This window comes from Macrotis lagotis, chromosome 7 (assembly GCF_037893015.1).
Source record: "Macrotis lagotis isolate mMagLag1 chromosome 7, bilby.v1.9.chrom.fasta, whole genome shotgun sequence".
NCBI lineage: Eukaryota > Metazoa > Chordata > Mammalia > Peramelemorphia > Peramelidae > Macrotis > Macrotis lagotis.
Window position 1 is genome coordinate 121,336,542 of NC_133664.1, and position 72,089 is coordinate 121,408,630.

General features: G+C 38.1%; 1 protein-coding gene across 1 annotated transcript; it reads left to right on the plus strand.

Moving 5' to 3' along the window:
* The first annotated feature begins 21,437 nt into the window (after positions 1-21,437).
* On the plus strand, positions 21,438-60,627 carry TNPO3 (transportin 3). Its single transcript, XM_074193733.1, has 2 exons — positions 21,438-21,957; positions 52,929-60,627. Exons 1-2 carry the CDS (start codon positions 21,838-21,840, stop codon positions 53,196-53,198), a joined length of 390 nt encoding a protein of 129 aa, XP_074049834.1. The 5' UTR covers positions 21,438-21,837; the 3' UTR covers positions 53,199-60,627.
* Positions 60,628-72,089: the final 11,462 nt, after the last annotated feature.

The window sequence follows — 72,089 nt, forward strand, 5'->3', positions numbered from 1 at the left end:
AAGGTTGTTTAAAATCCAAGTCAATTAAGAGAACAAGGAATAATTTATTTATCAGATTGATGAAAAGGTGAAGAATTTATTACCAAATGAGATAGAGAATATTATAAAATACAAAATGGTTAATTTTCATTACATTAAATTGAAAAGGTTTTGCACAAACAAAACTAGTGCAGCCAAGATTAGAAGGAAAGCAGAAAGCTAGGAAAGAATTTTTCAGCCAATGTTTCTTATAAAGGTCTTATTTCTAAAATATATATAGAGAACTGAGTCAAATTTATATGAATCAAGTCATTTCCCAATTGATAAATGGTCAAAGAATTTGAACAGTTTTCAGAGGAACAAATTAAAGATATCTATAATCATATGAAAAAATGCTCTAAATCACTATTTATTAGAGAAATGCAAATCAAAACAACTCTGAGGTAGCACCTCATACTTATCAGATTGGCTAATATGACAGAAAAAGAAAATGATAAGTGTTAGAGGCGATATGGAAAAAGTGAGACACTAAATGCATTGTTGGTGAGTTGTGAATTTATCTGACCATTCTGGAGAGCAATTTGGGACTAGGTCCAAAAGTCAATCAAATTGTATATACTCTTTGATCCAGAAATATCCCATAGTTTAGGTTTATATAAATAGGTTTATATCCCAAAGAGATCATGAAAAAGGGAAAAGGACCCAGATGTATAAAAATATTTATTGCAGCTCTTTTTTTGGTGGCAAAAAATTAGAAATTAAGGGAATGTCTATCAATTGGGCAATGGCTGAACAAATTGTGGTATATGTGATGGAGCACTATTGTTCTGAGTACCTGGGTTCAAATCCAGTCTCAGACACTTACTAACTAGCTGTGTGGCCTTGGGCAAGCCACTTAAGCCTTGAAAAAAAAAACTAAAAAAAAGAAAAAGAAATCATAAGCAGTCAGATTTCACAAAAACCTGGGAAGATACATGTGAACTGATTCTGGATGAAGTAAGCAAAACCAGGAGAACATTGTACACATTAACAGCAACACCATGTGATGAACAGCTATAATAAACTTACCTCTCCTCAACAATACAATAATAAAAGACAGTTCCAAAAGACTTGTGATAAAAAATGCTATCCACATCTGAGAAAGAAATATGGAGTCTGAATACAGATAGATCAAAGTATACTATTTTCACTTTTTTGTATTTTATTTTTTTCTTTCTCATGTTTTTTCCCCTTTGTTCTCTTGTACAACATAACTAATATGGAAACATGGTTAATATGATTGTACATGCATGACTTATATGAGATCACTTGCTGTCTTGGGGAGAGGGGGAAGAAAGAAAGGGAGGAAGAAATATGTGGAACTCAAAATCTTACCAAAAAAATGTTGAAAATTATCTTTTTAAAACTATAATAAATGGGGTAGCCCAGTCATGCAGGTAAGAGAGAATAGCACATACCCGATGAATACAGATGCAGTGACCTGGAAAGTTGCAGTCAACACTTAGAGGAAAATTGAGTTCTTGGTCTTGGACCTAGGCCAGAGGGGAGAAATGAAGGTTATAACCACTGGGGATTAAAATCATTTCCAAACAATTTGCTGAGGAACTCAAGCTGTGGCTTGAAGAAGGAAAGAAGTGCATATAGGTTGGGCCCAGGACAAAACTGAGGTCAGAGACACCATATCCCACACCATAGAACTAGAGCTAAATAATGAAGTGTGAGAAGAAAAATTAATGCAGATGGGGAAGAAGAGTTGGTACTTCTGAAAACCAACTCTCACTGGGAATGGTTCATAGAGGGAACAATACATATACAAATTTATATATATATATATGGCTATAAAATCTTTCTGAATTCAGAAGAGAAGGGGATAATAGGGAGGATAATGAGTAAAAGGAATAGGGGAAAATATAAGATGGTATATAGAAAGGTGTATAGATTAATGGGGGTTTAGAAAGGTGAGTAGATTAATGGAGAGGGGCTATAGAAGGGTATATGAAGAAGAGATTCTTTAAAGGACAGTTGATTAAAGAATAGGAGGGCAAAGAAGTGAGAAATAGAGTAGAGGATATTATTCCACTATTATGAAAAAATACCTTGATAACTTATCCAGAAAGAAACAAAACTGAAAAGCACATATAGAACACTATCCTTGAAGAGTGACAAATAAAATTTAAAGAAAAAATTAGCAAAGAAACTATAAAAGTTCAAATAACTATATACTATTATAATGTTAAATTTATAGGAGGAATTCAGGGTCAGCACTATATTAGGAAAACTATAGAAAGAATTTATCATATTAAACACAAAAATTGCATCAGCAGTTTTGAAAAATGTTTTGACAAAGTACACCTTCCATCTCTTTTAAAAACAAAACAAAATATTAAAAATTAGCATAGGAACCCATGGACCATTCTTTAATATGGTAAATAGTATCCATCTGAAATCAAGAACCCAGAATTATATTTAATTGGTGGTAAACTAAAGTCTTTTTCCAATGAGAATATGTCCATTATCACCACTATTATTTGATATAATGTTTGAGATTCTATTTATAGCAAAAAAACAAACATAAGAAATTGAGGGAATTTGCATAGACAAAAAACCAAAAAAAAATCTCTTTTGAAATTCAGTTTTATTGTCTTTTCAATCTTAATTCTATCCTATCTCCTTTCTTTCTTTCTCCACTCACTGAGAATATAAGAAAAACAGTACCTATTCCAAATATGTATAGTCATGTAAAACAAATTTCCACATTAGCCTTGGGAAGGAAGGAAGGAAAGAGGGAAGGAGGGAAGGAAGGAAGGGGAGAAAACTTGCTTCAATTTAATTCTGATTACTTCAGCTCTCTGTGTTGCATTGTATAGCATGCTTTCCATTGTGGTTAGTTTTGCTGATCAGGGTTCCCAAGTCTTTCTAAGTTCTAAATCTCTCCAATGTTGCTGATACTGTATAAATTGCTTTCCTGATTCTGCTCACTGTTCATCAATGTCTTCCTAGAATTTTTTGAAACCATCCCCTTTATCATTCTTTACAGTACATTGAGAGAAATGACTATTAAATAATCAATTATTGGAGAGATGCAGGGTTTTTTCCCATTCAGATCTCTTTATTTTCTACTGGATTAAGTCAGCATCTGAAGGATATTGTTGATGAGACTGGATTAATTGTCTCCTCAGTCCCCACCCTTGTAGGGAAACCCAATTTATTCTACTCAGGTTTGGAGGCAGGATGGAGGTAGATCCCTTGTTTATCTCCTCTGAGGCTGGGAGTGATCCAGAGTGATCCAAGTGATCAGTGTCAAGTCCCCTAATCTTTCATTAGAATAGATCCACCTCCTTTTGTTCTCAGCAAGGCAATTGGGGGGTTAAGTCACTTGCCCAGGGTCACATATGTCAAGTGTCTGAGACCAGATTTGAAGTCAGGTACTTCTGACCCCAGAGTTAGTGCTCTCTGCACTGTGTCCACTTAGCTGCTCCCACCTCTCATTTTTATATTAAGTCTTTTCATTAATTGTTTTGGGTTTGTTTTTTTTTGGCAAGGCAATGGGGTTAAGTGATTTGCCCAAGGTCACACAGCTAGGCAATTCTTAAGTGTCTGAGATTGGATTTGAGCTCAGGTCCTCCTCACTCCAGGGCCAAGGCTACACTGTGCCATCTAGCTGCCTCCTTTTCATTAATTGTTAACCAAGTAGAATTAATTGCCACTCTCAGGAATACCTGTTCTTTCAAGTGAATAAGCATTGAGTGAGATCCATGAGGGATCTTTGGTATTCAAGAGTTCCAATGATCCCTTTTATTAATTATCCATTAGCAATAATTAATAAAATGATGAATTAACCAGAAACTATGTCTTTCAAGCTTTTTGTATGTCACATTCTCTTACATTCCTTTATACTTTATCTTGTTCAGCCATTTTCAATTGACAGACATTTCCTCAGTTTCTAATTCTTTGCCACCACAAAAAAAGCTGCTATAAATATTTTTGGATATATAGATACTTTTCCTTTTTCTCTGATCTCTTGTGATATAACTAGTAGTGGTATGGCTGGTTTGTTGTTCAGTTGTTTCAGTTGTGTCTGGCTCTTTGTACACATTTTGAGTTTTCTTGGCAAAGATACTGAAGTGATTCTGCCTTTCTCTTTTCCAACTCATTTTATAGATGAGGAAATTGAGGCAAATGGTTAAGTAATTTGCCAAGGGTCACATAGCAAGTATATGTCTGAGACTAAATTTTCTCATTCTGACTGTGATGTGAGCAATCAGCGCCAAAGAATGACCAGGTCTCTGCCAGAAAAATGTAACTAAGGTAGACAGAGGTTATATTGCTTGCTGAGGGTCATATGGCTATCAAGTGTCTGAGGCTGGATTTGAGTTTATGTTTTTCCCAGCTTCAAGTACATTGCTCAGTCACTGCATCTCCACAGCTGCCTTTATATCAAACAATTGTTATTCAGTTGTGCCCAACCCCTTGTAATTCTATTTGTAGTTTTCTTGGCAAAGGTCCTGGAATGTTTTGTCATTTCCTTTTCCAACCCATTTTAACTGATAAGGAATTTTAGACAAACAGGATTAAATAACTTGCCCAAGGGGTGGCTAGGTGGTGCAGAGTCAGGAGTACCTGGGTTCAAATCCAGTCTCAGACATTTAATAATTACCTAGCTATGTGGCCTTGGGCAAGCCACTTAACCCCATTTGCCTTGCAAAAAGGCTAACAAAAAGAAATAACTTGCCCAGGGTCACTCAACTAGTATGTATCTGAATTCAGGTCACCATGACTCCAGGGTCAACGGAGACCTATCCATTGCAGCAAACCAACTGTCCTGGTCAAGTGGTATAAATGTTTAATTACACATTTATCTGACATACAGTAATTACAGAAATATTTATTGAACTGATTTTCAGGTAAGATATGTCTAAAACAGTTTTACAAGGTTGACCAAGGTTTCAGGTTAGAGGATTTTGAGTCTGTTTTGCCACATAAATCATATAGGTCTATAGAATTTAGGTAATAATTTAGACCTCTTGGTAACCTTTCCAAATCTAACCAATGAAAGAGAATGTGGTAAGACCTGATCCTTAAAATACTTAATAATCTTTTGTATATTTTGCTGGTTCTGCAACTTCTTTTGTTCTTTTTTTCCTTGTAGAGTGAAAATGGGACAGGGAATCACTTAGGATAAAGGAAAGAAAAAGGTAAGAGCAGAGAGGAGCAAAATTGAGATCCTTCTCTGGACTTTACTTTTATTTTTTATTTTTTCATCCCAGGAATCTTAAGGGAAAAGGGTTTATTCCCAGAGGAGCAGTCCAGACCCCAAAACTATCAGTCGCTCCTCCTAGCAGTTTTGCTCCTTGCCACAGGAGGGCAGTAAACTCCAAGCTAAGGACTCAACTGCAATTACTGGAACCTGTTAGAAGCAGCTGCAGTTTGGAGGAATGCCCATCTCCCTTAGGACTGTGGAGAACCTGACTCTTAATTGCTTTTCATTTGCAAACCTCTCCTCTTCCTAACCTTTCTCTGACTCCGAAGCCTCAGCCAGTAAACAAGAAGCAGAGGGCCTTAATTTCTTAATGGGAGGAGGTAAGCCTAGGTGAAGAGCAGAAGCAGATGCTTTGTTCCTGACTCATCTTTTGTTTTGTTGTATCTGGGGTTGGTGGAGAGTAGAAAGTTTAGGTCAGTTGACAATTTGCAAAGCTGATAGACCTAGGGTCTTACTCATGTAGGTTATGTCATCACATGGGTCTCTGGGTGTGACTCCCCAGGCAGGTATGAATAGATATCATGGTGTTTTCTCTATAGACCTTCTCTAAGGAGAAGAAGGTTGGACAGATGCTCTACTCTCCTCACAGAGGGGATTGTGGACTAGAATTGTCTCTGTCTCTTTAAATATTGCCAGTCTAGGTAGGGGTGATCAATTTACCTTTAAGCATTGCTCTTGGTGCCCCAAGGAGTGGGGAAGAAGTGCCCCAAACCATTATACAAAGACTAGCTCCTTTCTTCCAAAATGTTAGTTATACAAATATTGTCACACATGCTGAATAGTAAATAAACTCACTTATCTAGGGTGATAGCAAACAGAAATCAGAGAAGTTATAGAGTTACTCTATATCAGAAAATAAACAAAGTGAATGACCATTCCCATTGGGAGAAAGAGAATTCAGTCTTAAAAGAGAGAGTCCCTGATCTCACCCAAGGGGAAATTCTAAATCTCTGTTGTGGTAAGCTGGGCACAGGGAAACACTCTAGGTGCCAACTCCTCTAATTGTGTTTATCTCCCTCCAGGGACCTCTTCCTAAAGAGGGCCTAAAACAATTGAGTTCTTTTTCAATACTGGAAGACAGGAGAATCTAGGATCTGTCCTCTCCCAAGCTTTTATTAATTCTACCCCTCACATAAGCACAGACTAATGCCAATAAGGAAAGTCCTTTGCAAATAGTCTTGAGTCTCAGGTTAGACAGAAAATAAAAATGTATTGCATTTGCAAGCAAAATCCATTCTATTATTTGGAATCCAAATCAAACATGAAAAGTAAGCTTCTAACTGTGTCCCTGTTTAAAGGCAGAATGTCAGACATACATAGAAATTGTTGGCTTTTTAAAGACCCATCTCTCCCTCCATCTTCCTAGATGGTACAATGGATAGAGTTCTGGGCGTAGAATCAGGAAGACCTGAGTTCAAATTTGACTTCATCTATTTATTAGCTATATGACTCTGAGTAAGTTTTTAATTTCTGTCTACCTCAGTTTCCCCAGTTGTAAAATGGGGATAATGATAGACCTGTCTCACAAAGTTGCTGAGAGATCAAATAAAATCTTATCTATTAAGTACTTAACAATACAGAGTAGGATCTTGAAAATACTTCTTCCCTTCTCATTTGACTCTCCTTTGATAATCTGGTAATCATGTTCTATCATTTGGTCTCCTCAATTCTTCAGTTTCCCTCCCAACTGGAGTCTATAAAGACTTTACTTCACAAGTCTTGGGGCCATACTTCCCTAAGTCCTGTATAGTACTAATGTAGTTTGTATAACACTGAATAAAAAGAAAAAATAAGAACCACACTAACATATGTTTTAGGAAAGATCAACAGTTAGAAGCTTGTTTAGACTTGCTTCTGTGATTCAAAGAAATTATCCTTTATTGGGAACAGCTAGGTGGTGCAGTAGATGGAGCACCAGCCCTGTAGTCAGGAGGACCTAAGTTCAAATTCAGCCTCAGACACATAATAATCACCTAGCTGTGTGACCTTGGGCAAGCTACTTAACCCCACTGCCTTGTAAAAACTTTAAAAAAAAATTACCCTTTTGGGAAACTGGGCACAAATCCCAAAAGGTATCTTAGGTAATTGAGTTGATTTTTCAAGTTAGAGTAATTATTTTTTTGTGTGTTTTTTGATCCTGATGGATGTCTAATTTCACTTACTCAATGGACACAGGCAAACTACTTATTACTTAGTGGAAGACAGTTATCTGAATGATAGGTTACCCACTCAGCCAGGATGTGGCAACTCAGATCTTCCTGACCCCAAGGCCAGTCCTCTATCAACTCTATCTGGCTGCTTTGGGATAATAATGTCAGGATATTTTTTTAAATTTATTTTTATTAAAGATATTATTTGAGTTTTACAATTTCCCCCCCAATCTTGCTTCCCTCCCCCCCACCCCCCCATGGAAAGCACTCTGTCAGTCTTTACTTTGTTTCCTTGTTGGATGTGATGAGAGAGAAATCATATCCTTAAAGAAGAGAAGAGAAGTCTAAGAGGCAACAAGATCAGACAAAAAGATATCTGTTTTTTTCTAAATTAAAGGGAATAGTCCTTGCACTTTGTTCAAGCTCCACAGCTCCTTATCTGGATACAGATGGTACTCTCCTTTGCAGACAGCCCAAAATTGTTCCCAATTGTTGCACTGATGGAATGAGCGAGTCCTTCAAGGTTGAACATCACTCCCATGTAGCTGTTAGGGTATACAGTGTTTTTCTGGTTCTGCTCATCTCAGCATCAGTTCATGCAAATCCCTCCAGGCTTCCCTGAAATCCCGTCCCTCCTGGTTTCTAATAGAACAATAGTGTTCCATGATAATGTCAGGATATTGATAAAAACTGTAGTTTGCTATTTGTAGTAGATGTGGACCTCTAATCTCTGGTCTTTCCTAAAAATATAATATGTTCAGTGTTGTTCTTATTTTTTTTTATATTCCATGTTACACAGACTATATCCTTTGAAGCCTGGAGGTGGTGGTGGTGGTGGTGGTGGTGGTATATTGTTATTAAGGAAGAAAGAGATAAAGTCCCCTGAGCAGGATGATAAAACCAGAGAACAGATAACACTACAACTCACAAGGTTTACAGCATATGTTAAGTGTAGCCCAAGGGTCCAGTGTTGTCTAGAACCTGTATTGAGAATTGTTTTTACTAATGGTGTAATGGTGTAACAACAGAACTCTCTTATAGCCTACACTTTGGTAATTGATTAGCCCTACAGGAATGTCCTTAAAAAATTTTAAAATCATCTCATCACATTCAATTTGGATCAATGTATACCATGGAAACAATATAAAGACTGGCAAATTGCCTTCTGTGGGGGGTGGGGGGGAGGAAAGTAAGCTTAGGGGAAAATTGTAAAACAAAATAAATAAAATCTTTAAAAAAAATTGAACAAGAAATTAAAATGAAATACAAAAAGATTTTGAAAGGTCATCTTAAATAAATTATTTTGAAACATCCTCTCATGTTTCAACAGGGGACCCTGTCTTTTGGCCTGGCAGAATTCAATTAAAGAGGCTCTCCCTATGGGCCTACCAAAGGAGTTATGTCCACTTTCTCTGAACTGACTTTGCTTACTATCACCAATATATTGTCCACAAGCTGATGAATTTGGCATGGCAACCCATGAGTTAGAGAAGAATACAAAATGGTCCTCAGTGTAGTAGCTAAGGTGCTATTGTTGTGGAGTCATTTCAATCACGGCTGACTCTTTGTGTGCCAATATAAGGATTTTCTGGTCAGGGATAATAGAATGGTTTGTCATTTCCTTTTCCAGTTCATTTTACAGATGAGGAAACTGAGACACAGAGTTAAACGACTCACCCAAAGTCATACAGGTAGTAAGAATCTGAAGTTAATTTGAACTCAAGTCCTCCTGACTCCACTGCTGGTGGCTGCCTTCAATAACTTGCAAGAGGCTACTAATGATTTTACATTCTTAAATGACTTATAAATATAAATGTAGCTATTGGTACTCTTTATATATTTTTTCAAATATCAAACTTTTTTTCTCTCCATCCTCTCTACCCCATTCCTGGGGAAAAAGAAAAAGAAAACCCTTGTAACAAATATACATAATAAGGGAAAAAAACCTTCCATATTGTATTTCTCAGAAATGTGTCTTACTCTTCACATTTAGTTTATCAACTCTCTGACAGAAGGTGGGAAGCATTCTTCAATATTAGTCATTAGTAATCCTGTCCAGTTAACTGCATGGATCAGTTCTTTAAATCTTTCAAATTGTACATTTTTATTTTGTTATTATAAGCTAAATTGTTCTGGTTCTGCTCATTTTTACTATATATTAATTAAAAAAATTTTTTTAAAGATTTTATGTATGATGGACTCACTCATTCCATCAGTGCAACAATCAGGGACAATTTGGGACTGTCTGCAATGGAGAATACCATCTGTATCCAGAGAAAGAACTGTGGAGTTTGAACAAATATCAAGGACTATTACCTTTAATTTAGGAGAAAAATCTTATTGTCTGATCTTGCTATCTCTTATACTTTATGTTTCTTGCTTAAGGATATGATTTCTCTCATCACATTCAATTTGGATCAATGTATACCATGGAAACAATGTAAAGAGGGGAGGCTAGGTGTCACAGTGGATAGAGCACTGACCCTGGAGTCAGGAGTACCTGGGTTCCAATCCAACCTCAGACACTTAATAATGACCTAGCTGTGTGGCCTTGGGCAAGCCACTTAACCCCATTTGCCTAGCAGAAGCCATAAAAAAAAAAAGAAATGTAAAGACTGCCAAATTGCCTCCTGTGGGGGGGGGGGGGAGTAAGGTCAACCCCCACAGAAGGCAATTTGCCAGTCTTTACATTGTTTCTTTTTTCTTAAGTTTTTTTTTTTGCAAGGCAAATGGGGTTAAGTGCCTTGCCCAAGGCCACACAGCTAGGTCATTATTAAGTGTCTGAGGCCGGATTTGAACTCAGGTACTCCTGACTCCAGGGTCAGTGCTCTATCCACTGTGACACCTAGCCGCCCCTCTTTACATTGTTTCCATGGTATACATTGATCCAAATTGAATGTGATGAGAGAGAAATCATATACTTAATGAAGAAAAATAAAGTATAAGAGATAGCAAGATTACATAATAAGATATCAGTTTTTCTTTGTAAATTAAAGGGAATAGTCCTTGCTCTTTGTTCAAACTCCACAGTTTTCTGTCTGGATACAGATGGTATTCTCCATCACAGACAGCCCCAAATTGTCCCTGATTGTTGCACTGATGGAATGAGCAAGTCCATCAAGGTTGATCATCATTCCCATGTTGCTGTTAACAGTTGTAGAATGTTTTTCTGGTTCTGCTTATCTTGCTCAGCATCAGTTAATACAAATCCCTCCAGGCTTCTCTGAATGCCCATTCCTCCTGGTTTCTAATAGACTATGTATTAATTCTTTTTTTTTTGCAGGCAATGGGGTTAAAGTGACTTGCCCAAGGCCACACAGCTAGGTCATTATTAAGGGTCTGAGGCTGGATTTGAACTCAGGTACTCCTGACTCCAGGGTCAGTACTCTATCCACTGTGCCACCTAGCCTCCCCTATGTATTAATTCTTTTTTTAATTTATTTTTATTAAAGATGTTATTTGAGTTTTACAATTTTCCCCCCAATCTTACTTCCCTCCCCCCTCCCCCCCACAGAAAGCAATCTGCCAGTCTTTACTTTGTTTCCATGTTGTACCTTGATCCCAATTGAATGTGATGAGAGAGAAATCATATCCTTAAAGAAGAGACAAGAAGTCTAAGAGGTAACAAGATTTGACAATAAGATATCTGTTTTTCTCTAAATTAAAGGGAATAGTCCTTGAACTTTGTTCAAATTCTACATCTCCTTATCTGGATACAGATGATATTCTCCATTGCAGACAGCCCAAAATTGTTCCCGATTGTTGCACTGATGGAATGAGGGAGTCCTTCAAGGTTGATCATCACTCCCATGTTGCTGTTAGGGTGTAGAGTGTTTTTCTGGTTCTGCTCATCTCACTCAGCATCAGTTCATGCAAATCCCTCCAGGCTTCCCTGAATTTCCATCCCTCCTGGTTTCTAATAGAACAATAGTGTTCCATGACATACATATACCACAGTTTGTTAAGCCATTCCCCAATTGAAGGACATTTACTTGATTTCCAATTCTTTGCCTCCACAAACAGGGTTGCTATAAATATTTTTGTACAAGTGATATTTTTACCTTTTTTCATGATCTCTTCAGGGTATAGACCCAGTAGTGGTATTGCTGGGTCAAAGGGTATGCACATTTTTGTTGCCCTTTGGGCATAGTTCCAAATAGCTCTCCAGAAGGGTTGGATGAGTTCACAGCTCCACCAACAGTGTAATAGTGTCCCAGATTTCCCACAACCCCCTATTAATTCTTACAAATCTTGCATTGTTGATTTTATAAATGAGAAATATTTGTCCTGTGGACTGGGAGTTACTGTATTATTGGAAGAAGTGAATGGTCTCAATATAGACACCCTCACTATAAATGAAAACAGGAGTCCTCAGGAAATATCCTAGGTGGAAGGACAGCTCACTTGTAGCTTTCCTTGGACAGGCTAACATGGAGAGTCAAGTAAAGGAGAGTTAGCTATTGGTACCAAAGGTAACAAGAAATTTCATTGCATGGGATACTTATTGATCTCCCCAGATAGTGCTCATGAAGATAATTACAGTTTATGGGTGAACATTTGTGTTACAGAAGATAAATATGTGGGGCAACGAATCAACTCATCATACACTTTGATGGCATGAAATAAACATTTGTTACAGCCTATCACATTCCAGACTTTGAGCTAAGGACTGGAAATACAATAAAAGACAAAAGATAGACTTCATCCTCAAAGAATTTACAGTCTGAAGGGGGAGACAGTATGTAAACAAATTTCTAAAAATAAACTAGATATAGGATAGGGAGGAAATAATTGATAGAGGGAAGGCACTAAAATCAAGAGAGGTTGGGAAAGGCTTCCTGTAGACCATGAGACTTTGGTTGGAACTGACTTAGAACACACAACTCCCCCTCACTCAAATCCAATTCACTTACTTCTCATGGCAGCACCCCCTGTTGTCATAATCTCCTTCAAGAATGAAGGACAGACATGCTCAGAAAGGAATCCAGACAAGTTGGTAAGCAAAGGTGAGGACAGAGAGCATTCCAGGCTGAGGGACAGTCAAATAAGATGCCCAGAACTGAGAAAGATGGAGTGTTTTATTCATGAGCAACCAGGAGGCCAGGGTCACTGGATCAAAGTGTACAAGTTGGGAGGAAGACATGAGAAGCCTAGAAAGGAAGAGCAGGGCTAGTCTTGGAAGGACTTTTAGTGCCTTTAGAATATACAATAGCTCTAACTTGTTTATTTCAAACAAACTATTGGTGCTTAAAAATTGGGAAATGGTTAAAAAGGCAAAGATAATCAACCTCAATTATTACAATTTTCTTCAAAAGTTTGTTCAATGTAAAATGAGGACAAAAGAGCAAAAACAGTTGATTGTCCTGTCAAGACATGGCACCTAAGAACAATAATAATGAGGAAAATGACATTAATAACCAATGATTTGGGAGATCTAGAGTTCTCCCTTTTTTCTAAAATCTTTATTTCAAAAGATCAGTCTCTAAAGGTTGAACTAACTCTCCCCTTAGTCATGGTCAGACCCCACACAACTTTACAAGAAATCTTATCTAAGGTGAATTGTTGCCCATTGGTTTCCACTCAGGCAACCAAATTTAGAAAAAAGGGAGAACTCTACCTTTGTTTAGATTGACCAAGGGGGAGGTGGTCTGGAAACAGAGATAATCTCTTTGTCTAAGACAAAGACATGATGTCACTCTTTCAGTCCCTCAATGGAGTAAGCCCACTTCTCATTGTAAAATTCATTCTATCATTAAATGTTAACCAAAGTTGATTGCCACTCTCTGGAACACCTGCTTTTCCAAGAGCATAAAAGCTTTGAACCCACTGCCTTGAGTTTTTGGCATCCAAGAATGACATTGATCTCTTTTATTAATAAAATGATTAATTACTCAGAAATTATATTTCTCAAACTTTTTAAACATCATAATAGTATACTCTTGTAAAACATTATCGGAATTGGCAGATTATGAACATTATCGCTTCATAGTAAAAGGAGAAAGCAATGGAAAGCAAAATTCAATCTGAAGAAAGTTTGGTGTGAGATACAACGAAGTCTAAAATCCTTTATAGAACAAATCAAAAGGAGCAACAAATGAATGAATGAAAGATTTAAAGAAGCAAAGTAGAGTAAATCTATAGGCATTTCGCTAACAATTGTTTTTCTTCACTTGTCATCATGGAATGGTATTGGATTTTGACAACTTAAAAACCCATGTGGAAATAGACCTTAAGAAGATGAATTTGTGTGAAAAAAAAAAGATGAATTTGGAAAAAGCAGCTGGACCAGATCAAGTACACAATGAAAAAAAAGTCTGTGCTGGAAGTTACATAATTAGAAAACCCCAAGGTATCATTTCCTTGGGGAGAAGATACCAAGAAGGGATGAAATGACCCAGAACAGAAAAAGAAACAAAAAAGGAAAAGGCAAAATTGAAGGAAGAGAAGGAGCAGAAGGAGGAAAAAAGAGAAAGAATTGAGATATGTTACATTGCAGAACATCTGGGATGGCATCTCAATGAGGAGAACCTGTTTCCAGGAGAATCAGGATGATATGTAAGGAAAATACCTTGGTATGCATAGTTATAACATAATTGTTTCCAGTTGCCTAACCATGTGTTGCAGAAGAATTCAAAAAGGTCTAGAGGCTTCAGTTACTCTAAGGCATCTATGTAATTCCTTCATTCATGGTATCTAATGAAGGGGATAGAGTCTATGATTTTGAAATGTTCAAAAAGTCAGGAAAAGGGGCAACTAGGTGGTGCAGTGGATAGAACACCAGCCCTGGAGTCAGGAGTACCTGAGTTCAAATCCCACCTCAGACATTTAATAATTGCCTAGTTGGGTGACCTTGGGCAAGTCACTTGACCCCATTGCCTTAAATTAAAAAAAAAAGGTCAGGAAAAGCAGCTGAAGAGTTGCCAAATAGTAATGATACCTGGAGGAGCAAAACTGGATCTTTGGTAGGCTTTTGTGTTTTATGTTCTCCACCTCTTCTTCACCTCCCAGCATCATTCACAATTTGAGAACTCTTCTGGAAGAGTTGCTGCTTTTTTTTTTTAGTTTTTTTTTTACAAGGCAATGGAGTTAAGTTGCTTGCCCAAGGCCACACAGCTAGGTAATTATTAAGTGTCTGGGGTCAGATTTGAACTCAGGTGCTACTGACTCCAGGGCCAGTGCTGTATCCACTGTGCCACATAGCTGACCTTATTTTTATTTATTTACACATTACTAAAATAATCTTGTAAGAGCAAACATAATCCTCCTTCTCCCCCCACAAAAATAAAAATCCTCACAAGAAATGAAGTGAAAGAGAGAAAAAAATGTGCTTCAATCTGTGTTCTGATACCATCAGCTGTCTCTTTATCGTAAGTCCATCAGAGAAGTTACTTCCATATTTTTCCACAGTTGCTGTTGCTGATTGTAATTCCCTCCAACCATTCCTCCCCACTACCATTTATTATATTTTCTCTCTCCTTTCACTGTCCCTCTTCAAATGTGTGCTGTGGGGCAGTCAAGTGGCACAGAGCACTGGCCCTGGGGTCAGGAGAGGACTAGTGCTATGTAGGAACTGAAAAGGGTTGATTCTACTTCCCCACTACCCCTCTAATAGACTAAACTGGCTGGGAGAAAATTGGCAGGAGATGTATTAAGGGAAATGTTTATAGATTGATTCTGGCAATAAGAAGTAAATATCCTTTTGTTGAAGATATTTGATGTTATGTGATTAATGGAACTGAGGTACTAATAATAGCTAGCTCCCTAACAATGTGAAAGAAACCCCATGGTGGGGACTTGAGTCTACAGCAATTGTGGGGAAAAACCCACAAGTCCTTTAGGATACTTTAGAACTCTGAGGGGAAATATGGGTGAATGGACTACAGCAAACTCATTACAGGAATACCCTTATAGAACCTCTTCAGGACTGTTAGGTGATACAGTGAATAGAATACTGAGCCTGGAGTAAGAAAGGTCTCAGTTCAAATCCAGACTCAGACACTTAATTGCTGTGTGACCCTGAGCAAGTCACTTAACCCTGTTTGCCTCAGTATCCTCATCTGTCAAATGAGTCAAAGAAGGAAATGGAAAACCACTCCAGTATCTTTGCCAAGAAAACCCCAAATCGAGTCTTGTCTGGTCCTCGGCTTTCCAGACTCAGGAATGTTATTTCATCAGTCCACCCACAGAACATCAGAATCACCATCTCACCAGCTCACAGGAGACTGATTCATAACCCACATGATAATTGATCAGTTTATCCTTCGAACTTTGGATGAGATGATCTCTCCAGTCTCTTCTAGTCTTAGGATTCTATTTTCTATTAATGATTGTAAGACCCTAAGTTATAGAGAGATTTCCTTCAGTGCATATGGGAGCACCTTAAAATGATGACATCACAGGTTTGGACCAAGGGGGAAAAAAGATACATCAAAAGAGAGGTTTTCTAAAAGAAGAGCAACTGAGTTGGAAAGGGAGTGAATAGCAGTCCTAAAGATTAGACTGGGGAAAGCTCAGATAATAATTGAAACTCTGTTAGCAGAGAATCTCCTTCTATGCCACTTCGTTTCTCTAGGCTCCTTGCTTCTTTATGTTGGCTCTTTCTTTAAAAACAAAACAAAACTACTTTCTTCATGCCTAGAGAGGCCCAACATTGGATATATTATCTCTTTCTCCATCCCCGAGCTCCTACTAGATCTGGTCAGAGGCTCTAATCCAGCACTGCCTAGAAAAATCAACCTTCTTTTGACTGCTGAGTCACTCTCCTAAATTTATATCTTCTTTGGTTTCCTCATTACTATCTAGATCTATTCAGTCACTCTCTACTAAGTCTCTGCAGTCTAGTGAATCATTATGTCAAGGTCTTTTTTGACTAAATATCACTATCTGGTGTAGCACATTTTGTTTCTTTCCAAGAGAGATGAAAAACAAACTTATGCATCATTTTCTTGGTTCTCTCCTGACTCAGGGACAGCAATACATGTGAATTTCCATACTTTATCGTGTCATTCACTCCTTCTTCCAGACAATTCAAATATGTTCTGATTTGGTAATCATCTTAATCAGCATATCACTTTTTTGTTTTCTATAAAAAAATTAAATTCTTTTAAAAAACGAAAATCTGCTTATATCACTTTCACCTCCCTCCCCACTTGAGAAAGCAAGAAAAACAAACTCCTATTACAAGCATGTATGGTCAAGCAAATCAGATTCAGGTATTGACTATGTCCAACCCCCCCCCCCCAAAAAAAAAAAACAAACCCTTAATCTGCACTTTGAGGCCATCACTTCAGGAGGTAGGTGGCATGTTTCATCATGAGTTCTCTGACACTTGGTCCTTTGGTCCTTGAGTTTAATCCCACTTTCAAAGTCTTTCAAAGTTGTTTTTGTTTTCAAGGTCACTTTCAATGTGCAAATTATTCTTCTGGTTCTGCTTATTTCACTCTGCATCAGTCACTGAGTCAATAAATATTTATCAAGTGCCTTCTATATCCCCAGTACTGTGTCAATCAATAAGTATTGATCTATATAAGTATTCCCAGGTTTCTCTGAAACCATCCCCTCCCTCATCTTACAGCACATTAGTATTTCATCTCATACATATACCATAACTTATTTAGCCATTCCTCGATTGATGAGTACCTCCCTGTTTCCAATTTTTTGCCACTGTGAAACAAAATGATATACATATTTTTATAAATATGGATTCTTTACCCCTTTCTTTGCTCTTTTTGAATTATCCATTACTCTCTTTATGTAGAATCTTCTCAGACTCCCAAATCCATTTTTGCTTACTGGTCAGGTGCCAAAGTTTCTCCAAAGTGTAGGGATAGATCTGAGAGCTTGAGAATGTGAGTCTTTCTAATGTTAGCTCAGGAGACCCAAGTGTTCTCTACTCCTCATGAATATTAATTGATATCAATTATTCAGTCAGACTTAATTAGCTTTTAGAAAGAGTGTGACCCTGGGAGCTGGAAAGGAAATGGCAAACCACTCCAGTATCTTTGCCAAGAAAACTCCAAATGGGGTTACAAAGAGTTGGATGTGACTGAAAGGCCTCAACAACAAAATTTACTAAGATAATATGGTAAGAATAGTTGATGCAAAATGTTTTCCCCAAAAAGTGTTTGGCGCACTCTCACACAAAGGGAGTTCAGAGGGAAATGGACTTGATCTTTGGAAAGTACATGTGGCAAAGAGGTAACTCACAGCTCCTAAATGTTGGAAATCCTTTTCTCCCTTCGTGGGGATGCTAATTAAGTTTCCCTTGATCATTTTGTTGCTTTATTTCTAGGTACCAAGGATCCTTGAATCTGCCTTTTGTCATCATGTTCCAATCCATTCTTGTCTCCTTTTACATATTGCCATTAGTTGCTCCAATCCTGGGGATGTTGCTAAGGATGCTGATGGAAAAAGTCCAAATCCTTGGACCTTCAAAATTCATGAAGTTCTCTTTAGGTTAAATTAGGAGAAGAAATCAAGACCCAGGGTTAGATCCTCACCCCAAGAACTCCTTGTTGGGAGTTTGACTTGGAACTCCTCCTCTCCTGGATCATCATTTGCTCAAATTTTTGGGTTCTGAACTAGGACTTAGTTTTAGATAAGCTTCCTAGTATGTCTTTAGGTGCTTTAACCATTTGGAATATACCTTCCTCAATTTCATTCCACAATGGTGTTCAAGGGCTTATTATTCAAATATCCAAATATTTCAGGGAATTCCGTGAACTTGGCTGGGAGAGAAACCCAACTTTATTGCAATATAATTAATCTTTTGTAAGCCCATATATTTTATTTTATTCATTTAAAAACATTTATCTAGTCTCCATAGGCTTCACAGATTGCCATAGGGGTCCATAGCATTGAAATTAAGAACCCTTGATATAAATCTTTGATTGATTAGATATGTCAAGCTTTTGTTCATACTTCTGATTCAAACAAGATATGACCTCATCTAATAAAATTGTCAGTGTTGTAGAATCTTAGTCCTTACTTAAATTAAGGTGGGATAGGTGATTTAACTCCTCACTCTTATTCTTACATTTGTTTACTCCCTTTCCCAGCTTCTTAGGCTCTAATCAAAATACAACACTATGGTCCTAATTTGTTTTTTTAGAGGAATTTAACAGAAGTTAGTTTAATTCAGTATTAAAAGGGGTCCAAAGAAAGGGCAAAACTTTTTGTATCTTTATAGCTATATAATATCTTTCAGAGAGTGACATTTCAAACACAGAGGGATAAACTACAAAATCTTTTGAGGTAATATGAATAAGTAGAAATGTGTCAGACAAACTTCAATGTGGTCAAGGGGGGAAATAATCTGTAATATTAAAATAATGAGTTTTGATGAGCTGTGATACAGAAATATTCATTGTAAACTGATTGTAGGGCTGTAAGAATATTAAGGGACCATCCTTAAACTGCTTTTCTTTATAGGTGAATAATTCAAGGCCCAGGGAGAAGTTACTTGCCCAAGGTCACATGAGGGGTAAGTATCAGAGATTAGATTTGAATCAAGGTTTTATGACACCAAAACTATAATTTATAACAACTGTTGTAGCTTCATTTTAAGTCATACTCAAACTAGAGAAGGTATACTGAAGAAGCCAAAATTATCAAGAAGCTTCTTTATGAGGACAGTTCAAAAAATTATGAATCTTTATCTGGAAAGACAAAGGCTGAGGAGGGGTTTCAATTTAAATTTTACCCAGAGATGGACTTAACAGTTGCATTCATCAAATCCTAGAGCTAAGCAGTAAATACCAATTAAAACTACTTTGAACAAACAAAAGAAAGTTCACATATTGCTACCAATAAAATATGCAGTTAAAGAGATATGGGAGGAAAAACAATAAGCTGGAAAGAGTCTGAGAGGAGTTCTATACCCAGGCCTGGTGGCAACACACTAGTAGGCTCATTTCAAGATAAAATTCTATATTTGAAGAAAGTTCTCTAATTTTATGGTAAATATTGTATTATTTAAACAGAAGTGTAACTGAAGAGGGAGAAATGGGGATTAGGGGTTGGAGCTGGGGAAAATGGTCTTCAGGGAGGGGGAGACTTATGAAGATGGGAAAAGGGGCTTCAGGAAAGAAGGTCTTAAGGATCTATGTAGGTTGTTTTATGAAGAATTCACCACACTGATTCAGGGAGGTGAGAAAGGCCTAAACTCCAAGTCTCTCTCTATTCACTGCACCACCTAACTGCCACAGAATTAGTCAAATGCTCTTCTATTTGAAATGACTTCTAGTATTTATGTGACACTTTAAGGTTTGTAAAAGTGTTTTGTATCTTACTACATTTGATTTTCACAACAACCCAGTGAGATGTCATACAGCTGTTGTAACTTCATTTTAAGTCATACTCAAACTAGAGAAGGTATACTAAAGAGGCCAAAATGAAGACAGTTGAAAAAATCAAGAAGCTTCTTTATGAAGACAGTTCAAAAAATTATGAGTCTTCATCTGGAAACACAAAGGCTGAGAGGCGTTTCAATTTCAATTTGATTTTCACAGCAACCCTGTGAGATGACTGTTAAAATCTTCATTTTATAGAGGAAACTTAAGGTTGAGAAAGTTTAAGTGACTTGCCCAGGGGTTAGTGTCTGAAGACATATTTGAATTCAGGGCTTCTTGACTCCAAGTCCATTATTCCATCCACTACACCACCTTTAAGTGGGCCACAGTCCAACAGACTTGTGAATCTTTGGCATGCACACATCTTCCTGTTCTATCTTTGATACTGATCCTTAGAGGATAGTGAAGTCATTTCTGTTGTTTTGTATAATTTATGCTTAGGAGACATATTAGAGGAGAGGGCTATAGTGTGCTCTTTGGAATTTTTAAAAACCAAAAATGGGCATAATAGGCTCAATGACAATCTTATATTCTTACTTCTGTCAGTCATGACTGGAGAGGTAGGTCTGCTATAGAAGATATGCGAAACAGTTGATGTTTCCTTTTCATGTTTTCACTCTTAGTAGCCTTACTGTGTGCCCATGTTCCAGAGAAGGTAGAAATCCTCCTTATGCATTGTGGAGCAGAACACTGCTGTATATTATGTGGAAGATTTGTAACTAATTATTGCAGAACACACAAGCTTTCAATTTGTGGAAGGAAAGCACACATATACACAATTACCAAGTGTTGCATCAGCCTTTATCAATTCTTATAGTACAGAGCCAGTGGAGTAAAGAAGTCGTGGTAGACAGAACGGTCTTTAGAGGTTTTCTAGTCCAAATTCCTCCTTTTGCAGAACAGAAAACTGAGCTCAGGAGGCCAGCATCTCAGGGGTAGGAGGCGGAAAGGATTGCACATCCAGGGCTCTTTCCATTGCACCACGTGGAAGGGAATTGTCCCCTTGGCCAGGGCTGATTTGGAAACAAGGAATTCACAGAGTGGACGTGTGTGGTAACTAATAATAGGTAGCAAGCACACAGCCCCATCAGGCAGGCTGCCACCCTTTTGTACAAGCAGAGTCTCATTTGATCCTCGTGCCAGTCCTGGTCCTATTGTTATCTCCATGATGCAGCGGATAGAAATGAAGTGAGGCGCTCCCCCCCAGTCCACCACTGCCCCGTGCCCCTTTCAGCGGGTGAAGGGGGCTGCAGCCCCCCAAGGGCTTTGTCCGGGCTGGGCGCGCACAGAGCGGGGCTGGCAGGGGCATGGCACTGGGGGGCGGCAGGCGCCTCAGAAAGCAGCCAGCGCCGGTTCCGACCCGCTCGCGTGCCCTGGGCAGGAGGGTGGCGCTCGCATGGAGACCTTAGGTCGGAGACGTGTTTTGAGAGTCATAAAGGAGAGATTACGAGTGTGAGAGCGGGGGGCGGGGGGGGCCCACGTGGAAGCAGCGCGGCCGCCCCTCGGAAGGTCGGGACGAGTCGAGGCCTCCGTCGGATTCCCGGGGATGCTCGTGGCGCCGCGGGAGTTCAATGGCAGAAGGCGCGGCCGCCTTTCACGCCGCGCGGGGAGGGTCACTTCCGGGACGAGTCGTCCCCGAAAGGCGGGGAGCCTGGTTCGCCGCGGCCCCGGCGGAAGTGCGCTATGGCACCGGGGGCGCCGCTTCCGGTCCGGGTAGCGCGGTCCGCCCGCTGCGAGGCGCTGGGCTTTGCCGGAGCCGGCCGGGGCTGGAGGCTCCCGGGGCTGGGGGCGCGGGCGACAGCGCGGAGCCGGGGACGCGCGGGCTCTCTGGCTGGCCCGGGGGCGGCCCGATGCTGAAGCCGGCCGCGGGCCGCGGGCACGGAAGAGAGAGGGAACCCGAACGCCACCGGGCCGCTGTTTCCAGGGGGGCGGCCTGCGCGGGACACCCCCCGCCCCGGTAACGGCCGAGGAGGAGGCGGAGGCGGAGGCGGAGGCGGAGGCGATGGCGCTGGCCAGGGAGCGGCCGTGGCCGAGGCAGTGAGGAGGAGCCCAGCCCGAGCAGCCGGAGGCCCCGGCGCGGAGGGCGGGAGCCGGCGCCATGGAAGGCTCGAAGCCCAGTTTGCAGCTGGTGTACCAGGCTGTGCAAGCGCTCTACCACGACCCGGACCCCAGCGGCAAGGAGCGCGCCTCCTTTTGGCTCGGGGAGCTGCAGCGATCGGTGAGCGGGGCCCCGCCGCGGGGGGCGGCCCTGGGGGGCCTGGGCCGGGGCCTCGTGGGGCCCGAGGGGAGGAGCCGCGGCTGCGGGGCGGGGCGGGGCGCGACGGCCGCCCGCGCCTCCGGGCCTGGCCCTGCCGCGCCGCCCCGCGCTGCTGCCCGCGCCCCTCGGTAGCCCCAGGCCTCCCTCTGTCACCTCATCACTGCGCCCGGTGCCGAGCCCCCTCTCCCCGGGCTCTCGTCCCCTCTCCTTCCCCGGCCCCTCGTCCCCTCCCCCGGCCCCTCGTCCCCCTCCCCCGGCCCCTCGTCCCCTCTCCTTCCCCGGCCCCTCGCCCCCTCTCCTCCCCCGGCCCCTCGTCCTCTCCTCTCTCCCTTTCAACTTTCGCATCTTTTCCCCAAAAACTTTTCAATAATCCTCCTGACTCGGATTACCTAGAGCCGGGATTTCCTTCTAAACAAATACGAACGTGCTTTGAAATTTAAAGGGCTTTGAATTTTATTTGCACAAATCAATCTCTCAATTTGATTTACAATCTTTCCCTCCCCCCGTTTTTTTTTTGGTTAGGGTTTTGCTGCTCTGCCCTTTAAAATTAACTTCTTTGAGCCCTCAGTGCATATTCCTTATATGTTGGACACCTGCAGCTTTGCAATTAAAATAGAGCGGGTGTTGTTTTTTTTGTCTTATTTTGCCTGATTTCCGGTAATGAGAAATTCTTATAAGCTGGATATCATTATTTGATCATCGCAACACGACCAGCTTCTGTGGTATGAAAGCCTTTTTGTTGTGCTTTGTGTTTACAGCCTTGGTTTGTTTGTGTGAGATACATGAAAATCATCTTTTTTTTTTACAGTAGGGAAATGTGCTTGGTTAGAACAGGAAAGATGATTTGTTAATTTAAAGAGTCTTTCTCAAGGTGTTTTCCAAGTTATTTTAGGGTTATATAATGAAACTCAAGCTTGCTTCTAATATAAGTACTTTTCTGGAGCAGAGAGCTTAGTGTTGCTGCAATAGATCCGATTCACGAAGAAACTTTCTTTTATAGAACAGACTTTTTTCCCCTCACAATCTGTGTTACTGACTGTACAATTGTAATCCCAGAGATTTGTGCCAATTGCTCTTCTTGACAAGATTGTTATGAAGCAATATTTAATCATCTGTAAGTAGTACAGTTTGGATACAGTTCAACACATTTTGCAATGGCATGCTTTCTTTATGTTACAAATAACAGTCATCTGTTTCCCCTCCATTCTCAAAAATAACCTGCCACAGACATTTTTCATTTAATAGGTAGAGTTGATATCTTGGAAATTTTCTAAAGGAAGGGAAGTTTGGGGGCTGGTTTTGATAGCAGTCCTACCTAACAAACCTGTTATGGCAAGACTGTTAAAATATGATGGGAAGGAGTCATCCTAATCCTACTCAGTTAACTCAGACTTCAGGGAAAAGCATTTGGATGAAAAAGCACCACTTCATTGGAATTATGGGAAAAACCAACTAAATTGTTGAATACAGTAATTTAAAGAAAGGAGGGAAGTGTATTTTTATAGATAGAAATCTATTAGCCTATTCTTTGGAATAAGAGTCAATATGGTTGCTCTAACTATGCACCATGGCAGCCGATGAGCTCAGATAACCTTGGGACAATGATAATTGATTTGGCCTAGATTTGTGGGAATTTTTTTTTCCCCATAACAAAAGAGGCAGGTCGAAGCACATGTACCCTAGTACTTTTCCTCTTTGGAATTCCTGTTTCTCTGAAGTTCTTCTGAAACATCAGGGTTCTCTCTCCTTCTGCCATTTCAGTCTTTGGTTTGACTTGGTGATTTGCCTACAGACTAGACATTTATTTGAGGGTCTTATTGCTGTCAATCTACCAATAAGCACTTATTGATCAGCCCACCATGTTCCAGGCATAGTGCTCTAAGATGAAGATGTAGCATCAAAAAAGAAAAAAGGGGTGTCATTGCCTTCAAGGAGTTTGCAGTTTTTTGGAGAAGAAAAATTAAAAATACACATGAAATAAACACCGGGTAGTGGTGGCATTATGCCTGTGGGCAGTTTTAGGAAATGGAGAAAGGCTTCTCTTTGGAAGTGGCACTTGAACTGAGCTAAGAAGGAAGACAGCATTATCAGAGGCTAGTTGGAGTGAGGAGGTTTGGACCTTGTGAAGAGTCATAGTGATAGGAGGTGGAATGTTGTGAGTGAGAGAACTGAAAGTGAGCTGATTTCAGTGGACAAAATGTGAGAAAAGAATGGAATCCATTTGAAAAGGTAGGGTAGAACCTTCTAAGCAAAGGGCTTCCAGGTTCACATTTGATTTGAGAAGTAATAATGAGTCACTGGAACTTTTTAAGCAGGAGAATGGCCAGATTGTGCTTCATGAATATCATTTTGGCAACTCTAAGGAGTACGCAGATTACAAAGTGGAGAAATTTGGAAGATGGGAGAGAGAGAGAAAGATAAGGTTGCAATAGAACTGGGGAAAGAGTCAAGGATGTGAACTACAGGAGGGGTTTTACATGGGACCAAACAAGACAGACTTGGAAAGTGCAAGACTTACCGAAGAGGAGTATTTCTTTATTGATAAACCAGTTTAGGAAGATCTGAATAAAAGCTTTGCATATATGAATGAGTCATTGCATCAGGGAGATGATGCCATGACAAGCACATGAATTGTATTTGAGTGAAGGGGGACTGTGCTAAGTCACCAATCTCACTTTCTCCTCCAGAGTCAACTGGATCCAGTGGCCAGATCTGAATCTGGAGGACTGGAGATGATCCTTTATATGAGGCAATCAGGGTTAAGTGACTTGCCCAAGGTCACACAGCTAGTACGTGGCAAGTATTTGAGGCTAGATTCAACTCCCATCCTGAATCCAGTGCTCCCCTGTGCCATCAGGGCAGATGATGACCCATGGGAGAATAGCCTAGAGTTAGGAAGACTCATCTTCCTGAGTTCAAATCTGGCCCCAGATTTAGAGCAAATCACTTCAGCTCTGTTTGCCTCAGTTATTCATCTGTCAAATAGAGATAACATTAGCACTTGTCTGTTGAGATTTTGTGAGACTCATGTTTGTAAAAAGCATGTAGGTGGGTCGGCTAGGTGGCACAGTGAATAGAGCACTGGCCCTGGAGTCAGGAATACCTGAGTTCAAATCTGTCCTTGGACACTTAATAATTACCTAGCTGTGTGGCCTTGCAAAAACCTAAAAAAAAAAAAAAAAAAAAAAGCATGTTAGGACAGTGCCTAGGTTGAGGGAGATGCTAGAGAATTAAGTGCTTATTCTGTCCTTGCCCTTGCATATGGCGAGTCCTTGCTTTCCAGAAATTTACAACCTAATAACAGGAGGGATAAAAACCATATCCTTCTAAAATTTCTTTTGAATTATAGCAGTTTAGACTAGTTTAAAACACATTTAGAGCTAGGAAAAAATTGGAATTTTTTACAGTAAGTGTTGATTTTTATATGAGTATCAAACTCAACTTTCTTATTTTATAGATGAGGAAAATAAGTGAAAGTTAGGTAAATATTCATCTCCATAGCTGGGGCTCTGGACAAGGGATGATGGTTTTATTGATTACTGATGGACTTCTATGGACTCAATGAGTATTTTTGTATTTCTAGTCAAAAATAGACATTGCTGTTCCAGATCTTCACATCTATCTGTTCCTATTTTAAATTAAGATTATTGTAATAGCTAGTCATTTTTTTTGTCATCTGCATTTATGGGAAATCAGAAAAATGAAAAGCAATATTTGTGATATTGTTAATTATTCAACTGTATGAAAGTTTATAAAAATAACTTACATACTGCTATGATTGTGGTCCCTTGGATTTTATTCAACAATTTTTTTTAATTTTTTTAAATTTTGTTTTGTTTTGTTTTTAAGTTTTTTGCAAGGCAATGGGGTTAAGTGGCTTGCCCAAGGCTGTACAGCTAGGTAATTATTAAATGTCTGAGGCAAGATTTGAACTCAGGTCCTCCTGATTCCAAGGCCGGTGCTCTATCCACTGTGCCACCTAGGCTCCCTGTTCCTTTTTTAAAATTTTTTTTAATTCTCATTTTGTACAAATGTTCCGTTTACATTAATAAAATATTCCTGTTTAAGAGTAAACAAAATACCCCTCCCCCATGAATATAGACTTGTATAGAATTGCTGGGGCGATAAAGTAAAGGGGAGAGAAAAAAATTAAAATAAAAAAATAGTAATAATTGTAAGTATGGCCAGGTGGCTCAATGGATGAAGCACCAGCCCTGGAGCCACGAGCACCCAAGCCCACATCCAGCCCCATAGACCCAACAATCACCCAGCCCTGTGACATGCAAGCCACCCGATCCCCACTGTCCTGCAAAAACCAAAAAGAAGAAAAAAAAAGACCCAAAATAAAATAAAATGGCAATCATAGTAGGGGTGGCTGGGTGGCAGACAAAGCATTGGCCCTTGAGCCAGGAGCACCCGGGTCCAAATCCGGCCTCAGATACCCAAAGATCATCCTGCTATGTGGCCCCAGGCAGGCTACCCAGCCCCATTTGCCCTGCACCCTCCCCCAAACAACAGTAATAAAAATTGTGCTTCAGTCTTTCCTCCAACACCAACAACTCTGTCATGGGTGGATCTCATTCCTTATGGTAAGTCCATCGCAAAAGTTGCTTTCATGTTTTTCCAACGTTGCCATTGCTGATCGCAACTCCCTCTTTTCTTATTTCTCCACTACCATGTACTATATTTTCTCTCTCCTTTCACTCTGACTCTGCTGTAGGGTCTCTGAGTGGCCCAGCAGACAGAGGCCCCGAGCCCACATACCACCCCTTAGGCCCAGCCTCCACCTGGTCCCATGGTCCTGGACAGGCCTTCCAATCCCAGCCCCTTGCAAGAAGTAAAAAAGAAAATGTGTTATATCTGACCACTGTCCCCCCATGGTCCATCCTCTCCTCCATCACTCACATCCCCCCCTTCCCCCTGTCACTCCTCTCCTTCTTAACTCCAGTTGTCTATACCCCATTGAGTATATATGCTGTTTCCTCTCCTAGCCACCTCTGATGAGAGCAAAGGTTCCCTCATTCCCCCTTGCCTCCCCCCTTGCATATCATTGCAATAGCTCATTGTAATAAAGAAAAAAAACTTATTATATGAAATATCTTGGCCTATTCCCCCTCTCCTTTTTCTTTCTCCCATTACATTTCCCTTTTTTTCTATTGACTCCAGTTTTACACCATATTTTACTTCGAATTCAGCTTTCTCCTGTGCTTCAACTATAAAAGCTCCCTCTACCTGCTCTGTTAACTGAGAAGGTTCATATGAGTATTATCAGTGTCATTTTTCTATGCAGGAATACATGCTGTTCATCATCATTAAGTCCCTCATATTTTCCCCCCTCTCCTCCACTCTCCATGCTTCACCTGAGTCCTGTATCTGAAGATCAAACCTTCTATTCAGCTCTGGCCATTCCAAAAGGAACATTTGAAATTCCCCTGGTTCATTGAAAGTCCATCTTTTTCCCAGGAAGAGGACATTCAGCCTTGCTGGGTAGTTCATTCTTGGCTGCATTCTAAGCTCTTTTGCCTTCCGGTATATTATATTCCAAGCCCTACGAGCTTCCAATGTAGCTGCTGCTAAGTCCTGTGTGATCCTGACTTCAGCTCCAGGATATTTGAACTGTGTCCTTCTGGCTGCTTGTAATATTTTCTCTTTGACTTGGGAGTTCTGGAACTTGGCTATAATATTCCTAGGGGTTGGTTTTTTGGGATCTCTTTCTCTGTAGGATCTGTGGATTCTCTCCATTTCTATTTTGCCCTCTGCTTCTAGAATATCTGGGCAATTTTCCTGTCGTAATTCTTTGAAAATGATGTCAAGGTTCTTTTCCTGATCATGACTTTCAGGTATTCCAGTAATTTTTAAATTATCTTTCCTAAGTCTGTTTTCCATATCAGTTGTTTTTTCAATGAGATATTTCACATTTTCTTCTAATTTTTCATTTTTTTGGTTTTGAAGTATTGATTCCTGATTTCTGTTAAATTCATCAATCTCCCTGAATTCTATTCTTTGTCTGAAGGATTTGTTCTCCTCAGAGATTTCTTATCTCTTTTTCCATCTGGCCAATTTTGCTTTTTAAAGCATTCTTCTCCTCAATAACTTTTTGAACTGTTTTATCCATTTGACCTAAGCTGGTTTTTAGCATGCTATTTTTTTCAGCATTTTTTTGGATTTCCTTGACTAAGCTGCTGACTTCATTTTCATGGTTTTCCTGCATCTCTCTCCTTTCTTTTCCCAGTTTTTCTTCCAACTCCCTCATTTGATTTTCAAAGTCTTTTTTGAGCTCTGTCATAGCCTGAGCCCAATTTCTGTTTTTCTTGGAGTCTTTAGATGCAGGAGCTTGTGCTTCCTCATCTTCAGACTGAGTATTTTGGTCCTTGGGCTCATTTGCAAAATATTTCTCAATAGTCTTCTTTTTTGTTTCTCTGCTTGCTCATTTTCCCAGCCTGGGCCTGGTTTGGGGTGTTTCTTGAGCTTTTGGGACACTCCCACAAGGGTCTCAGTGTGTGAGGCTCTGTCCTCCCTCCTGGTCTGTGAATGACCATATGTGCCCCCCTCTGCCATGGGGCTGAGGTGGGGGGGTGCTCTGCTGTTCTATGGGGGGGGCCTAGACTGTGATCAGGATCTGAATGTGGTCAGAGCCCCAGAGTCCTGTTCCAGGGGCAGAGGACAGAGCTGGGCAGTCTCTCTCTCTCTTCACTCCCCTCCCTAGATTCAATGGGCTCATGCCCTGGGGGCTCCTGCTTGTGGGCTCCGCCTGCTTCTGTTTCCTGGATCTGGACTGCCTTGGCCACTCTGCTTGCTGTGTGCCCTGAGGGTTGGGCTTCATGTGCTCACTCTGGCAGAGGTCCCTGCTGTTCCCCCACTTTGTGCCAGTGCTCCCCGGGGTGTAGCTCCGGAGACTCCCCCGCTGCTGTGAGCCGTGGCTCCCAGTGCCCTGGGGCTGCCTCCAGGAGGCTGAAATGCTTTCGCTCTGGTGGGCCGCCCCGCCGACCCTGGGGAGCAGAGCCTTTCTGCTCTTTTCTTTTTTTTCTTTACCTTGAGTAGGAGAACTGCCTCTCTGGGTCCCTCTGTGGGTCCTGTCTCTCGAAAGTTTAGTTAGAGTCCTTAGTTTCAAGTTTTATCAGAGAGCACCTAAGACTGGACCCCTTCTTGGCTCCGCCCCCCTTTTCAGCAATTAATAGTTAGAGGTTGATTGCAATTAAAAAGTGATTAGTATAGTATAGTCTGCTTGTGGGTGCTTTACAGTGCTGCTAAAATTAATTGACTAGTGTTGCAGAAAATTATCTGGATTTCAGAAAAAAATAATTTTTCTGCTGGATTTCAAATTAGAGGACTTGGGGGTACAATTTCTGTCTTCTGCTTATAGCCTTTGTGACCTTGGGCAAGTCAATTGAACCTAGGTTCTACCTTCAAAATCAGAGGTATTCTGGACTTAGATCAGGGATATCAAACTCAAATAGAAATGGGGCCATAATCTGTACTTAAGGATTTCTGTGAGTTCTAGAGACTTAGAAAACTACATGGTAATGTTATTCATGTTTTTAATTGTTTAAATATTTCCTAGTTCCATAATCTGAGATGGCACTCAAGAGTATTGCTTTGTGCATGTTTGACACCTGAGTACTAGATGATCTAGAAAATTCTTTCTAGCTCTAAATCTGTGATCCTCTATTCCTAATAATATAACACCAACATGATTCCTCTTTCTAGGAGAGTTATAGACTCTAGTTTGCATTAGGTTTTTTTCTTTTTTTTTCTGATTATATGCAAAGATAGTTTTCAACATTCATTATTTTGTAAGATTTTGAATTCCACATTTTTCTCCCTTCTCTCCTCCTACCCTTGACAGCAAGTAATCCTGATATAGATTATTTATTCATAACTATTGGATTAGCTTTAAAGCTCAACTAGTGTCTTTTTCAACTTTATTTCACAAGATTTTTTTTCTATGTTCTGTTGTATTTTTATTCATTTTGTTAAATATTTCCCAATTACATCTTAATCTGATTTGTGCTGCACTAAAGAGTCTTGAGTTGGTCTGCAGGGTATATTTTTTTATTGTTTTTTGAATTTTACAATTTTTCCCCCAATCTTGCTTCCATCTGCCCCCCCGCCACAGAAGGCAGTCTGAAAAATCCAAAAGATTTTTTGAGAGATGAGAGATTTATAAGCTATAAAATGTGCAATATGAAAGTTGTGTTGTTATCTGCCTTACTCTTGATTATTACACTCATTTGATCATTTTGATTTTACAGGATCTTTTATCTGAACTTTGCCATTGAAGATTTTTAGGCTAATATGTTTATTGCAGAGCTTATTTTGACTGATTCCCTATACATCATATGGTTAGTGCTTGTGGTCTCTGTTCTGGAAAGTAGATATGAAATCTTGATTTTGAATTTGAATATATTGCTCAGTGTATTAAATTATAATTCCAGATGGCCTTGCAAATTTGAAAAAATTTTTGCTTTAACTGTCTTATTTTCCAAAAACTCAGATTATTAATGAAATCCACACTCATAGAATTGCAGAAACAGAGAATTTTAGAACAGTCATGGATCTTCTGGTATATACCTCCAAAAATTATTCTGTTTAAGTGGAGGATAAATGGTTAAGAGGGATACTCTTAGATGATTCTGACTAGTTTGCTAGACCCAAAAGTGTCAGTTTACATTATGAAAAGGATTCAGGCTATGCATTTCCTATTTTAAAGCAGAGTTGCTTATGTAATTTAATGTAGTTGTTTTTTAAAAATAAATTTATTTTTCCAAATACATGCAAAAATAGTTTTCAACATTTTTTATAAAGTTTTTGAGTTCCACATTTTTTCCCTTTCCTTCCCCATCCACTTGACAACAGAGAGTAATCTAATATAGGTTATTCCCATATAACTATGTTAAACATTTCCATATTAGTCATGTTGTGAAAGAAGAATCAAAACAATTGGGGGAAAACAACAATTTCATGTGGTTGTTTTTTTTTTTTTTGAGTAGATATGGGTTTAGTCCATATACTTGCCTTGAAGGATATGGCTCCTTGTGTGGAACATACAACTTTTAGGGGTTGTGTGAGATCTGGATTGAGATTCCCTTTTCTACCAGCTAGGGCTAATTTAGAGCAAAAAAGTCGAGTCAACAAATACTTGTTTTTTCAATTATATGTAAAGATAGTAGTTTTCGATATTCATTTTCATAAAGCTGTTTTTCTCTCCGCCATGATAGCAAGCAATCTGATGCAGGTTAAAAATGCACAATCATATTACACATATTTCCATATTACTCATGCTGTGAAAGAAGATTTAGAACAAAAGGAAAAAAACATTAGAAAGGAAAAGTAATTAAAAAATGACAATAGTATGTATGCTTTGATCTGCATTCATACTCCGTGGTTCTTTCTCTGGATGTGGATGGCATTTTCCATTGCATGTCTTTTAGAATTGTCTTTGCTCACTGCTAACTAAGTTCATTATATTGATCATCCCACAATGTTGTTGTTAATGGGTAGAGTAATTGGGTACAGTATACTCCTGTTTATGCTTACTTCACTCAGCATTAATTCAGGGAAGTCTTTCCATGCTTTTCTGGAATGTATCTATCTTACCATTTTTTATAGAGTAATAGTATTCCATCACATTCATATATGGCAGCTTACTTAGCTATTCCCTAATTGATGAACATCTGCTTAATTTCCAATTCTTTGACACCACAAAAAAAGGTTGCTTTAAGTATTTTTATTTTAATTATTTTTTTAAATGATTTCTCTGGGATACAGATGGATAAGTGGTATTGTTGGATCAAAGGGTATGTATAGTTTCTTATTTCTACTTGGTTTGTAATTGTCTGACCTTTCAGGGCTTAGACTGTTTGTAAAACCATGTTTGCTTATTTGTTTATTATTTGTTATTTAAAATTATGAGTTCAGAATTAGGTAAGATTTCTTGTGAATATATTTTTTATACTCAGTGCAAGTAATTAAATGCTGCTAAAATGAAAGTCGGTTGTCCTGCTTAAGTAAATGAACCATTTTCCTTCCAGAAAAGTTTGTTTTTCTCTACTGGGGTATCCATATTATCTTAATTTGAACCTTGCTTCTTGGAGTCTGTGGGGTTTTTTCTCTGAATTCTTTACCTTTTCATCTTGTGATTCACTCAGCAGTGTATATTGAACCTCTTCACTTCAGTTTTATGTGGTTTCTGAGTTTCAGACTTTCTTACAGTATGAACTACTTTGGAACAAATATTTTTAGTTTTGTTGATCACTTTATGAATACCTCAGATTGATAGCATTAAAAAAAATCTCATCAGTCTCCCTTCACTGTCAAAAATCTTTGCAACCATCCAAAATGCTGTCATTAAAATCAATCTGTTTTGGCAGGACTGTCAGTTTCCTTGTGAACTCACTCTTGTCATGGTGGTACAAATGTAAGGGTTAGCAAGAAAATGACCAACTTTAAAAGATTACTTTTTCACTTTCAAGTAACTTAAATTTGTTTTTCCTTTGCTTGTCTCTTAGGTTTTTGCAAGGCAAATGGGGTTAAGTAGCTTGCCCAAGGCCACACAGCTAGGTAATTATTAAGTGTCTGAGACTGAATTTGAACTCAGGTACTCCTGATTCCAGGGCCGGTGCTTTATCCACTGCGCCACCTAGCCACCCCTCCTTTACTTGTCTCTTGAATTTTTTTTCCTGATTTGGCTAATTTTAATTTTCCTAGCTTGAGATCATGTTATTATACTTAATTAAACTGGAGATGTCTGAAAGTCACATGTGCTGTTTTTCTTCATTATTCTTGCATTCTATAGAAGAAATTACTAGTTCTTAGGAGCATGACAAAGGCTTACCTTGTTTTATTAGACTGCTTTGTATGCTTCTGAGATGTTATGGTTTTTTTTTTTTAAACTTTTTTTGGACCCTGATTAGGTTTAGTGAATGTAAATAACTTTGTTTCTGTGTTGACCACAAACCCTGAGGGTCTCCCAGATTGATTTTCTTTTTTGGATTGGGTAAAAGATTATTCTCAGCCTCCTTTTTTACTTAACCTTAATCTGTAAATAGGGGAATTGCTTCAGTCAGTCTTATAAAGTCCAAGGTCTCTCACAGTATGCAAGGCCATCTCCATTCATCCTGATTCATGTTTGGACATTGGACCCAGATGTCTCTGGAGGAAAAAGTAAACCTGAAAACTTTGCACAGCACCCCCTTTCTTAAATCCCAGTTGATATTCTTCTCGTGGCATCACCTCCCTGTTGCTGTAGCCCTCTTTGAGAAGAACAAGCAAGTTTTTTGTTTTGTTTTTTACAAATTGAATTTTTATGGCAACCTTGCTTTGAGCAAGTCTACTGGGGACATTTTTCCAATAATATGTAATCTTTTCTCTTTCACATTTTGTTAATTCTCACAATACAGAGGCAGTGCTAAAATGATAGAGTAAAGGCAGGTAATTCTCACAATATTTTAAACTTTTTCATTATTATATCTGTTATGTGACCTGTATAAAGTGATCTTTGATGTAATTGTTTAGTTCAATCACATACTGCACCTATATAAAAGGGCAGATTTAATTGGTAAATATGGTATGTTCTGCTTGCTTTACCCACTTGCTGTCTCTGTTTATTTCCCTGTTCTTGGGCCTCCCTAAACTCTTGAGATATTCTAATATTGAAATTAAGTCAATTAGTGATATTTGTCCCTTGTTCTCCAAGAAGACCATGCCATGACATGCATCTGAATTAGATTTCAGTGATTGGGGGGTCCTATGCTAAGTCACCAGCCTCACTTTCTCTTCCCGAGGCATCTTGATCCAATGGCCACATATGAATCAAGACGAGTAGAGATGGGCCTGCAATGTGAGGCAGTTAAGTAACTTGCCCAAGATCACACAGCTAGTACAGACCAAGTTTCGAGACCATATTTGAACTTAGGTCCTCCTGATCTGGTGCTCTATCTACTGCACCATCTAATTGGGCAGATGCCCTAATTAGTAACCCTACATGGGCTTCTTCTGTGTTCAAGTGAAAGGAGTAGGCAATTCATGGGGCAAACTTCATTGTTGTCATATTGCAATCACCACCCTAGATCAGTCAACAGTCATCAATATTAAGGCAAAATCTTCCCCTAGCAAAAAAGATTATGACCTCCTGAAAGCTCAGATAATTTAGCATTTTTTTTTTTTTTGCAAGGCAATGGGGTTAAGTGGCTTGCCCAAGGCCACACAGCTAGGTAATTATTAAGTGTTTGAGACCGGATTTGAACTCAGGTACTCCTAACTCCAGGGCCAGTGCTCTATCCACTGCGCCACCTAGCCGCCCCCTACTTAAAGGGGTAAAAAGAACGCTTTTTGTATCTATTGTGACCACAGTAAAGGAACTTAAACCAAGCCTTTAGTGAAAGATTTCTATTGTATAGCCTGTCACAGAGTCGTGGGAGAAGACCTTTGCTGTACCTCAGGTTTCTTTACTGCTTTTGTGAAATATGAAGTTGGAATTGGGTGATTAAGTGGAAAATGTTCTCTTGTTGCAGCCCCTTTGAAATGTGGGAGCTGCAGTTTCCTTCTGTGGCTCTAAAGTCCGATGAAGTGTTAGTGCTTTCTTCTTTCCTCATAAAGAATTCCTATTTTTTTTTGTTTTTGTACAAATGTTTTACATTAATAAAATATTCTTGTTTACAAGTAAACAAAATACCCCTCCTCCCATGAATATAGATAGACTTGTTTGGGCGAAAAAAAGTAAAGGGGAGAGAAAAAAATTAATAAAAAATAATAATAGTAATAATTGTAGGTATGGCCAGGTGGCACAATGGACGAAGTACCAGCCCTGGAGCCACATATCCAGCCTCTTAAACCCAACAATCACCCAGCCATGTGACATGCAAGCCACCCGATCCCCACTGCCCTGCAAAAACCAAAAAAAAAGAAAGAAAAAAAAAGACCCAAAATAAAATAAAATAGTAATAATAGTAGGGGTGGCTGGGTGGCAGACAGAGCATTGGCCCTTGAGCCAGGAGCACCTGGGTCCAAATCCAGCCCCAGACACCCAAAGATCACCATGCTGTGCAGCCCCAGGCAGGCCATCCAGCCCCACTTGCCCTGCACCCTCCCCCAAATAATAATAACAAAAAATGTGCTTGAGTCTTTGTTGCAACACCAAAAAACTCTGTTGTGGGTGGATCACATTCTTTATGATAAGTCCATCACAAAAGTCATTTCCATATTTTCCAATGTTGCCATTGCTGATCACACCTCCCTCCTTTCTTATTTCTCCACTACCCTGTACTCTTATTTTCTCTCTCCTTTCACTATGACTCTGCTGTAGGGTCGCTGAGTGGCACAGCAGACAGATCCCTGGTCCTGGGGCCAAGAAGCCATGAGCTTCCATACCACCCCTTAGGCCCAGAATCCACCTGGCTCTGTGGTCCTGGGTAGGCCTTCCATTCCCAGCCCCCTTGCAAGAAGTAAGAAAGAAAATGTGTTCTATCTGGCCACTCTCCCCCCATGGTCCATCCTCTCCTCCTTTATTCACATCCCCACCCCTTCCCCCTGCTCCCCCCTCCTACTTACTCCAGATGTCTATACCCCATTGAGTATATTTGCTGTTTCCTCTCCTAGCCATCTCTGATGAGAACAAAGTTTCCCTCATTCCCCCTTACCTCCCCCCTTGCATATCATTGCAATAGCTCATTGTAATAAAAAAAAATCTTATGTGAAATATCTTGGACTATTTCTCCTCTCCTTTTTCTTTCTCCCATTCCATTTCCCTTTTTTTTCTATTGACTCCATTTTTACCCCATATTTTATCTTCGAATTCAGCTTTCTCCTGTGCTTCAACTATAAAAGCTCCCTCTACCTGCTCTATTAACTGAGATGGTTCATATGAATATTATCAGTATCATTTTTCTATACATGCAGTTCATCCTCATTAAGTCCCTCATATTTCCCCCCTCTCCTCCACTCTCCATGCTTCACCTGAGTCCTGTATCTGAAGATCAAATCTTCTGTTCAGCTCTGGCCATTCCAAAAGGAACCTTTGAAATTCCCCTGCTTCAATTGAAAGTCCATCTTTTTCCCAGGAAGAGGACATTCAGCCTTGCTGGGTAGTTCATTCTTGGCTGCATTCTAAGCTCTTTTGCCTTCCGGTATATTATATTCCAAGCCCTAGCTTCCAATGTAGCTGCTGCTAAGTCCTGTGTGATCCTGACTGCAGCTCCAGGATATTTGAACTGTGTCCTTCTGGCTGCTTGTAATATTTTCTCTTTGACTTGGGAGTTCTGGAACTTGGCTATAATATTCTTAGGGGTTGGTTTTTTGGGATCTCTTTCTCGGGGGGGATCAGTGGATTCTCTCCATTTCTATTTTGCCCTCTGCTTCTAGAATATCAGGGCAATTTTCCTGTAGTAATTCTTTGAAAATGATGTCAAGGCTCTTTTCCTGATCATGACTTTCAGGTATTCCAATAATTTTTAAATTATCTTTCCTAAGTCTGTTTTCCATATCAGTTGTTTTTTCAATGAGATATTTCACATTTTCTTCTAATTTTTCATTTTTTTTGGTTTTGAAGTATTGATTCCTGATTTCTGGTAAATTCATCAATCTCCCTGAATTCTATTCTTTGTCTGAAGAATTTATTCTCCTCAGAGAGTTTTCTTATCTCCTTTTCCTTCTGGCCAATTTTGCTTTTTAAAGCATTCTTCTCCTCAATAACTTTTTGAACTGCTTTATCCATTTGACCTAAGCTGGTTTTTAGCATGCTATTTTCTTCAGCATTTTTTTGGATTTCCTTGACTAAGCTGCTGACTTCATTTTCATGGTTTTCCTGCATCTCTCTCCTTTCTTTTCCCAGTTTTTCTTCCAACTCCCTCATTTGATTTTCAAAGTCTTTTTTGAGCTCTGTCATAGCCTGAGCCCAATTTCTGTTTTTCTTGGAGTCTTTAGATGCAGGAGCTTGTGCTTCCTCATCTTCAGACTGAGTATTTTGGTCCTTCTTGGGCTCATTTGCAAAATATTTCTCAATAGTCTTCTTTTTTGTTTCTCTGCTTGCTCATTTTCCCAGCCTGGGCCTGGTTTGGGGTGTTTCTTGAGCTTTTGGGACACTCCCACAAGGGTCTCAGTGTGTGAGGCTCTGTCTTCCCTCCTGGTCTGTGAATGACCATAAGTGCCCCCCTCTGCCATGGGGCTGAGGTGGGGGGGTGCTCTGCTGTTCTATGGGGGGGGCCTAGACTGTGATCAGGATCTGAATGTGGTCAGAGCCCCAGAGTCCTGTTCCAGGGGCAGAGGACAGAGCTGGGCAGTCTCTCTCTCTTCACTCCCCTCCCTCAGCTCAATGGGCTCATGCCCTGAGCTGCTTACCAGCTCAGCCTGCTTCTGTGTCCTGGATCAGGTCTGGGGAAAGACCATGCTGCTTGCTGTGTGCCCTGAGGGCTGGGCTCCACTCTGGCAGAGGTCCCCCGCTGTTCCCCCACTTTGTGCCCGGTGCTCCTCGGGGTGCAGCTCAGTAGACTCCCCCGCTGCTGTGAGCTGAGACTCCCAGCGCCCTGGGGCTGCCTCCGGGAGGCTGAAGTTCTTTCGCTCTGGTGGGCCACCCCTCTGGCGGGCCACCCCTCCGACCCTGGGGAGTAGAGCCTTTCTGCTCTTTTCCAGGTTACCTTGAGTAGGAGAACTGCCTCACTGGGACCCTTTGTGGGTTCTGTCTCTTGAAAGTTTAGTTAGAGTTCTTAGCTGATGAATTTTATCAGAGAGCTCCTAAGACTGGATCCCTTCTTGTCGCCATCTTGGCTCTGCCCCCAAGAATTCCTATTTTTTAAAAGTAGCTTTAGTACAAGGGAAAAGAGAACAATACTAGTTTAATGAATTAGTTTATCTAAAGTTGGTTTAGGGTGGTTTAAGATGGTACAGTGGATAGAGCACTGGCCCTGGAGTCAAGAGTACTTGAGTTCAAATCAGGCCTCAGACAATAATGACCTAGCTGTGTGGCCTTGGGCAATCCACTTAATCCCATTTGTCTTGCAAAAAACCCCCAAAAACCTTAAAAAAAGAGTTGGTTTATTTTTTACTTATAGTTTCATTAATTTAGTGGCAAGAGCAATTTGTTTTTCTGTGTTTGTGAAGGTAGACAGTAGAAAGCCTTGGATGTGGAGTCAAAAGACCTCTGGAATTATCTCTTAATTCTTGTGTGACTTTGGGGAAGCAACTCTTTGGGCCTCCTTTTCCTCATCTCAGTTATGAACAGGTTGAAGTAGATGACCCAAGTTCTTTTTTTTAGTCCAAAATCTGTGTTTCTCTGATTAAGTCTGCCCAGAAGTAGAAACAGTGAGGGATAGCAATCTGCCATTACTACTGGGTTAGGGCTGCTTTTGAGAATCTGTAAGATAACTCGAAAGACAAATCTGTAACCTAATATATCCATCCCTCATCTCTGCAAAACAGTGATTAGAAATTATGCCTTATTATCAGTGTAGGGAACTCCCAGTTCCTTCTCCTAGTGCTGCTCTTTTGCAATGTAAATTCTTAAGGCTCCTGAGTCCCTGAGAGATTGTCACTAAATGTCAGAGAAAGGAATAACTCTTGATCTGACTAATTCTGAGGCTTGTGTTCTAGTCACTATGCACATTGTCCCTGGTCTCATTGGTTATTTATTTACTACTAGTAACTAGCTCCAACATTATCTCAAGATTTCTTTCCAGGATATAATATTTTGTTATTCCTATGCCAAAATTTCAGTTCCAAAGAGAACTTACTTCTTAGGAGTATCAGGTTAGGCCACCTGAAAGATAAGTAAAAGTTTGGAGTCACAATGAATCTTTTCTTCCTTTCACTTCATTTTCAATCTGTCAAGCATGGAATTGAATTCTCAAAAAAAAGTATAGTGCTGATGGTAACAACTGTGGAGTTCATATTTGCTGCAGTCCATATTTGTGTGTATGTGTACATTTAAAAATTTATAACCAGAACACAATGAATTTTAGATGATGTGACTTTTTCAGTTGTTGGCCAGTTGAAAGCACTTTGGAATTAAGCTTTAAAAAAAAGAAAAAAGTTTTAATATGTTTATACCTTTTGTCTCAAATCTCACTGCTACAAGATTTTTTGACTTTTGGAAGTCAGAGACTGAAAATGAAGTTCATATTCACCATAATGGACCTTTTTGTGGTAGCAAGGAATTGTACAAAAAAAAAAATAGAAACCCTTGATTTGGGGACCAGCCAAACAAATTATGGCATGTGGATATAATGGAAATTACTTATCAAAGAATGAGGAATGTGAAGAATTAAGAGAAACATAGAAAGACTTATGTGAATTTACATTAATTGAAAATAGGAAAACAGTTTATAAAATGACTTTAATAATGGATGAAGGAAAATTTATTTGGATGGGAAAATTGAAGGAGGCAGGGGGAACATTAGATCAAGGAAAGTTACAAATTTAAACTTTCATAATTTGTTATTGCAGAGTAGGAACTAGATTATCTCTTTCAGCCTTAAATTCTAAAATTCATTTTAAAATATAAGCTCTTTGAGGGCAGGAACTGTATTTGACTATTTTTGTAGTTCCAGTATCCAATATGGTATACTTATACTAAGCACATAATACGTGCTTTTTTTTTTTTTTACTCACTGACATTCTGCTTTGATATCAGTATCCTTTTCTTGACTCATCTGATTTTCAGTTTTCCTAGAGAGGAAAGGATCAGAACTTGTGTGTGGGGGGGTAGGCTACAGTTTTTCTGGGCAGTATAATCTGTAGAGCCAAGACAGAAGGAATGCCATTTTACTTAGTCATAACAGCAACTTGTGATTTACTTATTCAAAACCTGACAAGATTAACGTTGTCAGTGAGTGAGTGCTTATTCTGTTTTCAGTCCTGTACTAGTGTATATAAAATGGTGGTAAGTCTTCAAAGAGGACATTTCAATTGCATAAAACAGTTTAGGTAGTTCAAGAAGGAGTAGGACGATTGAATAAAATGGATTCCAAACCAGTTTGTCTTGCTTGGTGATCTTTCTCATTACTTAATAAATTTCTTGCTTTGTATAGCATAGGTTCTCAGAGAGTGTTAAATTGAATTTTTGTCATTGAATAAAGCTAGCATTTGTATACTCCATTCTTCTTTGGTCTGGTCAGATGATGCTCTGCTTCAATAGCTTTTTTATCCATTCATCTTTAAGATATTTATTAATTATTAAGTCTGTGAAGTAGTATGCTTGTTGAAGAAAACTTTGGCCTTTTCAAAGGTCAGAAAAACTTTGCCTGGACACCTTAGCATGAAATCTTATGTATATCATGTTTTATCACTATTACACATTTTACTTGTTTCCCCCCAAAAGTAAATCTTTTATTTTTTTTCCAAAAGTAAATCTTATCATTATTCCCCCTGTAGCAATCATGACTTGTAGATTAGGAGGGTAAAGTGAAGGGATTAAGTAGACTCTCCTGTGGAGTTATTTGTTGTAATATGCTTGGATTAAGGTCTCATTCTTCCTGTACTCATCCAGGTTTCCATGCTTTGATCAAATAGAGGATGTTCTGCTATCACTCAGTATTTCGATTCCCATAAAGCACAGCGACATGCAAAAATCTTAAAATGAAAGAATCTGTGAGGTAAAATAAAGTTAGGGATACAGGGCCCAAAACCTTTTTGAGCCACGTATTTGAGTGACATTTTAAAAAGGTAGGAATTTAATTTTTAAAAATAGTAATACAGTTAGATATGTTAGATGATCAAGAAATAAACAAATACCACAGTAAATAGGGGCAGGTGAGTGGCCTTGATCTGGGCCCAGAAGCAAGTTGAGTGACTTCTCTTCTAGGAAGAGGCTTCCTGGGTTGGTTCACAGCAGTTCTTCTCAGACCAATGCTGCTCCTCCTGCATCTGAAGCCAATAAATAAATAAATGTTTCTTTACCATTATAAAAGTTTAGAAGTTTGCTTGTAGAAGTGGATATCAGAATTAGGGTTGCAGCTTATAATTGCAGTGTCTTGAATTCTTTCACAGTTTTTATAGAAGAAATCTTGTGCAGAAAACAAATGGAAGTTAGGCTCAATGTTTTCTTATAAATCAATCATGTTAGAACAAATTCATGTTTTGAAAATACTTGTTATAGCAAAACTGTATTATCTGTATTACAGATACTTGTCTGCTGTAACTTTTGGAGTGGCTTATCTAAAATGTTAGAACAATTTCTAATGACTAATTTAAAATTTAAAAAGTGATTAATCCTTTATGGTTTACAGATATTTTATTCTCTCTTATTAACAATTTTATTAACACATTTGAAATTATTTTAAGTTGCTTGAAAAAAAGACACAAAACCAAGGATTTTTGGCTTTTTAAAAGTCCAGGTATTTTTGGAAAATATATAACTTTAGTTAGAACAGTGATTCTTTTTTCAAACTTATTCTGTGTCAAATTAAGATATGTAAAACTTAAGAATCACAGTCATGCAACAGGATTTTCTTGAATGGAATTTCCGTGAAACCAGTCCAGCATTGATTTAGCATAGTGTCAGGCACTTTCTGCATTTGTAGAGACCATATGTAAGGCTCTGTGTTAGATGGATAGTGGTGGATACAAAGTTAAGTTACATAGGGGTAAAAAGACCTAGATCCTGTCATTTAATAAATTGAATTATTTTAGTCATTTTTGGTAAATGTTCACAGCTTTTTGACTTTATGGGTACTGAAAATTTTTTTAATGTTACTTTATTTTTTTTAATTATATGCAAAGATAGTTTTCATCATTCATCTTTTTGTGAACTTTTGATTCCACATTTTTCTTCTATCTTCCTTTCTTCCCTCCCCTTTCCCCAGGACAGTGAGTAATCTGATAGGATTATTTATGAACAAACATGTTTGACATACTTTAACATACCTATATTGGTCATGTTATGAAAGAAGAATTAGAACTAAAGAGGGGAAAATCATGAGAAAGAAAAAACTTTTATAAAACAGGTTTTTAAAAATGAAAATAGTTTTTTCCATTTTTCATCACAAATATTTCAGAATTGTCCTTGATCACTGAACTGCTTAGAGGAGCTAATTCTATCATATTTATCATTCACACAGTGTTACAGTTAATGTGTGTATTAGTCTCCTGCTTCTGCTTATGTCATTCAACATCAGTTCAGGCAAGATTTTCTAGGCTTTTCTGAAGTTTGGCCACTCATGATTGGTACTGAATTTTTTGTAATGAAAATAATATCCAATGTACTCTTCTAAATCAGAGAAATATTTTGTAATTTTTTTTTTAAAGTTTTTGCAAGGCAAACGGGGTTAAGTGGCTTGCCCAAGGCCGCACAGCTAGGTAATTATTAAGTGTCTGAGACCGGATTTGAACGCAGGTACTCCTGACTCCAAGGCCGGTGCTTTATCCGCTATAACACCTAGCCGCCCCTCCACTACGCCACCTAGCCACCCCGTGATTTGTTTTTGTAAAAGCTCTCTCATCTCCTCTACAACCAATCTTGTTGATGCTCCCACCACAACAACCATCTGTCCTTTTTTTCTCTTTACTTGCTATTTAGGCCTTATTCACATATTGCCTGGATTATTAAAGTTGTTTTTGGATTGGTCTTCTGTTTACAATCTATTCTTTCTCTAATCTTTCACACATTTACCAAAATTCATTCTTCCAAGGCACAGATCTGGCTCCTCAGTTGAAGAGCCTAAAATGATCTCCTGTTTTGTAGGACAAAATACAGACTCAGACTCTTTGAAGGTCTTCAAGTAGGGATTGAATTTTGTATTGGATGAAATGTTTACTGAGATCCTTTCCAACTCTCAGAGTCTGTTGTGGCAATTATTAAAATCCTCTTTTACAGAGTTCTTAATGTGATTTGTTTATTGGACTTTTAGCAGTCCTATATAAAAGCCTGTGGGACTCCTCAGAAAAAAAGTTTTAAAATGCTTAAATAGCAATTAGTTAGATTCTAATTCTTTGGGTCTCCATTCTACTTCCCCTCTTCAGGATTAGAAAATTGTTTTGTTTTCAACTCTCCTCCCTGGTATTATTTCCCAGCTTAACACAGCCTCCCCCTATCTTCTGTATTTCATAACTCCAAACTGTGTGTGTGTGTAGTTTATGTTCAATTCTTTATCCATATTTAGCCTACAAAGAAAGCCAATTACAATTATTGAATTAGGGTTTTTTTTAAATTCACAGGTTAACAACTCCTGCTCTATAATCTGCCTGCAACCTATTTTTCCTGTCTTATTTCACATTCTTCCATTTCATACAGTCTATTCTTCTAGTGAAACTACCCTTAATAGCTATTCCTTGAACTTGACCTTCTATTTCCAGTCCTTGTACACTCTCCACTGACAGGCTTGATGGTCCTATCTCTTTCAGCCTTGGTTCAGGTGCCACTACCTTCTTGAAGTTTTTCTGGATCTCTCTAATTGTTAGATGTTCCTCACTTATAAAAATGGCCTTTTGTTGTTCTTAGCTTTTATACAGGTTCAATCCCTCTGGAAGAATGTAAGATTTGTGAGAGAAAGGAAGTTTTTCTTTTTGACTTTGTATTCCTATTATTGCCTAGTATAATTCTTTGTACATTCCAAATTCTTATATTTGTTAAATTGGAAATGAATGTGACTTCTGACAAAATTCTGTTAGTTATGTGTTGAACTAAATATTTGCCAGTTACATGAAAAGAAAATTTTAAGTTTAAAAAAATTGAGTTTAATTCTTTTTTCTTCTTCTCTCCCTCCTTGAGAAGGAAACAATTTGATATTAATTATACATGTGGAGTCATTATATTTAGTTTTTTTATGGGGAAATGTTTTTCTCTCCCTTCACCTTTTTAGTAATTTTTATAGGTCAAAGATTCTCAGTTTTTTTTTTATTCTGAATAGTATGATGAGCTCTTTGTAAAGTATTTAAAAACACTGGTTGGTGAGCATAAATTCCATTGGGAAGAGAGAATACTAAGTACAGATACCTACAGACCTACGGAACCTTTTTGAATTTTGGCAGGAGTTGATTTTTTTTCTTTGCTTAAAAATCACCCTGTAATCTCACATCTCTGTTTTTCTGGGTCAAAAAAATCTCTTCTTGGTGTCTAGTTACTTCTTCTTACAGTACGCTACTTCTTATTAAAGTAAGCAACAGTAAAATGGTTTAGAATGTTTACATCTGAAAGGCTAGCCTTGGTAGAGATGGTAATGACAAGTATCTGATTGTTCTTTCTCAGAAGAACAGAATTGATAGTCAGTGGTCCAGTTACAAATAGTGAGCTATAGCCTGTCATTTCAGGAAAACTACTCTGGCAGCCAATAAACATTAGAAACTTGCTAGGAATGATGCTGGTGCTCAAGTTACATATTGGCTAAAAGACTTTTCTACATGACTTGTGGGAGTTCATCTTTGGGGGGGGTGCAATTCCTAGGCATTTCGCAAATTTTTACTATTTGGAGTACTTCCATTTTATCACCAGTTAGTATCACCATCAATTGGCTTTGAGATAGTAGGAGGAAACTTTTTTCCTTTCAGAATGGGTTGCAGTGTTTCTTGACCATATTTTCAACCATATTTTATTTATTTATTTTTGTTTGTTTTTCTTATTTGTCTGTTACCTTGATGGAAAGAAAATATTCCCAGATTTATTTATTTATTCCTTAGGGATTCTTTTGGCACATGACTATATATGTCTTTAGGTCAGGGTAGTTTTTAGCAAGGGAGGACGGTGAACTTGAATGGGAAAAAAATTACATCGTTTATTTTCACTTATTTTCATTTATTTCACTTAACTGAAATACAGCAATTCTTTCAGTTATTTAAAAATATTAGTCTTAGAAAGGGAATATAAACTTCATCAGGCTGCTAGAGGGGTTCTTGAGAGAAAGAAAAAAGGTTAAAAAAACTTGCTTTGTCTTTTATACTTGTTTTCTATCCTAAGACAACAAAATAACATATTTTTTTAAAAAAATTTTTTTCTTCTGAATTTAAACCTAAAAACTCATTTTCACAGACTGTAGAAAACATAAGATTCTGTGTGAAACTTGACCCTCCATTTTTTATTGTTTGCTTTAGAAAAAAAAAGCTAATTATATCTACTTATGAATTTCTAAACTATCCTCCTTGTCTGTATTTCCTTTTGAACTTTGTTTAGTTTCTTTACAATTTTTTCCCAGTAGATCTTTTATTTTTGGCATTGCTTGCTTTTATCTCTATTTTTAAATCAATAACAGATGGTTTTGATCTCTGCTGCTTTATAAGACAATTTGAGGTCTAAGAAGTGCTATTCCACCTTTATCTCCACTTCCTTAGGAAAACTCCTCTTCACACATATACTGCCCTCTCAGTTTTCCTCATTTGTAAAATTGAATAATTTTATACTGGATTTTTGTGAAGATCAAATGAGATGACATATGTAAAGTGCTTTGCAAACCTTAAAATACTATATAAATGCTAGATTTTAGTAGAATATTTTTGTGTTATATCATTAAAATTGTAAATTAACTTTGGTCTATTGTTTTTATGCTATTGGTACAATCTAGCTTGATTATTACTTAAGTCCTTTATTTCTTTTAAGGGGCACTTGGTATTTGAATCTATACAAGAATTTTCTGGCCTTTGGTAGGTTGATTCTTAAATACTTTTTGCATTTTGTAGTTAGTTGGAGTGAGATTTTCTTTTCAATTATTCCCTCTTGGATTTTGTTAATATATTGAGATACTAGTGATTTTTGAGTGATCTTTGCTGATTCTTTAGGATGTTCTAAGGAAACTATCACATTATTTGCCCAAGGGGATAGTTTTATTTCTTTTTTTACCTGTCTTTATCCCTTTAATGTCTAGGTATTCATGTAGTTCCGATAAAAATTCGTTTTCCTTTTGAATCTTTGGTTTCATTTGTACTTGTTGCCTTTTTGGGGGATCTCTAAATTTGCAATACTTTTTATATGCTCTTTAGTGGTTTCTTTATTTGCTCATTTCTTCTGCTTTAGTTCCTGAACTTGGCCAGATTCTTTCTCTTATTTTCGATCCCCTGTATTCTTTCATTGATCTTTACCTTCCAGGATTAGATTTCTCCCTGAATCTCTGAGGGTAAGAGCATCAACTTCTTTAAGACTTTTTCTGTATCTCATGACTATTTGTCAGGGATCTTGGGCTTGGGCTTATCTGAGGATTGTACTACCTTTTTTGGTCACTGCTCATTGCCACTTTTAAGGCCTTTCTCCCTTGGGCTTTCCTAGGAGAGCTACCCTTGCTCCCCCCCCCCCCCCCCCCTTTTCCTTTCTTTTGCTGCTTCCTGTCAGTGAGCCTTGTAGGTTGCCATGTGTTTCTGGTTGAGTCGACTGTTTGCTGGAGTGGTCACTTTACTTTTCTCTATTGTCTTCTCACTGACATTTGGAGGTTCTAGTGAAGTTGAAATCACTGTAGTTTCTCCTTGTACTTTTTTGGGGGGAGGGGTGTAGGTGGCAAGGCAATGGGGTTAAGTGACTTGCCCAAGGTCTTACAGTTAAATAAGTGAGCCTGATTTGAATTTAGGACTTGAACTGACACCAGGGCTGGTGCTCTATCCACTAACACCTATCTATCACCTAGCTGCCCTTAGTTGTGCTTAACTTATTCATTCTGGTTTGTGTATATTAAATTGTATGTGTTAAACCAAAGAAATGTACTGGAGTAGGCATATGGGGGAAGCTAGTTGATCTTCTGCTGCTTGTTACCTTGGTAAGAAATCTTGATAAAATGTCTGGTAGAACTTTAACAATAACTGTATTTTCTTCTTTTGGTTTCCTCTTGCCTTAAAAATAATATCAGATCTTAACCCTTCTTCCCCAACAACTCCCTTATAGTATCTTTTGGCATACTTATACTTGCAAAGTGCCTGAAATGCCTATGGCTACTTCAGAAAATTCTCTTCCATTGATCTCCCATACTTCTAAGTATGTAACTACACTTATTTGATATATACGACTCTATTAAATACATATGCTCTTCAGTTATACTTAGACTTTTAAAATCTAATGTTAGTGGAGCCAAAAAGATCCCAGAATAGAACTCTTCTTGTCTTAATTCAGATTGGAATATGACGAAGTCTTTTGTAAAAGGTGTTATTTTCTTTAATTGAAGCTACTTATTAAATAACTACAACCACTTTTAGCAGACTTATATAATAAATATATTCATGAAAATTGTTTAAATTGAAATTTTGTAAAAGAACCTAATTTTCCAAAGGGGGATGCATTATGGTGCTTTGGTTTGAATTAGCAGCAGTTTCTAACATTTGAATTTTCTTATCCTTAATAAACCCCATCCTTTTTTTGTCATGTTGTTAATAGTCCATATATACCAATTCTCTCCTGCAGTTCTCCCAGAAATAATACAGTCTCATTCATCTCATTTTACAGATGAAGAAATTAAAGGCTAAAAGAGGTTGAGTTGCCTAGAACTTGCTTGAGGCCATCTAGCTAGTCACTGTCATAACCAGGATTAATACCCTAGTCTCTAGGCATCTTGCTCTGTTATTTTATAGAGCTTGCTATAAAAGAAACAACTTTTTTTTTTTTTTTTTTTTTTTTTTTTAGGTTTTTGCAAGGCAAATGGGGTTAAGTGGCTTGCCCAAGGCCACACAGCTAGGTAATTATTAAGTGTCTGAGACTGGATTTGAACCCAGGTACTCCTGACTCCAAGGCTGGTGCTTTATCCATTGCCACCTAGCCACCCCAAGAAGCAACTTTTTATAATTTGAATGATACACTACTAATTTTTCTGTTTGGAAGTTTGGGCCCCAGAAATTATATATGATGATAGAGCAAAGATTATATATACAGAGTGGGAAATTTTTTTTGACATAATTTTCATTTTATTTGTTTTCCAATTTTATACAGTAGTAATATGTACCCATCATTTTTTGCAAGGCTCTGAATTCTACAACCCCCCCCCCCCCCAAGGCTATCTGATACTCTCTACATTGTTTCCATGCCATACATTGATGTAAATAGAATATGTTATAAGGGTAAACATACCCCTCCCCCAAGAAGATGAGAAACTGCAAGAGTAGAGAGAAAGAGAAAGTACTTCAGTCTGTGTTCAGATTTCAGTGGCTCTGTCTCTGGGGCAAGTTTGCTTTCTTTATCATAAGACCACCAGAGAAGTTACTTCAATATTTTTCTCACAGTTGCTATTACTAGCTGTACCTCCACTCTTTCTCCCCATTCTCATTTATTCTATTCTCTATCTCCTTCATCCTGGCCCTATCCAAAAGTGTGTTGAATCTTGAGTACCTTCTCCCTAGATCTGCCCACTCTTCTATCACCTATTCCCCCCTTCCCTTCCCCCCTTCTCCCTTATCCCGTCCCTTCCTTCTTATTTTTCTCTAGGCTAAGATAGATTTCCTCATCCTATTAAGTGTATGATGAGAATGAAGGCTCACTCATCCCCCCCTTGCCTCCCCCCTTTCCACTTCATTGAAAAAAGTTTTTTCTTGACTCTTATGTGAAATTTCTTAGCTTCTTCTTCATCTCCTTTTCCTTCCTCCCAGTACTTTCCTTTATCACCCATTGACTCCATCTTTTTCCTATATTGTACCATCATACTCTGCTCCTTCCTGTGTCCTGTCTGTATATGCTCCTCATATACAGACATGGAAAAGTTCATATGAGTTATCAATATCTTCTTCCCGTGCAGGAATATAAGCAGTTCAATATCATTAAGTTCTTCATAGTTAGTCCTTCTCTTCAGAGTCGAATTTTTTGGAAGTGTCTTATACTTTCCTTAGTCATACAGAGCAGAAAGAATCCTGCTGATGCCAAATGGTTCAAGTAGAGTGAAATGGCGAGGAGAAGCATCACAGAGGAAGTGGGATAAACTGAGTATTTTGAAAGGATGATTTAGATTTGGAGGTAGGAATAGGGGAAAGAAGAGACTACAAGGAAGATAATCCTGATGCTAGTAGCTAACATTTCTAGTGCTCTAAGGTTTGCAGTGTTTTATATTATGTTCATTTGATCCTCACAATCCTTTGATATAGGTGCTGTTATTTATTTCCTTTTTATAAATGGGATAACTGAGGCTTAAGAGATTATAACTTACCCAGGATCACACAGCAGTAAATATCTTAGGGTCACATTTGAACTCTGGCCTTTCTGGCTTTGGTCTAGATGGTGCAGTGGATAAAGCACCAGGCCTGGAGTCAGGAAGACCCGAGTTCAAATCAGATCACAGACATTTACTAGCTGTTTGATCCAGTGCAAGCCAATTCACCCTGTTTGCCTCAAATTTTATCTGTAAAAGACTTGGATCAGGATAGTGGCTTTTGGGAATAGAATGGAAGAGCTGGATTAAAAGGATGTTATGAAGGAAAATCAATAGAAAGACTCAGTTAACTAATTAGAAAAAAAGGAAGAAAATGACTACAAAGTTTTAAATTATTAAATATTAGATACTGGGATCAAAAAAAATTAGGTGATTTTAGCTTAGTTTGGGCTTTGACATTTTGATTTTGAAATGACCAATTGGTTGTCCAAGTAGAAATGTCTAGTAGTTACTGGGAGGTAGATGAGTAGAGCTAATTAGAGATGTTAGGACTAGAGATTAAGAATTGGTAATCATCCTCATATATAAATGATAGCTGAAATTTAGGAAAGTAAATGAGTTCCTCATTGGTGAATATGAATGTAGAAAGTAGTAATTAGCAAATAGAGACTTATAGAAAGGTAAATATAACACAAACTTGAACAGTGTCCTAATTGGGGGGAAAAAAAAGCAAATTCTTTTAACATAGATATAGTCAAGCAAAGCAAATACTCATATTGTCTGTGTTCCAAAAGGTATAACCATTTCTGCTTCTTGAGTCTTACCAACTTTATGCCTGGATATCTCTGCAAATTAAAAAAGAAAATCACCTGTATGCTAACAAGAAATTTATTTGTTAATTAATACAGTGAATGTGTTTTAAGTCTTTTTTTTTAACAAGGCAATAGGGTTAAGTGACTTGCTCAGGGTCACACAACTAGGTATTATTATTATGTATCTGAGGCTGGATTTGCACTAAGGTCCTCCTGACTCCAGGGCTGGTGCTCTATCCAGTATGCCACCTAGCTAGCTACCTTCTAGATAGTCTATTTAAATGGAGTTGGACTTTTTCAGAGAAAAGGACATTCCAATTGTATTGAACAGTTCAGGTGAGAGTAAGATGCTTGGATACAGTGGGTTCAGAACCAGTTTGTTTTGCACTGGAGTAGAGGTGATGCTTGGTGATCTTTCCTGGTGGGTTAATAAGTGTCTAACTTTGCTCAAAGTTAGATACTCAAATGTTGAATAAGCATGAATTCTGGTCTTTGAGCTGAGATTATGATATCTAAATGTCAAAATTGTGACTAATTTAGGATGCTGACCTTGTCCATGTTCTAGCTGTCTTTCTCTTGTAATCATCAAGAACAAGAAAGCAAGGCCAATTCTTAGTGTATGCTGACTGATTAGTTATGTGGTGTTTGAGGGTTGATGATAATGGTCTCCCAATTAGTTTTACACAAAGAAAAGAAATTTCTTAAGTTTTTCTTTCAAAAACCCTCATCACTCTTCTGATAGATGTCATAGAAGCAACTTTATCCCATTCTGGCTTTAAAGATATTAAAGTTATTAAAGGTTAAAATTGACCCTGGATACTTAATTGGTCCAGGGAACTGAGTACAAAAACCAGCCCTCAATGAGGAGTCAGGAGCTTCTTCCCAAGCACATGCATGATCAAAACAGAGACAGGATAACTGAAGAAATGATTTAATTCTGTATCCTTGCAGAATGTCCTTTTTTCCCCTATGCCAAATCTATATAACCATTAATGGTTAGATGTATGAGTATCTTCTTTCTTACTCTGTACTGAGTACTAAGTACTGCCAAACTTCCCCCATGTGAGCCCCACCCCACATTTTGGTAATAGTTCTTTAGAATTGGATTCAAATAGCCTCATTGAATTGGGAGAAATTGGGGAAAAATGGGAGCCCTGAGTGATCAGCATTTTTGAAGTGGAAGCCCATGCAATTTCTGACCCCATTGGGAAATTCTCACTGATTTGGTGAGATTAGAAAACATATGGTGGGTCTGAACGATTATTAAAAAAAAATCTGTACCCCAGGAATCTGAATTTGCTTTTGATAGAGAATTCTTTTAATGTACTAATCTTTTTAATTAATAGAAAAAAGAAAAAGAAAGTAAATTATATCTGAAAGAAAATTAATAACCAGTAAGTTTTGTATCTTAAAAACCTGTACCCTGAAGATGATACATGTTATAAACTGTCATTGAGGAATATTTTGTGGATCTTTTGAATTTGGGTGATAATGATTGTGATCTTCAAAGCTGCCAGGTGTGACAGTCCTGGACTTTGCCTAGAGCAGCAGATCTCAAAGTTTGATCCAAGAACCTTTGGGATCCCTGATGGCGTGAGAAACTTTTCAGGGGATCCATGAGGTTAAAAACAATTTTTAATAATAATAATAAGAAGAAGAAGAATACTAAAATATCATTTTTCCTATTAAACTATTTCTTTTTCCTACCTCTCTGGATTAGTCAGGTTTCACACCCCTTTTTTGTAAGCAGATCTGCCAGACTCAAGTATCATTGTGGCCAAAACAGATGGGGAGGATGAGAAAGATTGTCACTTCTGTATTCTTACTGAATACAGCCTTTTCATGCTATAGCTAAGTAAAATTCATTTTAAAAAAATTGTTACCTGGTCTTCAAGTGCCTCATTTTGCATCAGTCCTGAATTTGACCACTGGCCTGAGTCTCAAACCTGACCCTTAACACTGTGCTACTGATAATGAACTGTAATATGACTTAAATATAATAAAAATGTTGGCAATGAAATCATAAACCAAATTGGTTCTTATATCACATTTTAATTTAAGATGTATATTTGTGTTACTTAACAGAGTCACTATAATTTTAGGTGTTGTCAGTTTATTGATTCTTATAAGCGAGAACATTTGTGATAAGTCCATGTTGAACATGACACAGTATTATTATGAGGTTCTTTTCATATTTCAGTAATTGGGTCTCAAGATGGCCCTGGCATTTCAGGTTACCCTTTAGAGCAGATAATGTTAGGCTAAGCTGTTATTCTATTGTATGACTAAAACCAGGTGGATTAGCCATTTATTATTATTTTTTTGCTTCTAAATTTGTTTTTAAAAAAGAAAAAGAAAAATATACAAATGAAGTACTAAATTTATATGAGAAATTTTCAAATTAACTTTCACAAATCTATACTTGGAATATGCTTTTAAAAACTGGATAACCTCCTAAAAAAATCCTAAAAAAAAACCTGGATAACCTGAGAACAGTTTTTTTGGCATATCAAAGGACTTGAATATGGGCAAATGATTAAATTTCTTTTTTTTTTTTTTGCAAGGCAAATGGGGTGAAGTGGTTTGCCCAAGGCCACACAGCTAAGTAATTATTACGTGTCTGAGACCAGATTTGAACCCAGGTACTCCTGACTCCAAGGCTGGTGCTTTATCCACTAAGCCACCTAGCCGCCCCAAATGATTAAATTTCTGAACTCATTAGATATCCTTTTCTGAATTTTGAATATAAAAAATGAAATATTCAGTAATATTGCCATCATTTTCCTGGAAGTTAGTATGTATTGATGGTTAGTGGTTTTTATTAAGGTAGTTTATTATAATAAACATTGGATTTGAACTTGAAATGATTTGTACTTCATAATCCTAACTTATCTGAGAATGACAAGAGTGGTAGTTGCTCTTATTGTATTTTCGTGGCATATATAATGTTCTTTTGGTTGTGCTTTCCATTCCGTATTTCATAATGGAATTCTTTATAATGTTAACATTTTATAGTTCAGTTGCATTCATCATTTTGAAGACAGGCACTTCTCAGTTGATAGATACCTACTGTTTCCAACTGAATGTTTTGCTATTTCAGATAGTGCTTAGTTTTCTTTAAAATATCTTGAATATTTCTTTTTTGATTTGTTCTTAGGTTCATGCATGGGAGATCTCTGACCAGTTGTTACAGATTCGGCAGGATGTAGAATCGTGCTATTTTGCAGCACAAACGATGAAGATGAAGATTCAGACCTCATTCTATGAACTCCCAATGGACTCTCATGCCTCTTTACGGGATTCATTGTTGTCACATATCCAGAACTTGAAGGACCTATCTCCTGTCATTGTAACTCAGGTAAATATTTGTGCTTCCATTCAGAGGAGCATTTTTACAAGATGGGTTGTGAAGTTTTCTTTAATCTGATGATCAGTGTTTGCAGCAAATCAAGAGAGGTGGTGTTGATATCTTTATTCCAGTCTCACTATTCTAATATAGTATGGCAAGAATTTTTCAGTCTTTTGAACCAGTTAAACATTTTCAGCAGGGACAGTTACATGATTTGATAATGTTGTTCAGTTTTTTCAGTTGTATTCTACTGTTTGTGACCCCTTTTAGGATTTGCTTTTCAAAGATATTGGAATGATTTGAAATTTCTTTCTCCAGCTTATTTTGCAGATTGGGAACTGAGGCAAACAATGACTGTTCTAGGATAATGCAGCTAATAAGTGTCTGAGACTAGAGTTTAACTCAGGAAGATTGGTCCTCCCAGATCCTGTATTATGCCAGCTAGTTGCCAGTTATCTGAAACTGAGCCTTAAATTTTAATAAGAAAGCATCTGACTGGTTGTACTTATATTTTCAAAATAGAGATTTCTTTCCTTCCTTCCCTCCCTTTTTTCCTCCTTTTTTTCCTTTCCATCCCTCCTTCTTTGCTTCTTTTCTCACCTCCTTTCCTTCCTTTCTTCTTTCCTTCTTGGCCCAGAAAGTCTTCCCCCTCACAGATGATTTTTTTTCCGGCTATGCCAAAAACACTTACCGTTTTGTTTTTTTTTCCCTTCTTTTTTGTGCCTGCTTTAATCAATGAGAAACCCTGGAGATCTTAATCTCCCAGCAAAAAAATAAAAATAATAATAATAATAATTTTTTTTCTTTTTTGGAAGTGGTTATTCCTAGTCTTTATGCTTCATCACTCTCTTAACTTATCTTAATGACTGAATGGATATTGCCTAAGTCAAACTGTGATCTGGGAAAGACCTAACTTTAAAAGGTCTCCCATTGCATCAGGGTCATCTCCTGTCATCTTGATTCATATCTGGCTACTGGACTCAGATAGCTTTGAAGGGGAAAGTGAGGCTGGTGACTTTGCTTAGCATCCTCATTTAAATTAAATTCACTTGCATGCCATGGCATCATCTCCCTGATACTTGGTTCTTTTGGAAAATGAAGGACAAAGAATAACAATGATTTATAGAGGTGGTGCTCAGGCAGTGAACAGGGGTAGCCATCATTTGAGGAATGGCTGAGTAAATTATATTATGAATTTGGAAATGATGACTGCGTTGGATTCCAGAAACTTAAGAAGACTTTTTATGAACTAATACATAGTGAGGTCAGCAGGGCCAGGTGAACAATTTATGCAATGACTTCAACATTAATTAGTTTTGACATTCATCCATTTGCAAATTAATGAGTTTCACCTTTTCCTACTTTCCTCCCCCTTAGAATTAAGGGGAAAAGAAAAAAACCTTGAGAAAGAGAGGAAAAGCATAAGAGATGTTTTTAAAAAGTGGACATATTATTCATTCACATTCCATGTTTATTTTTTTTACTGGATGTGACTGGCATTGCCCAGGTTCCTCAAGTTATCCTTGATCTCAGAACTGCTGAGAGAAGCTGAATATATACTAGTTGATCATCTCATAGTGCTGTTGTTAACATGTACAGTGTTCTTTTAGTTTTGTTCCCTTCACTCAGCATCAGTTCATATAATTCTTTTTTAGGCTTCTCTAAAGTCTGATCACTCATTATTTCTTATAGAATAATAGTTCTTTATCACATTCATATACTGTAACTTGTTCAGCCATTCCCCAGTTGATGGGCATCCTCTTAATTTCCAATTCTTCGCTGCTAACAAAAAGAGCTACTACTGAATATTTTTGAACATGTGAGATTTTTCCTGTTTTTTTTTTTTTAATGATTTCTATATAGATCTAGTTTTCATATTGCTAGGTCAAAGAGTATGATCATTTTTATTGCTCTTTGGGCAGAGTTCCAGATTGCTTGTCAGAGTGGCTGGACACAATTCTACTATTAATGTCCCAATTTTTCCACATCCTCTCCACAAATTTGATGATTTTCCTTTTTTTTGCCATTTTAGCCAATCTGTTTGGTATAAGGTGGCACCTAATAGTTACTTTAATTTGCATTTCTCTAATAATGATTTGGAGCATTTTTTTCCATTTGACTAAATGTAGCTTAAATTTCTATGTCTGTTCATATCCTTTGACCATTTATCAATTGGGGAATGACTTGTAATCTTGAAGATTTGATTCACTTCTCTATATTTTAGAAAAATGTTCTTTTATCAGAAACACTAGCTGTGAAAATTGTTTCCCAACTTTCTATTTTCCTTCCAGTCTTGAATACATTGGTTTTATTAATCCAAAACCCTTTTTAATTTATTATATTCAAAATCATCCAATTTATAACATTCTGTATTTCTTGTTTGCTCTTAAATTTCTCCCCTAATTGAACTCCCGATCATCCTTTATGTCTAAATGCTGTACCCAATTTGACCTCGTTTTGGTATAGAGTATGAGATGTGGGTCTTTAACTTGTTTTTCCATATTATGACCACAGTATTATCAAGGAAAGTAATTCTGAAAGACTTCGAACTCTGATCAGTGATAAGACATATTTATGAAGAACTAATGTATTTTTTTCCCTTTATTTTACTTACTGATTATGAGGCAGGGCTTGGTGGGTAAGATAAGTGATATTAAAAAATAAAATAGCATCAATGAAACTTTTTTTTAAACGGAAAAGAATCAAAGGAAGTTTTTAAAAAAGGGTCAGAGAAGTGAGGTTTTTTCCATATTATATTAAATATAATATACTCTTTAAAAAAGCTGTATAACAAGTTGAGAGTTGTCTAAAGTGTAATAAAGAGATTAAAAGAAAAAGGCAGCAGATAGTAGAGTGAAGAGTCCAGTTGAATGTTAAATCCTTCCTCTAGTCAAACCCTTCTATCTTTACTTCTGTTTTTAAAATACTGCCCTAAAGAAAGATATGTGTTAGAATGGTTTCTTTTTATTAAAGGATATTATTTAAACATTTTAAAAAATTGTGAATATAATAAGGTGCTTTAATTTAGTGTAGCATAAAGAACTCTGGCTCTGGAGTCTGAGGGCCTGGGCTCAAATCTCACTTAATCATCTCATTATTAGCTGTATATCCTTGGGCAAGTTCACATAATATCCTTGTGATAGAGAAATGCAGGGGGAAGAGGAAGATGAGGATGATGACCATAGTTTCCTCATTTGTAAAACATGAGGGTTAAATTAAATGACCATCTAGTTTCCTTTGAACTGTAATGATCTTTGCAATGAATTCAAAAGTGGTAGATGGCAGAGTACAGGCTATATTCTCGTTCAAATAACTTTAAGATAAAGCCTCAAATCAAATTTTTGAGTAGCAGAACCAGTAAAGGTCAGAGGATGACATTTTAAATTTAACGTTGTTCAGGAGGTATACAGGAGGTGTCTATAACATGGGAGGAAAAGCAGCTTTGAGAGTTCTTAGCCTTGAGACAGGAAGGGGGTCCAGTGACTGGTCAAAAAGAGATTCTAAGGAACCTTTCCTGGCACAGGGGCAGCTAGTCCTGATTAGCAACTGCAGTTCCAGGGCAGAGCGGGGGTGCTTGTCATTGTTCACATGGGTATAGAGGCCCTAGCCAAGTAGCAGTGTCAGGGCCAGTTCTAGGTCCTTGAGGTCAAATGTGGCCTCTGACATTTAAGGGGACAAAAACAGCACCTCCTTCCCAGGATTGTTGTGAGGATCAAATGAGATCCTAATTACAGAGGGCTTAGCACAGTGTCTGGCTTTGGTAGCAGCTTTCGAAATATGAGCATTATTGTTGCACAGTTTCACTTCTAGACATTGTAATTTTTCAATTTTTTAAGTACACAGATGTTTCTCTATGATTTAACTGTGCAAATGCTGTATACTAGCCAATAAATATTAAGAGCAATAGATCTTAAATCAAACCTCAAAAAGCAAAGGCTAGAGATGATGAAGGGACTGAAAATGGGGGCAAAGGATATATTTGCAACTCAGCCAGTAAAGGGGTGAGCTTCAGGCCACAGTAGAAAAGGAAGGGAATTGATAAGTCAGTGAGGCAGCTTTCCTAAAGTGCCCAAGTTTTATCAGGCTCTGATCAGTATCCATTTTAGAGTGTGAGCACCTCAGTTGTACCATTCAAAAGGGCTATTTTTCTTCTGATTGCTTTCCTACCTCTGTTGTCATAAGCAAGATGCTGACAGTGAGGTTGACGTGAGGCATGGAAGTTTTACAAGTATAGACAATTGCAAAAAAGAGAAGTTATGCAGACAGGAAGAGAATACTTGACTGGAGCAAACAAGCCTATTGCAGGAAAGGTAAAGCCCAATATATCAGAGAGTTTATGTCAGCTCCTTTTTTCTAGGTGCTTTCTTCCATTCTAAAATAGTTCTTTTAAAGACAGTTGAAAAAATTGGAAATAGAGATACTCTGAAATCTTGCCACATTTTGAGTCATAGAGACTACTCTGAAACCTTTCCAAATTTAGAGTCATAGATTTAGATGTGGATGACAATGTAGAAGTCAAGTCTAGCCCTTCCATTGTATGAGACCAATTCATATTTTTCTTGGAGGTTTTGACTTTATCATCTTCTGAGTATGTACTTTGACCCTCTATAGGACCAAAGTGTCTATGGTTGGATTTTTCTTCTTTTGTTTGCTCATTTCCCCAGCTTATGACTTGTTTCTAACTCTTTGTTAAGGTAGGGCTCTGCTTTCACTGTCCCAAGCTTTTGAGGGTTTTTACAGCTGTTTTCAGGGACATCTCCCAGGGACCTCAATTCCTTCAAGGTTTTAGGAGAGGCTTAAAACTGCTCTCTTGACCTGTGCTCTGGTCTGTGGATGACTGCAGCACTCCCCTCTGCCCTGGAACCATGAAGAGAGTACCTGTTCTATTATGGCGATAAAGGTCCTTTTCCTGAGACTGAGGTCCCAGACTGCAAGCTGGATCTGAGTAGGGGCAAAGTCACAGCGTCCTGCCTCAGGGAGAGCACAAAGACCTCTGTGATCTTCTCTGTACTCTCTGTGAGCTGAGCACTTTGGAAGTAGCTGATGGATGGGCCCCTGCCAGGTGACTCCCCAAACCTGCTTCTGGTTCCCCGGCTGGATCTGTACTGGAATGGGTTCCATACTCACTCTGGTGAGTTTTCCCACTAACCTTCCAAGTCATCCTCAGTAATCCCTGGGCTGAGAGGTCTACAAACCACCACTGCCATGGACCCAGGTGCCCCAAGGGATTCAGGTATCCTGCCATCTGTTCCTGGATGGATGGAGTCATCTTACGCTGAGGCAACTCAGGCTGCAGACCCTTTCTAACCCTGGTTTAACAGAACCTTCCCATGAAAACCAAGTCAGCATCTTGGTGGAGGAAATCCAAAAGAATACTGACAAAAATAACATCTTAAAAGCCAGTTTGGGTCAAATGGAAAAAGCAGTTCAAAAGGCCAATGAAAAGAATGCCTTAAAAAGCAGAATTTGCCAGATAGAAAAGGAGATACAAAAGCTCAAGTAAATAATTCCTTCAAATGTGAAATGGAGCTAAGGGAAGGTGATGACTTTGAAAAATCAAGAAACAATAAAGCAAAACCAAAAGAATGAAAAAGTAGAAGAAAATGTAAAATATTTCACTGGAAAAACAGCTGACCTAGAAAACAGATTCAGGAGAAATAATTTAAAAATTATTGGGCTACCTGAAAGTCATGAGCAGAAAAAGAACCTAGTCTTCATTTTTCAAGAAATATTCCAGGAATACTTACCTGTTATCCTTGAAGCAGAGGTTAAAAGAGAAATTGAGGGAATCCACCAATCACCTCCTGAAAGAGATCCCAAAATGAAAACTCCTAGGAATATCATAGCAAAATTTGAGAACTCCCAAGTCATGGAGAAAATATTACAAGCAGCCAGAAAGAAACAATTCAAATATCATGGAGCTTCTGTCAGGATTTGGCAGCATCTACTAAGGGCTCATAGGACTTGGAATATGATATTTGGGAAGGCAAAAGAGCTTGAATTACAACCAAAAATCAACTACCTAGCAAGAGTAAACATCTCTCTTATTTTTTATTTTTTAGGTTTTTGCAAGGCAAATGGGGTTAAGTGGCTTTCCCAAGGCCACACAGCTAGGTAATTATTAAGTGTCTGAGACCAGATTTAAACCCAGGTACTCCTGACTCCAGGGCCAGTTCTATATCCACTGCGCCACCTAGCTGCCCCTATAAACATCTTCTTTCAGGGGAGAAGAGGGACATTCAATGAAATAGTGGGTTTTCAAACTTTCCTGTTGAAATGACCAGAGCTGAATAGAAACTTTGATCTTCAAGTACAAGACGCAGTCAAAGTATAGAGAGAGGGTGGATGGAAAGGGCAAATTTTGAGGAATTTAATGATGTTAAACTGCTTCCATACCTTTATGGGAAACTGATACTGATAACTCATATGCCCTCATTTATTAAGGCAGTCAGAGGGAGCATATATAGGCAAGACACAGCTGGGAGCTGATTTTAAAGGTGTAAGATATTAAAAAGATAGGAGTTAATGCATGGGAAAGGAATGTACTGGGAGAAAGGGAAAGGAGAGGTAGAATGGGCTTAGTTATTTCACAAAAAAGGGAAGAAAAAACTTTTGCAATGGAGTGGAAGAGGGAATGAGTGAGCCTTTTTCTCTCATCAGAATTGACTCAGAACAAATTACACACACATTCAATTGGGTATAGAAATCTATCTTATCCTAGAGGAAAATAGGAGAGGAAAGGGATAGGAGAAGGGTGACAAGGGCGGGGTATAGGTGATAAGAGAGGAAGATTGCCGGACAAGGGTGGTCAGACATAGCACACTTTTGAGGAGAGCCAGAGTGAAAGGATAGAGAATAGAATAAATGGGGGTGGGAGGGAATAGGATGGAGGGAAATACAGCTAGCAAAAGCAACTGTGGGAAAAAAATATTGATGCACATTCTCTGATGGACTTTTGATAAAGATTCCTATCCATCCCAAAGACAGGTGAATGCAGACTGAAGCGTACTTTTTTTCCTCTCTCACTTTATTTTTCTTGAGGTTTCTCTTTCTTTGTGTGGGGGTGATTATGCTTACAACATGATTTTTTTTTTTTTGGCAAGGCAGTGGTAGGGTTAAGTGACTTGGCTAAGATCATAAGTATCTGTGGTCTGATTTGAACTCAGGTTTTACTCCGGGGCTGGTGCTCTATCCATTACGCCAACTAGCTACCCCCTGTTTTACTTTTAAAGTTACTGTTTTCTGCTGTCAGTTTTTCATAATTTCTCCTGCATGACTCACATTTCTTTTTTCCATTTTTCTTCCTCTCTCTTTGGTTTTTAAAATCCATTTTGAATTCTTCCAAGAGGTCTTTTGTATTTGAGACCAATTCAGAAACCCCTTTGAGGCTTCACTTGTAGGTATTTTATCACTGCTTTATTCTGAGATGGTATTTTTATTGACTACCAGAATAGAAATTTTTTATGATTAGTGCTTTTTTTTGTTTGTTTTTTCCCTCATTTGATAATTGAGCTCTTTTCCTGGGGTGGGGTGGGGTGGGGCACAGGCTCAAGGTTTTTTTGTGCTGGAGTCAGGTGTCTGGTCCCTGGCTTATCACTTGCCTAAGACATTTCAGGTGCCTAGTGGTTTGCTTCCAGTACTAGGGTAGCCCAAACTAGTTCTTGTTGCAGCAGTATTCCTGGAATTTGAACCTTGTCTTCTGAGTTGAGATTGGGACTCTCATAGCTGACCTGCTATACTGCTTGTTTGCTGAGCCCAGACCTTAGCTGTGCTGTGTATAGAACCTTTTAATGTCTTTCTAGTTCTCTCAACTATGCTGGACTTCACTGTTTTTAGCCACACGAGACAAATCTTTACTGAAGTTCCTTCATGATATCTTGAATTGAGAACTTAATTCACTCTTTTTTTGTGGGTTCTGTTTTGTAGGATCTGTTTAGAGACTTCATTTAAAATTGTTTTGGGGAAAGTTCCAGGAACTTCCTAGTTTTATACTGTCATCTTGGCTCTCCCTTCATAGGTTTTTTGGGTAGTTGCTTTGGGTATTTATAATAGTCAAAATAACTTAGTCATTCGTTTTTTTGGGGGGTAAGGCAATGAAGTTAAGTGACTTGCCCAGGGTCACACAGCTAGGTAATTATTAAGAGTCTGAGGTCGGATTTGAACTCAGGTACTCCTAACTCCAGGGCCAGTGGTCTATCTACTGTGCCACCTAGCTGCCCGCCCCCCCAGTCATTCATTTTTAAAGCAGTGTTGGTGTTTCTCTATGCAACATTTTCTTGGTTCTGTTCATTTTGCTCTCTTGTTATTTCATGCACGTGTGTCCTTGTTTTTCTAAGATCATTGAGCTCATCATTTCTTTTTTCTTTCTTTTTTTTTAAGTTTTTTTTTTTTGAGCAAGGCAGTGGGGTTAAGTGCTTGCCCAGTGCCACACAGCTAGGTAATTATTAAGTATCTGAGGTCAGATTTAAACTCGGACTCCAGGGCCGGTAATCTATCCACTGTGCCACCTAGCTGCTCTGAGCTTATCATTTCTTAAAGCACAGAAGTATTCTATCATAGTCATATACCATACTTGTTCAGCCATTTCCCAATGAATGGCCATTCTCTCAATTTCCTATTCTTTATCACCACAAATAGAGCTCCTCTGAACATTTTGGAACATATAGGTTCTTTTCCTTTTTCCCTTATCATCTTTGGAAATATACCTAATAGTGGTATATACCTAATAGTGAATTCTTGTTCCCAACTTTTCCACATTCCCTCAACTTTTTGTCACTTTCCCCTTCAATCATTTTAACCAGTCTGGTCTGATAGGTGTAAAAATCTCAATGTTTTAATTTGCATTTCTCTGATCATTATGTTTTAGAACTATGACTATAAATCATTTTGGCTTCTTTGACAGAAAACTGCCTGTTCATATCCTTTGATCATTTATTTATTGGGGAATATATTAGGCAAAATTCTTCATATATTTGAGATATGAGACCTTTTTCTGAGAAACTGTCTATAAAAATTTATAGTTTTTAATTAAAACTATATTATGAGGAAGTAATTATCAAAACTATTTGGTTCAGGCTAAGAAATAGAAAGATTAATGAATAGAGTAGATATGTAATTTACAGCTGTAAATGAATATAGTAATGTAGTTGATAAGTATAAAGATTTAAGTTTTGGAGATAAGAATTCATTTTACTAAATAGTAATAAAAATTGTTGGGAAAATTGTAAAGTAGTCTGGTAGAAATTGTGCATAGACCAGTATTTTACATCATATACCAAGATAAGGTCAAAATGGATACATAACCTTCACCTAAAGAGAGATATTCAGATTCATGAATAGATGAACAATTTATAAATAAACAAGAACTGGAGAGCAATGTGAGTTGTAAAATAGATACATTGATTACATTAAATTAAAAAGTTTTGTGCAAATAAAAAAAAATGTTCCCAAGATCAGAAGGAAAACAGAAAATTGTACTTGTCCTGTCATGGGTATGAAGAAGTCCTTGGGGGAGACACTTTCTGAACATTCTCTTTTAACTGATCATATTAAATCATAAGAGCTCTCAGGGTTAAGTACTTTCTCAGGGTAATACAGTCTATAATATAGTCAGATGATTTTTAAATCTAAGTTTTCCTTACCTCAAAACCAGTTTACTGTTCATTATGCTCAGGAATTGAATTGGGGTAAAACAGAAGTTTTGGATACTTTTTTTCTTTTCCATCTTTTGTACTAATTATTGGGTAGCGACGGGGAGGTGAGTTTTGTGATTGTATATATGAAATACTAAAAAAAAAAATTAGAGGAGAATGTGCCAGTGCATTTGGGACTATTTTTTTAATATTATATTTGTTTTCCAGTTATATACAACAGTTGTTTCTACCAATCATTTTTTTGAAATTTTTTGAATTTTACAATTCTCCTCCCCTTTTCCTTCTCCCCTTCCCCAACAGAAGGTAGTCTGATGGACTTTATGTTTGTTTCCATGATATGCGTAGATCAAAATTGAATGTGTTGAGAGAAAAAAACATGTCCTTAAGGAAGAATGAAAATATTAGAGATAGCAAAATACTGTAATACATGACGATTTTTTTTTTAATTGAAGGTAATGGTCTTTGGTCTTTGTTTAAAGTCTACAGTTCTTTCTCTGTATACAGATTGTATTCTCCATCATAGATTTCCCTAAAATTGCTCTTGATTATTACACTGATGGAGTGAGCCAGTCCATCAAGGTTGATCATCACCTCATGTTGTCATTAGGGTGTGCAATGTTCTTTTGGTTCTGCTCATCTCACTCAGCATCAATTCATGCAAGTCTATCCAGGCTTTTTTGAAATCTTATTCCTCATGATTTCTAATAGAACAGTAGTGTTCCATATCATACATATACCACAATTTGTTGAGCCATTCCCCAATTGATGGACATCCCCTTGATTTCCTGTTCTTTGTCACTACAAGCAGAGCTGTTATGAATATTTTTGTACAAGTGATGTTTTTTTTACCCTTTTTTCATGATCTCTGCAGGATAGAGACTTTGGGTCTATTTTCTATGGACCTTTTAAAGACAGATAATGATTTGTACCCATATAATGAAATTATGGATGAGTAGCAGTATTAATTAGTTTTACCTTTCTGAGAATGTATAAATAAAGGGGAAAAGTAGAGGGGTAGTTTTGAAAAGCAGTAAAGATTAAGAATTTTCATCCTGTTGAGGGCAGTGTTCACCTGAGGTAAATAGTTTACCATTTAGAAGGGAAGAGGGGGTTATTTCAGAGCAGTATAGAGTTTTCTTGGCTGTTTGTAGAAACATGAAGCATAACAGGAAAAAAAAATATACATCAGGCTTTTAGAGGAAGGAATTTTTTTAAAATATTTGTTTTCCAATTATATACAGTAGTAGTTTCTACCTATCATTTTTTGGGTAAGGTTTTGAATTTTTCACCCCCCCTTCCTCCCAAAAGGCAGTTTGATAATCTTTAAATTATTTCCATGCTAAGCACTGATTGAAATTGAATGTGTTGAGAGAAATCATATCCTTGAGGAGAAAATAAAATATTAGAGATAGCAAAATTATGTAGTACATAAGACCATTTTTAAAAAAAATTGAAGGTAATATTCTTTGGTCTTTGTTTAAATTCCACAGTTCTTTCTCTGGATACAGATCGTATTCTCTATCACAGGTACTCTAAAATTGTCCCTGATTATTGCATTGATGAAATGAGCAACTCCATTAAGGTTAATCATCACCCCTGTGTTGCTGTTAGGGTGTACAGTGTTCTTCTGGCTCTGCTTCTCTCACCCAACCTCAGTTCATGCAAGTCTTTCCAGGTTTCTCTGAAATCCCATGAGGGAGGAAATTTTATAGAATATTGCTAGAAAAAATGGAATATTTCTAGAAAAATAATTTTTTGTGCTGACTCCTATCGTATTTCACTTATTAGGTAACCATGACAATTAGCTGTTTCTGCATGCCTCATATTTTCAGTGCTATTTTATCCAAATTGTAGATTACGTTGTTTTTGTACACATGATGATGTGAATAGAAATCATTAATGTTTTTTTGTGTCAGCTATAGGGGAGATTCACTTCCAATTCTTTTTCTTTATCTAATACTCATAACCATTTGGATGCACACATTACATAGGTGGTCACATCATTAAGGTGATTTTTAGATTACATTGGGCTATCTCCAATCATTCAGATTTTCTGTAAAGCACTGTGTGAAAAAAAATGGCATTATCAAAGAAGATTCTTAAAAAAATCTAGGTTTTAAAAAAAAGGAGAGAAATAACTAATTATAGAAAAGTGGAACCATCACCAACAAACTCAAGAGCTAGTTTAATTTTTGAGCTGGAATGACCCTTAGAGACAATCTAATCTCATGAGTCTGCAAAATAGATTTCATAGTGCCTGTGATTTTGTCAAGGAAGGAAAGAATTAGCTAGTTTAAGACTCATGCCTAGAAATATTGCCATGCTACTTATGGTTATTCTTCTGATTAATACACTGTCCTTATATTAAGGGCAGCTACTCTTCTATTTGGAGGGTCCTATAATGGAAGAAGGGTCTAAATAGTCTTAAGTTTGTATTTTCTTCTTATGTAATCACCATGGAATACATGTTTCAGTCCCATTTTTAAACTTGGTCATTTCCTTCACAAGTTGTTTCTTATTTCTTAACAGCAGCCAATAACACTGTCCTAATATCCTGCTTCTTTTTAGGGTATTTAAGGTTTCTGTTTAGGAGGCAAGGAAAAAAACCTTCCATCTCTAAAAGCATTTCTATGCTTAGTCAAAACATTTATTTTTCTTTAAATTTTCCTTCAAATTACCTTCAAATACTAATTGAAAAGAACTTTTTTATAAAGTCTCTAGTTTTCTGTGTAAAGTCACACAAAAACATTAAGAATATCTGATCTAATTAAACTACCTCATTTTGTTTTTACTCTAGTTTTTATTAACTCAGTGATAAAAAAAAAAAACCCCCCACAGGCATTTCAATATACAGAAAAGAAAGATACAGATGTGAAACTGCTGTTATGTGATTCCTTTTTTCTTCTTCCTTCCTTTCCTTCCTTCCCTTCCCTTCCCTTTCCTTTCCCTTTCCTTTCCTTCTTTATTTTGTAAGGCAGTGGGGTTAAGTGGCTTGCCCAAGGCCACACAGCTAGGTAATTATTTTGAGGCTGGATTTGAACTCGGTACTCCTGACTCCAGGGCTGGTGCTCTATCTACTTTGCCACTTAGCTGCCCCATGTGATTCCTTTTTTAAAGTATACATTACATTTATTGTAAAACAGAGAAATTTGTTTTGGTTTATATTTGCTTTTGGTGGAGGGAAGGTGGGGAGAGGTACTAATGGTTAGAATGTGAGGTCAATAAAACTAATCATTTACTCTAGAGACCCCTTCTACTCTGCAGGTGGTTGTTATTCCTGTTTGCAAGCTTTCAATAAAGGAGAACCTATCAGTTCCTAAAGTATTTCATTTCTTTTGTTAGAAAGTTTTTCCCTAAACCAATTCTAAGTTTGCCTTTCTTCAGTTTTTGCCCATTTATCCTGGTTTTGCCCTCAGAACAAATCTAATCCTTTTTTTGATTAGAAAAACTGTCCTACATTTGAAAGTGTTCTCTCCTAAGTCTTCAGGCTAAATACTCTCAATGCCTTCATTTGATCCTTCCAGGGCATTTCCCCAGCCTCCTCTCCATCTGAACTGGGTTGTCTTCTCCCAACTTTCTCAAAATATGGTGCCCAGAATAGAATGGAGTATCCAGTTTGGTTTGATTTGTTTATAGTATTTCTTTTATCTCCTCATTTTGGTCATGATGCGCTTTTCTCATTGTAACCTAGGATTACTTTTTTTTGCCTACCATAACACATTGTTGAATCATACTGCTTATTATAATAATACACTAACATTTTCAGGGAGTAATTGTCTAGACATATATCCCCTGTCTTATTTTTAGAGAAGTTAATTGTTTTAAACTCTACATTTGTCCCTGTTAAAACTTCCATTCCACCTAAAGTTCAATGTTATCAAGATCTTTTGTGATTCTCTGTCATCTAGTATATTAGCTATCATCTCCAGATATGAAAAAGATGGCAAATGTGTCTTGAAGTCATTGATGAAATGTTGATTAACCTGGGCTAAAGAGAGATCCTTGGTTTATTACACATTTTCATGCATTTATCATGTTTGCTTTTTTGGCCATTCATTCAGTTAGTTCCAAACTCACTCACATTTCTCCATTTTATTCAAAAAGGTAGCATTAGAGATTTTGTCAAGGAAGTAAGGAATTAGCTAGCTTAAGACTCATGCCTAGAAATATTGTCATGCTACTTTTGGGTTATTTTGATTAATATACTGTTCTTACCTTAAGGGCAATCAGATTTTCTATTTGGAGAGTTCTGTAATAGAAGAAGGGTCTAGTTCCATCTCTAAAAGCATTTCTATGTTTAGACAAAACTTCATTTCTTTACTATTACCTTCAAATTGTATTTTTAAAAAATTTATGAATACTTTGTATTTTGAGATACCATATTCTTCACAACAGTTCCCTTCAACAAAGTACTATCTCTAAAAAGTCTATTAATAAACAGTAGGGAGGATTTGGTGTAATGATTTTAACAGATTGTCTGAGAGCCAGTACTTCATTTATTCATTCATTCATTCATTTATTTATTTTTATTTAATATTTATTCTCATTTTGTACAATTTTTTTCATACATTAATAAAATATTCTTGTTTAAAGTAAACAAAATACCTCCTCCCCCTAAAAAATATAGACTCACTTGAGCGATAAAGTAAAGGGGAGAGGAAAAAAATTGAAAATAAAATTAAAAAAATGATAGCAGTAATTGTAGGTATGGCCAGGTGGCGCAGTGGACAGCGCATCAGCCCTGGAGCCAGGAGCACCCAAGGCCATATCTGGCCCCGTACACCCAACAATCACCCAGCTGTGTGACGTAAGCCACCCCAACCCCACTGCCCTGCATAAACCAAAAAAAAGAAAAAAAAAGACATAAAGTAAAATAAAATAGTAATAATAGTAGGGGCGGCTGGGTGGCGGACAGAGCACTGGTCCTTGAGCTAGGAGCACCCGGGTCTGAATCCTGCCTCATACACCCAATGATCAACCTGCTTTGTGGCTCCAGGCAGGCCACCCAGCCCCATTTGCCCTGTATCCCCCTCCCCAAAATAATAATAATAAAAAAAAAAGTGCTTCAGTCTGTGTGGATCACATTCTTTATGATAAGTCCATCACAAAAGTTACTTCCATATTTTTCCGCCAGTGCTGATTGCAGCTCCCTACTTTCGTATTTTTCCACTACCGTGTACTATATTTTCTTTCTCCTTTCACTCTGACTCTGCTGTAGGGTAGCTGAGCGGCACAGCAGACAGATCCCTGTCCCTGGGGCCAAGAGGTCCTGAGCCCCCATACCACCCCTTAGGCCCAGCATCAACCTGGCCCTATGGTCCTGGACAGGCCATCCAATCCCAGCCCCTTGCAAGAAGTACAAAAGAAAATGTGTTATATCTGACCACTCTCCCCCCATGGTCCATCCTCTCCTCCTTCATTCACATCCCCACCCCTTCCCCCTGTCCCCACCCCTTCTTACTCCAGATGCCTATACCCCATTGAGTATATATGCTGTTTCTTCTCTTAGCCACCTCTGATGAGAGCAAAGATTACCTCATTCCCCCTTGCCTTCCCCTCTTGCATATCATTGCAATAGCTCATTGTAATAAAGAAAAATCTTATATGAAATATCTTAGCCTATTCCTCCTCTCCTTTTTCTTTCTTCCATTACATTTCCCTTTTTTTCCTATTGACTCCATTTTTACACCATATTTTATCTTCAAATTCAGCTTTCTCCTGTGCTTCATCTATAAAAGCTCCTTCTACCTGCTCTGTTAACTGAGAAGATTCATATGAGTATTATCAGTGTCATTTTTCTATGCAGGAATACATGCAGTTCATCATCATTAAGTCCCTCATATTTTCCCCTTCTCCTCCAATCTTCTATGCTTCACCTGAGTCCTGTATCTGAAAATCAAACCTTCTATTCAGCTCTGGCCATTCCAAGAATAACATTTGAAATTCCCCTGGTTCATTGAAAGTCCATCTTTTTCCCCTGGAAGAGGACGTTCTTGGTTGCATTCTGAGCTCTTTTGCCTTCCAGTATATTATATTCCAAGCCCTAAGAGCTTTTAATGTAGTTGCTGTTAAGTCCTGTGATATCCTGATTGCAGCTCCACGATATTTGAACTGTGTCCTTCTGGCTGCTTGTAATATTTTCTCTTTGACTTGGGAGTTCTGGAACTTGGCTATAATATTCCTGAGGGTTGGTTTTTTGGGGATCTCTTTCTCGGGGAGATCGGTGGATTCTCTCCATTTCTATTTTGCCCTCTGCTTCTAATATATCAAGGGCAATTTTCCTGTAGTAATTCTCTGAAAATGATGTCAAGGCTCTTTTCCTGATCATGACTTTCAGGTATTCCAATAATTTTAAAATTATCTTTCCTAAATCTGTTTTCCATATCAGTTGTTTTTTCAATGAGATGTTTCACATTTTCTTCTAACTTTTCATTCTTTTGGTTTTGAAGTATTGAGTCCTGATTTTCTTGTAAATTCATCAATCTCCCTGATTTCTATTCTTTGTCTGAAGGATTTGTTTTCCTCAGAGAGCTTTCTTATCTCTTTTTACATCTGGCCAATTTTTTTAAAGCATTCTTCTCCTCCATAACTTTTTAAACTGTTTTATCCATTTGACCTAAGCTGGTTTTTAGCATGCTATTTTCTTCAGCATTTTTTTGGATTTCCTTGACTAGGCTGCTGACTTCATTTTCACGTTTTTCCTGTATCTCTCTTATTTCTTTTCCCAGTTTTTCTTCTAAGTCCCTCATTTGATTTTTTTTTTTTTTTAGGTTTTTGCAAGGCAGTGGGGTTAAGTGGCTTGCCCAAGGCCACACAGCTAGGTAATTATTAAGTGTCTGAGGCCGGATTTGAACCCAGGTACTCCTGACTCCAAGGCTGGTGCTCTATTCACTGCACCACCTAGCTGCCCCCCCCCCACTTGATTTTGAAAGTCTTTTTTGAGCTCTGTCATAGCCTGAGCCCAATTTCTGTTTTTCTTGGAGTCTTTAGATGCAGGAGCTTGTACCTCCTCATCTTCAGACTGAGTATTTTGATCCTTCTTGGGCTCACAAGCAAAATATTTCTCAATGGTGCTCCTCTTGTTTCTCTGGTTGCTCATTTTCCTAGCCTAAGCCTGTTTTTGGGGTGCTTCCTGAGCTTTTGTGGACACTCCCACAAGGATCTCAGTGTGTGAGGCTCTGTCCTCCCTCCTGGTCTGTGAATGACCATATGTGCCCCCTCTGCCACGGGGCTGAGGTGGGGGGGGCTAGACTGCGATCAGGATCTGAATGTGGTCAGAACCTCAGAGTCCTGTTCCAGGGGCAGAGGACAGAGCTGGGCAGTCTCTCTCTGTTCACTCCTCTCCCTCAGCTCAGTGGGCTCATGCCCTGGGGGCTCCTGCTTACCTGCTCCACCTGCTTCTGTTCCTGGATCTGGAATGCTGTGGCCATGCTGCTGGCTGTGTGCCCTGAGGGCTGGGCTTCACCCTCTCCAGCAGAGGTCCCCTGCTGTTCCCCCAAGTTGTGCCTGGTGCTCCCCAGGTGCATAGTTCTGGAAACTCCCCCACTGCTGTGACCCTAGGCTCCCAGTGTCCTGGTCTGCCTCCGGGAGACTGAAGTTCTTTCGCTGTGGCGGGCCGCCCTTCCAACCCTGGGGAGCAGAGCCTTTCTGCTTTTCCAGGTTACCTTCAGTAGGAGAACTGACTCACTGGGTCCATCTGTGGGTTCTCTCTGTCGAAAATTTAGTTAGAGTCCTTCGTTTAGAAGTTTTATGAGAGAGAGCCTAAGACATGATCCGTTCTTATTGCCATCTTGGCTCTGCCCCTGAGAGCCAGTACTTCAAAACCTCACAAGACATGTAAAGTTTTTATAAAACAAGTTGATTTTTTTTTCCTACTATTTCTTTCTAAGAATACTAAGGTCTTCTGTTTTATAAAGGAAGTTTTTATAAAATTTTTTTTATAAGACAAGTTAATTTCTTTTTTTTATACTGTTTCTGAGAACACTTAAGGTATTCCTTTTTATAAAGGAAGTTTTTATAAAACTTTTTTATAAAACAACTTGATTTTTTTCCCCTACTGTTTCTTTCTAAGAACATTAAGATCTTCCTTTTTATAAAGGAAGTTTTCATAAAACTTTCTTTTATAAAATTTTTTTCTACTGTTTCTTTCTAAGCACACTAAAGTTTTCCTTTTAATGTCCTTTCTTTTTCATCACAGTCTACATCCCTTCTTATCTTTCCAAATGAAACATGATAAAAAATTTAAACATCTAATTTACAGTGTTGATTTTTCTTTCCATTATCATACCAAATAATCTTTGTCAAAGATTTCACCCTTGCCTCTCTCATCCTTCGAAATTCTCAGTAGGTAGGAGGACATTCCCTTTCTCCTGCTTGGGTTAGAGCAAGCATGGGATTGCTTATTCATACATCTATATTCCCAGGACCAGGATTTAAGTCTATATAGATCACTTCATGATCAATTAGTTCTGAAACCTGAATCCAGTGTTCCTTTAAGTCACTTACTTCAAGTTAGACCTTTGTGATATTTTTTATCTTTAAACTGAATCAAATCACTAGTTGGAGATAGCCAAGAGAAACTCAAGTAGTTGTTAGTTTTGGTCCTATGCAGAATTTTCCTTGGGAATAGGTAGTGAATTTGGAATAATTATGGAGAGAAAATTTGATACTTGCACATGTGTCTTTGATTGCATTGATAACCATAGGTACGTGTGTCCATAAGCCATTGGATGGGGGGTGCACCATATATTTTGGGTGAAGAAATCTGCTTCATGATCAGAATTAAAAATACTAACATTTACATTTTCTGGTGTACAAAGTGCTTCAATAGTCAACAAAAATGCTTACTATGTGTCAGGCATTGTGCTAAGTACTGGGAATACAAATATAAGCCAAAAAAGTCCCTACTTTGTAAGGAACTTACATTTTAATAGAAAAGACAACAAAGAAAAGGAAGCTAAAAAAGGGAGAGGAAGAAAGTGCTTGTCTCTGGGACATGGTGGAAAAGTCTGGAGGAGTGCAGGCTGAAGGAAAACAAAGAGATGGATGGCAAGGGTATTCTAGGAGAAGAGGGTGAACTTCCAGGCTCACTTTACATACATTATCTCATTTGAACTTGGATTCAGGTTTGTAAACATTGTAGCTTATATGAATTTTTGCCCAACTTTGAAGGGTCATCTTAGTAACACAAAGTATCATGGACTTCAAGGTGGAAGGTACCTTTGAAATCATTCAGTCCAGCCTCCTCATTTTACTGATGAGGAAAATTTCTGAAGCCCATGTTGGGTAAGTGATTTGCTCTAGGTTATTATGGTAA

Excerpts from the sequence above, each read along its gene's own strand:
- TNPO3 (XM_074193733.1), top strand. The coding sequence starts at position 21,838 with ATGGAAGGCTCGAAGCCCAGTTTGCAGCTGGTGTACCAGGCTGTGCAA. Across the intron at positions 21,958-52,928 it reads TCGGGGAGCTGCAGCGATCG|GTTCATGCATGGGAGATCTC; the intron begins GTGAGCGGGGCC and ends ATTTGTTCTTAG.